This window comes from Palaemon carinicauda, chromosome 22, assembly GCF_036898095.1.
Source record: "Palaemon carinicauda isolate YSFRI2023 chromosome 22, ASM3689809v2, whole genome shotgun sequence".
NCBI lineage: Eukaryota > Metazoa > Arthropoda > Malacostraca > Decapoda > Palaemonidae > Palaemon > Palaemon carinicauda.
Window position 1 is genome coordinate 88,062,619 of NC_090746.1, and position 72,089 is coordinate 88,134,707.

The 72,089-nt window shown below is 42.4% G+C and overlaps 1 protein-coding gene across 1 annotated transcript; it reads right to left on the reverse strand.

Annotated features, from left to right (window-relative positions):
- Nucleotides 1–20,669: 20,669 nt before the first annotated feature.
- On the reverse strand, nucleotides 20,670–56,866 carry LOC137616163 (cysteine-rich hydrophobic domain-containing protein 2). Its single transcript, XM_068345825.1, has 4 exons — nucleotides 56,586–56,866; nucleotides 38,055–38,265; nucleotides 22,755–22,871; nucleotides 20,670–20,938 (listed from the first exon to the last, which is right to left on the reverse strand). The coding sequence occupies exons 1-4, from the start codon at nucleotides 56,708–56,710 to the stop codon at nucleotides 20,888–20,890; spliced, it is 504 nt and encodes a 167-aa protein (XP_068201926.1). The 5' UTR covers nucleotides 56,711–56,866; the 3' UTR covers nucleotides 20,670–20,887.
- Nucleotides 56,867–72,089: the final 15,223 nt, after the last annotated feature.

A 72,089-nucleotide genomic window follows, 5' to 3' on the forward strand; every position in this document is an offset into this window, starting at 1 on the left:
AATTTCACCTAGGATATAAAGCAAAGTGCCATGCATAAATAAAATTTGTGCAAAATCTAACATACTGTACTGGAAATAACAAAAGTTATAACTACAAATACTGGCTTTACGATAAACTTATCTCTTACGACACCTGTAATACATATACAGTATGCAATAGTTGTGTTACTTGCTTTAGGTTACTGTACATTTGTCCTCTTGTTCAATTAGCATCACAGACCAAACATTTTGGAAAATGAATGCTTCCCTAACATATAATTTCTTTATACATTCATCTTTCTGAAACAATGCAGATTTACATTTGTTCGGGCAATTCTACACATACTTTCATGAAAAATTATTGCAATCGTGTAACCATCCACAAGATTTCATGCTAGATTTTACAAGGTTCTTTATGCATCATTAAAGAATGAATTTGATAACCCAGACAAAAATTAAAACTTTAAAACAGCCAGAAGTGCATAGCAAGACTGAACAGGTGTGATGTAAGTTTGTATTATTCAATTTTTTTTTAGATTCAGTTTATGATCTTACCTTAATCCTGAACTTTTTATGGCCTACAATTGACAACTTTCAACAAGTCATGATAATTTTATAAGATAGTTTCAACATGATTCATCTATGCATGTCCTCTGTTATCAACTAATATTCTAATAAGCTGAAAATAGCTCAGCAGAAAAGACAATTTTCTTATTCAGATTTTGAACATCTGTATGAATGCCTTAGTACCGTAAACACGTCTGCTAACCACAGCATTTTTAATCCAGACCCAGGGCTAGACAAAAACCATGACAACTTTCATAAGTAACTTTATAATTTGATAATTAGGAAAACTTACTGGTCATCTAAATACATTGCTTGATTAATATAGTCTTGGAAACTAGCATAGCACCATAAAAATTCATTATAACTAATTCAAATATATATATATATATATATATATATATATATATATATATATATATATATATATATATACTGTACAGTATATATATAGTTGACAAACTAAAATTCTTGTATCTTAAAACCAATTTTTTTCCCCATATGAAATAAAGGAAATTCAATTGAAGTGTTCCATACAACCATAAATACACATAAATTCCTTTTGAAAGGTTTGTAATGTTAATCACTGAACAATATATAACCCATAAAATAAATGGATACAAATTAATAATTCACAGTAAAATATAACAATATTGACAGATTAACTTGCATTTTACCTTTGAAGAGAGTCATGGCAGCCATGAGGGAGACAATGGAGAATGGGGTTTGTGCTTGGAGAGAAAATCTCCCTCCATTAGAACTTCTTGTAAAATTTCAGGATTTCACTCTCTTAAATAATGTCCAATATCTCTATCTGAATCCCTTAATGCTTTCTGAACACTTTGTCATTTTTTCACACTCTTACATTTAATTTTCACAAGGAACTTATCTAGAAATTATTGTTTTTGTCTTTTTTTTTTTAAAATGGCATGAAAAATGTTATTTTTATTAATAAAATAAATTTTTGAATATACTTACCCAATAATCATGTAGCTGTCAACTCCGTTGCCCGACAGAATTCTATGGAGGGATACGCCAGCTATCACAATACTAGAAGGGGGTGTATTTACCAGCGCCACCTGTGGCCAGGTACTCAAGTACTTCTTGTTGACACCTCCTCAATTATTCCTCGGTCCACTGGTTCTCTATGGGGAGGAAGGGAGGGTCGATTAAATCATGATTATCGGGTAAGTATATTCAAAAATTTATTTTATTAATAAAAATAACATTTTTCAATATTAAACTTACCCGATAATCATGTAGCTGATTCACACCCAGGGGGGTGGGTGAAAACCAGTGTACAAGATTAAAGGATAGCTAAGTATCCCATATTTCATATAATCAGTTATCCACAATAACAATGAAATAATAAGTACCTGGTAAGGAAGTCGACTTGAACCGTTACTCTGCCTTTAATAAGATCGTCTTCCTTACTGAGCGCAGCGTTCCTCTTGGGAGGCTGAATCAACTCAAAGGTGCTAAAGTATACAGGGCTGCAACCCATACTAAAGGACCTCATCACAACCTTTAACCTTGGCGCTTCTCAAGAAAGAATTGACCACCCGCCAAATCAACAAGGATGTGGAAGGCTTCTTAGCCGACCGTACAACCCATAAAAAGTATTCAAGAGAAAGGTTAAAAAGTTATGGGATTATGGGAATGTAGTGGCTGAGCCCTCGCCTACTACTGCATTCGTTGCTACGAATAGACCCAGGGTGTAGCAGTACTCGTAAAGAGACTGGACATCTTTGAGATAGAATGATGCGAACACTGACTTGTTTCTCCAATAGGTTGCATCCATAACACTCTGCAGAGAACGGTTCTGTTTGAAGGCCACTGAAGTAGCCACAGCTCTCACTTCATGTGTCCTTACCTTCAGCAAAGCAAGGTCTTCTTCCTTCAGATGAGAATTTGCTTCTCTAATCAGAAGCCTGATGTAGTAAGAAACTGAGTTCTTAGACATTGGTAGAGAAGGCTTCTTGATAGCACACCATAAGGCTTCTGATTGTCCTCGTAATGGTTTTGACCTTTAGATAGTACTTAAGAGCTCTAACTGGGCAAAGTACTCTCTCCAGTTCGTTCCCCACCATGTTGGACAGGCTTGGGATCTCGAACGACTTAGGCCAAGGACGGGAAGGAAGCTCGTTTTTAGCCAAAAAACCGAGCTGCAAGGAACATGTAGCCGTTTCAGATGTGAAACCTATGTTCCTGCTGAAGGCGTGGATCTCACTTACTCTTTTACCTGTTGCTAAGCACACGAGGAAAAGAGTTTTTTAATGTGAGGTCCTTAAAAGAGGCTGATTGGAGCGGTTCAAATCCTGATGACATTAGGAACCTTAGGACCACGTCTAGATTCCAGCCTGGAGTGGACAACCGACGTTCCTTTGAGGTCTCAAAAGACCTAAGGAGGTCCTGTAGATCTTTGTTGGAGGAAAGATCCAAGCCTCTGTGGCGGAAAACCGCTGCCAACAAACTTCTGTAACCCTTGATCGTAGGAGCTGATAGGGAGCTTACGTTCCTTAGATGTAACAGGAAGTCAGCAATCTGGGTTACATTGGTACTGGTTGAGGAAAACTGCATTGGCCTTGCACCAGCTTCGGAAGACCTCCCATAAAGACTGATAGACTCTGAGAGTGGATGTCGTCCTTGCTCTGGCAATCGCTCTGGCTGCCTCCTTCGAAAGGCCTCTAGCTCTTGAGAGTCTTTCGATAGTCTGAAGGCAGTCAGACGAAGAGCGTGGAGGTTGGGTGTACCTTCTTTACGTGAGGTTGACGCAGAAGGTCCACTCTAGGAGGAAGAGTCCTGGGAACGTCGACCAGCCATTGCAGTACCTCAGTGAACCATTCTCTCGCGGGCCAGAGGGGAGCAACCAACGTCAGCCGTGTCCCTTTGTGAGAGGCGAACTTCTGAAGTACCCTGTTGACAATCTTGAACGGCGGGAATGCATACAGGTTGAGATGGGACCAATCCAGCAGAAAGGCATCCACGCGAACTGCTGCTGGGTCTGGAATCGGAGAACAATACAAGAGGAGCCTCTTGGTCATCGAGGTAGCGAATAGATCTATGGTTGGCTGACCCCACAGGGCCCAAAGTCTGCTGCAAACATTCTTGTGAAGGGTCCACTCTGTGGGGAAGACCTGACCCTTCCGGCTGAGGCGATCTGCCATGACATTCATATCGCCCTGAATGAGCCTCGTTACCAGCGTGAGCTTTCGATCTTTTGACCAAATGAGGAGGTCCCTTGCGATCTCGAACAACTTCCTCGAATGAGTCCCTCCCTGCTTGGAGATGTAAGCCAAGGCTGTGGTGTAGTCGGAGTTCACCTCCACCACCTTGTTAAGCTGGAGGGACTTGAAGTTTATCAAGGCCAAATGAACTGCCAACAACTCCTTGCAATAGACGTGAAGTGTCCTTTGCTCCTGATTCCATGTTCCCGAGCATTCCTGTCCGTCCAGTGTCGCACCCCAGCCCGTGTCCGATGCGTCCGAGAAGAGACGGTGGTCGGAGGTCTGAACAGCCAATGGTAGACCTTCCTTGAGAAGAATGCTGTTCTTCCACCACGTTAGAGTAGACCTCATCTCTTCGGAAACAGGAACTGAGCCCGTCTCTAGCGTCATGTCCTTTATCCAGTGAGCAGCTAGATGATACTGAAGGGGGCGGAGGTGGAGTCTCCCTAACTCGATGAACAGGGCCAGCGATGAAAGTGTCCCTGTTAGACTCATCCACTGCCTGACTAAGCATCGGTTCCTTCTCAGCATGCTCTGGATGCATTCTAGGGCTTGGAAGATCCTTGGGGCCGACGGACAAGTCCGAAAAGCTCGACTCTGAAGATCCATACCCAAGGAGACAATGGTCTGGGATGGAACGAGCTGAGACTCCTCAAAATTGACCAGGAGGCCCAGTTCCTTGGTCAGATCCATAGTCCATTTGAAAATCTCCAGACAGCGACGACTTGAGGGAGCTCTTAAAAGCCAGTCGTCTGACGGAGCCGGACACAAGATCATGATACTGCTGCACAGTCTGTAAACTGTCAATCATGGGCAAGCGAGGAAGTACAGTGACAACCCGAATCTGTCTAGACTGTCTGGGTCGTACAGACAACTCCTTAACGGGTTGCTGAGGTTGCCCACTGCGTCACAACAAGTCCCTTCTGTTGGTTGTTGAACGTCTTCCCCGTGACACATTGACTCCGTAAACAAAAAATCCTCTAACAAGGACTAAGCTTGGACTGCATGTCATGCAACACAGCTCAAGGTCTATGGGAGCAGGTGTGGTAACAGACGGGATTAGCGGCTGAAGTGTAACCATTACCTTCCCTGTAAGCATGTTATGCTTAAATAAAAGTCCATAAGAGGTTATGCAGCTAAAGGCTCCCTCCAAATGACAGAGTCCTCAAGGGAATATCAGAAGGAGGGAGAAAAGAACTTTCTCATCTACAGGGACCTTATCCTAGAAAAGCTAAGTTCTCTGAGTGAGGGTTCACTGGTGCAAAGCAGCAGACTAGAAGGCAACGTTATGAAACTGCTTGACAGTCTAGTGAGTTGGCAACAACCCAAGATGTGTTGAGAAGCATGCGGTAAGGTATGAAGAGCATGATGTATGCAGAGTATGCTGTATGCAGAGCATGCTGTATGTAGAGCATGTTGTATGCAGAGCATGCTGAATGCAGAGCATGCTGTATGCAGAGCATGTTGTATGCAGAGCATGCTGAATGCAGAGCATGCTGAATGCTGAGCATGTAGTAAGCAGAGCCTGCTGTAAGCAGAGCCTGCTGAAAGGAAAGCAGAGCGTGTGCATGGCGTTTAACATTTCTCAGAAATTCCATGACCAGTGCTAGAGTGCTTTATGCATGCTTGCATGGGGTTTAAACCATGGTATGCTGAACAGCAGAGTCAGAACGAGCTGGAACAACAACAGAGGTTTCCTCAACTTGAGGGAAAACCTGAGGTTCAGACTGCATAGGCTGAACAACAGACGGAGCAGAAGGCAGGTGCAAGGGTGAAGGAGGTTGACTCCTAGCAAGAGTTGCACCCAAGGATTGCACCAGCTGAGCGGAGGACGGAGGCGGAGTAGTCCGTTCCTGTTCCTGAGAGATGAGTGGAGCATGAGAAGGTTGAGGCTGCGCAGAACAAGGTAAAGTTCTAGCAAGCTGAGGCTCCTGAGGCGCAAGTGCATGGAGGGTTGAACTCGGTGCAGCGCTGGTTGAGCAGACAGACTCACGGAGGGGAGAGGTTGTTGTACCCCAACCGAGAGTTGCACCACTGGTGGAGCAGCAAGGGGAGGAGGAGGAAGAGTGTAACTCTCCTGATCCCAAAGCAAGGGTTGCCTTAAAGAAGGCTGAGGCTGAACAACACTGTGAACAGCAAACTCCGAAAGTGGTTCAACATCGTACGCCTGGCAGATGGTGCTGCGACCAGGCGGAGCAGGTGCAGGCTGGGCGAGCACAGGCGGAGCAGGTGCAGGCTGGGCGAGCACAGGTGCAGCGAGAACAGGTGGAGGGAGTGCAGGAGGTGCAACACTCTCAGCCCGACACTCACGCATCAAGTCCGAAAGCAGTGCTTGCATGGACTGTAGTAGAGTCCACAACATCGTACGCCTGGCAGATGGTACTGTGATCAGGCGGAGCGAGTGTAGGAGGAGGGAGTGTAGGCGGAGGCGGAGGAGCAACACTCTCAGCCCGACACTCACTCATCAAGTCCGAAAGCTGTGCTTGCATGGACTGTAGTAGAGTCCACAACATCGTACGCCTGGCAGATGGTACTGTGATCAGGCGGAGCGAGTGTAGGAGGAGGGAGTGTAGGCGGAGGCGGAGGAGCAACACTCTCAGCCCGACACTCACTCATCAAGTCCGAAAGCTGTGCTTGCATGGACTGTAGTAGTTAACTTGGGGTCGGCAGACACTAAGTTCTGCTGAGGTAAAGCCTTAACAGCAGAGATCTGTTGTGGCAGAACCTTACTCCTCTTAGGCGGAGTGTAATCAACTGATGACTGAGGAGAGTCAGAGCTAACCCAATGACTGCATTCGGGTTGTGAACTTTAACTTCGTACGTCTGGCATAGGTCTGGACTTAACGTTTAAGAAGTCTTGAGACCTGAGACCAGCGTTACTCTGCCTTTATTTTCTCCCCTAATCTCTTCTGCAGACGAGCAAAATAAGGGCTCAATCGTCTGCGGGTGGGAGTGACGGTCTCGGTAAGACACGCCCACAACCACCGAGAATACTTCTGTGCGCCGATCAAGGCCTGCTGAACCCTTATGCCCTTCGACATTGCTTCTCCCCTGGGCTTGGGAGCTTGCAAGAGGTCCCGGACTGGGAGGACAACTGGCGCGCACAAAAGTACCCTCACGCACTAATCACTTATCACTTTGATTTCTGTTTGCACTTATTTCACTGAACTTTAAGTGGTTTGTACCTGAAATACGCAATTCTATCCTTTCTCAAAGTTAGTAATTGCGAAAACAGAATTACAATGTAACAGAAAAATCTAATGAAAGATAATTCAGTGGTTGGAAAGAGACTAAACACTAGATCACTCTAGAAACATTTAGTTTCTTCCCCTAAAGAGACTAGGGAGAAGAGCAAAAAACGATAACGACGTTACTCGTACGCCTGGCAGGCTTGAATGAAACGTTTATCCTCTTTCTCCCTCCGTCTCTATCTCTCTCTCTCTCTCTCTCTCTTGACTTAGAACCTGAGAGAAGAGCCCAATCATATATATCGTTAAAACATATTATTGTTAAAGGAAAAAAACTGAAAAGTTCCTTTATTAGGATCAAAACCATTAAGTTAAGAAAGAATGAACAAAACGCTAGACACGGTTACTCTTACTGCAACGTGAAACCGTGAACATTCTTTCTCTATCGTAACGATAGAGTGCAAGGAGAACGTTCTGAACGTCAACAACTGCAGAGACAAAACAAAACGTTAGTTCAACTTTGAAAACAGTACGAGACTGTCAAAGAAAATCTTTCAAACTCTGTGGCGGAAATAGCATAATATGTTAACAGGTAAAACCGAAATGACGGGCTCAAAGTTTATTAACTTCGGTAAAAGACCGCCTACTATTAGGAAGGTCGAATATAAACAAATATAAAAATTAATTTTAATGAGTTTATAATAAAAGGAAGTTAATCGAAGAGGCCTATAAGAGGCGGAGAGATATAAAATAAATCTATAACTTTTGTTAAGCAAAATTAAGAAAGAGAGTCTATACTCTCTTAGACACCAACACTTCCGTCTAAGGGAAGGGTCGGCCATTGAAAGGTGAACGAGAGTTCATACTCTCTCGTCACCAAAATTAATCAAATTAATTCCAAAAGCTAACTAAGCTAATATAGAAGTTTTCCAGTAAAGCGACAGCCGAAATCAAAGAGAAATACTTCACCAAAGTTGTGAAAATACTCCAAGAACATAAGCGTATCCCAGAACGTCTTGCCGGAAGCACGACAGAGGAATAATTGAGGAGGTGTCAACAAGAAGTACTTGAGTACCTGGCCACAGGTGGCGCTGGTAAATACACCCCCTTCTAGTATTGTGATAGCTGGCGTATCCCTCCATAGAATTCTGTCGGGCAACGGAGTTGACAGCTACATGATTATCGGGTAAGTTTAATATTGAAAATGTGATATTGCATTGTCAGTAGATAGATTCTCTGCTTGCACTGCCAAAGCTTTAGCTAGGACTGCTAGGTGATGTTTCTACAAAATTTTGTAGTGTTTCCTACATTTCTAACATTCCCCTAATTTCACTCTAAGCGAGATCTTTGTCAGTCTGTATGTCCTTCTTCCCTTTGTTGCTTCTCCTTATGCAACTCCATCATCTACTTGGGTGTCCACTGCTTTCTATGTTCGTCATAAATTTTGCTGGCATTCTTGTCATCCTCCAACTGCATTAGTTTCCAATGGACACAATTTCATTGTCAATGGCTTTGAATCGCTCAAAATTATGAGGGTTCTGTTGGTGATCCCTTCCTAGGCTTTGTCAATCATTTTGAGGTAGGTGACAGCAGGGAAATAATCTTTCGAAAACTCTTGGAGGGTGTGGTTGGTCCTTTGGTGCCTTGAAACCTTTACTGGAACATTTCTTGTGTGTAAAGCTTCTTGAAATTTTATATCACCTACCAATTCTTGGGTTGGAGTATTGGATTGGTGTTGAGTGGCAGGAACTTGATTATTAGGTACTCCTCAATTGCTGGAGGATAGGCAGGAACAGTGTTCGTAACTAACAAGGCTCAAAGCGGGAGGTTCTTCTTGAAATGGTTCTTTTTGAAACTCAGGATTGAAAACCTCAGTAACCCATTCCACAAACAAAATGCGAGTCACCCAAGCTTTGCTGTTTGACCTCCATGTGACGATTCAGCTGCTTCTTCACCTTACACTTCTCAAAAGCCTCATGCATCTTAAGAGTAATAATTCACTAGCAGTGGTTTAATTTTGCAATCCCTGCCAGTGATAGCCCTGCACAGCAGAATTAAGAGGGTCTTTCATGGGCTTGTGACTTGGAATTACCATCTCTTCCTTTGTAATGAAGATTTTCCAGGGCATATTCTTCTAAAACAGACCAGTCTCATGGCAATTAAACACTTGCTGCAGTATCTAAGAATCAAAATCCATAAGCCTTTTAAATTTGGTAACAAATACCCCTGCCACAGGATCACAGGCACATAGCTATCTTCCTTTAATGATGAATATTTTGCACCAGCCAAGGATTCGAACCTCAGTGCCGATAGAAATGAAGGTAAATATTCAATATAAGCTTACTTGGGCTTAAAAAGATATAATAATTGATTGTGACTGCTGTATATAATCCTGTTGATAGGATTTGTACTTAGAATCAAATTCAAACCATATCCACCAATGCAGCTGTTTGGTAAGCATAACATTTATCCTTATTTTATCAGCACTAAGGTTTGAACCCTTTACCAAGCAGAAACACTTATCAAATGAAGTTCCCTATGTGCCTGTGATCCTGTGGCAGTCTATATATGTATATATAGAGGAAGGGTCCCCCTTTTTACATTTGTTTGATATTGGCTACCCCTCAAAATTGGGGAAAGTGCCTTGGTATATGTATGCATATATATGTGTATATATCTATTTATATAAGGTAAGTATATAATATACATATATATATATATATATATATATATATATATATATATATATATATATATATATATATATATATATATATACATATATATATATATATATATATATATATATATATATATATATATATATATATATATTATATATATACACACACATATACTTGTATAGTATCCCATTGAGATACTACAGCTAGGGAGTTATTGAGTTCTTTGACTGGCCAGAGTGTACTACATTGGAATTGGATTCCTTTCTCTGGTTACGGCTCATTTCATATTTGCCGACGCATACACAGAATAGTCTGGCCTATTCATTACACATTGTCCTCTTTCCTCATACACTTGACAACACTGAAGATACCAAACAATTCCTCTTCACCCAAGGGGTTGCTGCACAGAAATTGTTCACTGGCTACTTTCCTCTTGGTAAGGGTAGAAGAGACTAGCTATGGTAAGCAGCTCTTCTAGGAGAAGAACACTCCAAAATCAAACGATTATTCTCTAGTCTTTGGTAGTGCCATAGCCTCTGTATCATGGTCTTCCACCGTGTTGGGTTAGAGATCTCTTTCTTGAGGGTATACTCATGCACACTATTCTATCTTGTTTGTCTTCCTCTTGTTATGTTCAATCTTTTATATTTTATATATGAAATTTATTTTAATATTATTGTTACAGTATTAAACTTCTCGTAGTTTTTCCTTTCCTCACTGGGCTATTTTCCCTGTTGGAATCCATGGGCTTATAACAACCTGCTTTTCCAACTAGGGTTGTAGCTTAGCAAGTAATAATACTACTAATAATAATAATGATAATAATAATACAGTGAACCCTCGTTTATCGCGGTAGATAGGTTCCAGTCGCGGCCGCGATAGGTGAAAATCCGCGAAGTAGTGACACCATATTTACCTATTTATTCAACATGTATATTCAGACTTTTAAAACCTTCCCTTGTACGTAGTACTGTTAACAAACTACCCTTTAATGTACAGAACACTTAATGCATGTACTACAGTACCCTAAACTAAAACAGGCACAAATATTAAAGGTGATTTTATATCATGCATTTCCTAAACATGCTAAAAAGCACGATAAAAAATGGCAACCAATGTTTTGTTTACATTTATCTCTGATCATAATGTAGAAACAAACTGGAGGTAGAGCTTTGCTTATTACCCAGACATATTTCCCATACTTTTCCCTTAGAACTACATCACATCTTCCTACTCTAGATATATATATATATATATATATATATATATATATATATATATATATATATATATATATATATATATATACATATATATATATATATGTGTGTGTGTGTATATATATATTTATATGTATACACATATACATACCTACATATATACATAAATACATGCATACATATATATATATATATATATATATATATATATATATATATATATATATATATATATATATATATATATTACTGTATATATATGGGTTATGGAAAAAATCCGCGAAGTGGTGAATCCGCGATGGTCGAACCGCGAAGTAGCGAGGGTTCACTGTAATATATATATATATATATATATATATATATATATATATATATATATATATATATATATATATATATATATATAAAATGGGAGTTTAATAAAAAAAAGTAATTATACTCGCCGAAGTTCATATTACAGCTTCTCCAGAATCTTGGTTTACCAACATTTACCCCTAAAATTAAAAATAATTCCCATTTTCTGTCCTTTCACTAAAGACATGCCTCTCATAAAGTAATTAGAAAAATGGTAAAATATTCAAACTTACATCTCAGAACATAAGGGATAACAGGTTGTTTTAGAGGTACCTACTTTTGTCTACAGCCTAGCAAATTCTAGATGTTGAAAGAGTGAATAGAAATGCAGGTGTAAGGATTTTGCACTGGAATGGTTTAAATTAAATAAAAGGTCAAGGTTCTGCGAAAGAATGTCAAATCAGTGAGGTACTGTGTACCATCAAAATCCTTTATGAATATTGCACTAGAACCACTAGCAGGCCCTGAAGAAGGGGCATCCCTGTTCATTTTTCTTAATCACAAAACATAGGCTGAAACAATTTCAGAAGGCCCTCTAAAACAATACAGTATTATCAAAACACGTCAGATAATCCAAAATGAAATTCAAATCCTGAAAGTCTATAAATTTCTCTTCTATTATAAAGAAATAACCCCTTTTATAAAATTTGTAAAGATAAGTATTTCAAGTACACTTCCTACATTATTACCCACTACAGCATTACCTTAGTAAATACAGTATCCTTGTGAACACTGCACTTAAACATTTTTCTTTATTAGCAATGATGATGTGCTTAAGGCACAAAATTAAATAGAAATCTATAACGAGACTAGGTAATTGTTTAGTTTTAAATGTAAACCAGAATTACCAGCCTTTCTCTGCAATGAGATAACAATGAAACAATTCTAACCACAATGAAATGAGAGAAGTGAGGGGTAAATATAGTATAGGAGGTAGCTGTCCTCAAATATTTTGAAAAGATAGCATCAGAGCTTACCTTAACTTATAACAGTATTTTTTCAGCAATAAGGAAACGTAAGGTTTGAAAGGGAGATATTTCATCAAATTCAGTCTTCCTCTCTTACTTTCTTTCCCGTTTGCTAACAACTGGTACAGGAGCTGCTGCCCTTTTATTAGCGAGATTCGTTTCAGCAGTACTGTATAAAAATTACTTCTCACACTTACTCTGGTAAGATTGATTGATTTGAAGTAAAGTAACCTGTGATGAGCTAGTGGCTGTGCTTGCAAGTGAACAAAGTACACTGCCATCTGAAACATGATACAACCAAACAACTCTAGCTGAAACATCATCAGCAACATGAAAGAATAAAAATCATACATTATGAACTGACATCCATATGGGAAATAAGAGGTTGCTTAAAAGCACTTACTCAACCGAGTGGAGGGATATAAGGTTTCAGGCAACCAATTCAGTTGTCAGTTGTCTACCTCACAATCTAGTTGTCTAAAAGAGTGACTAGTGATAAGGGAATACAAGAGCTTAGCAGCAGAGGGATCTAAAAAGTAATAAGGAATTTGAAACTTTATGAGAGGATCTTGACTCTAGGTGCAGTGAACATTCAGAACCCTTACTGAACTGAACACTATTACCAGAAGACCATACTCGAGTAGTCAGGTTAGGGTTACCACTGGGTAGGTGAGAACAATATTACTGCCACCTGAGATTTAACAAAGGGAGATCATTACTATCAAAAGTTGACTGGTTTAGTGTGTACTGCATAGAAATCAGTGCTGGAGTGTCATAACAGTCATCCTCAGAACCCTTACTGAACTAAGAACTAGCCTCGTCTTCTCTGGTTTTCCCCCTGTATTTGAAACATACTTTCCACGAGAATCACAGTAAGACATTTATACTCATCATAACGGTTATCTATATAACAGTACTTTAAAGGTTTAAAGGTAGCTCAAGAATGGTAGAGGCAAGGGACAATGACACTGCCCTATTAAGCAGGACAATACCCTAGTGACTGACCATATACTGTATATACATATGATCAGCATCCAAGCCCCTTCTCCACACAAGCTAGGACCAAGGAGGGCCAGGCAATGGCTGCTGGTGACTCAGCAGATAGACCTATGGGCTCCTCCAAACCCCATCCTTACCTCAAAAGGAGAGTGAGGTTGTAGTAACCAAAAGAACTAACGAGTTTGAGTGGGACTCGAATCCCAGTCTGGCGATCACCAGTAAGGGATGTTACCACATAGGCCACCATAACCCGTGAAGTAATAGTTGACAAATCCAAAAGAAGAAAACTTGAAATGCAATAAAACTTATCACAATCAAAAGAGGGAGTGTGTCGAACCAATACAACTGAAAAACTGAACTAACAAAGAGCACCTGACAATAAATTTCTTGCCATTCACTGCTAGAATGTCACATTATTTTACTACAGGTACTGTCAATCAAAAGGAAAGCATTTTCAAAGAAAATGTGAAATATTCTACATTTTAAGTACTAAAGCAGTTTCTTCTATAAGAATTAAAGGAAATTCAATAGATGCATTTCATACGTCCCTATATAAATACACATATGCACTTATTTTTAAAGGTTTGTAAAAGAATTTAGTGAATAATTGATAACCCCTAACATCATAAATGAATACAAATTAATATTTCACAATAAAAAATTGAAAAATTGACAAATTAACTTGCACTTCACCTTTGAGGAAAGTCGTGGCTGGTGTGAGAGACACGAGAGAAGAGGAGGAGGAGGAGGGGTTACTGTTTGGAAGGAGAATCTCCCTCCATGAGATATTCTGGGAAGGAGAGGTTGTCACTCTGTCTCACATCCTCCTCAGATGAAATCTCCTCTGAAATCTCTTCCTGATGCTCCTTATACAACTCCACCAGGTCTTCGGTTGTCAGATGCTCGCCATGTTCATCTAGAAGATAGTCAATGTCATCATTGTCCCCCTCCAACTCCATTGTCTTGTCCAAGCAAACAATTCCATCATCAACTGCCTCCTAGGCCAGTACAGATCCCTCAAAATTGGGCTCTGATATGTATCAGGTTCAGTTTCCTCAGCACAGAATTAAGGTTCCTTTTGGTAACCCCTTCCCATGCTTTGTCAATCATTTTGAGGCAGCTAACAACGTAGAAATGTTCTTTCCAAAACTCTCAAAGGAAGAGGTTGATTCTTTCAGTGGCTTTTAAACTTCGCTGGAACACTTCTTTTGTGTATAATTTCTTAAAATTCAAGGTCACCTGCTGATCTATGAGGTGGAACATTGGAGCTGTGTTGGGTAGCAAGAATTTTATCATAATGAATTTGAACTTCTTCATTGTCGTCTTCAATGGCTGGAGGATAGGCAGGAGCATAGTTATTAAAATGCACACAAAATAAGAAACAAACATAATACTGTGATTAATCAAAATTTCTATAACAAAATCAAATTTTTTAGACTGAATTTACTGTATACAGTGTACAATATGTTATCTGCAACAACAAGCAGTTATCTGATGAAAGAGAATGCAATATTTTAAGCATACCCTACTATAAAAAATGAATATACTGTATGCACAGTATAAATTTTATTTCCTATTAATTGCTTTTCTCACTAAAAGGTTGTTTATTATGAAGTTTATTTCATTTACAACCACCAAATTGTTTTTTTTTAAATTTTCATTACCAGATAGTGCTATATGTAGAAGGTTAATGACTATGCTGAATGTTTAGCCATTAAATTTGAGCCAGCATTCAAGTGGGTATCATGAAATTTCTTCTTCAGTACTGTGTTTTCTTTTGTCGTCAGTTTTTGTGAGGACCACACATTTGAATGTTGAATAAGATGGAATTTACTCTTGTAAATTAAGACCAAATTCTTAATAATTAAATTATATAAGACATTCATAAGATGAATTATAAATCAAGGCCTCAACAAACTGCCATAAAAGTATTATTATTTATATGTACAGTATACTTAGTTTACTGGTATTTCTTTTAATACTGAAACCAATAAAAAAATTCTGAGAACCAAAACATCTAAACTGTAAATTTATGACTGTATCTCCTAACATAAATACTGTAGAACCATATCGTGCAGTAAAATAATTTAAATTTCCCTGTAGAATTACTATATTTCTTAAGACGGTAATAACAAATCTGGTAGCATTTATAATAGTTTCAAATGCTATCGAAAAGTGATGAAAAGGGATGAGGAAATGCAAACGATATGAAAGTTGCATATTGTAAACCTACTGGAGGGCCAAGGAAATCATGACAAAAATAAATAAATATCTGTAAAGGCCTAAACCTGATATGAGATCAGGGAAACAAGCATCATGCCAAAGGTGTGTGTTGTGAGAACAAACTCCCTCCCCGGGAGTCTAACTCCATTACGGGAATAGCTGCTGCAAAAAACTTTCTTGCTGATAATGATTTAAACTTCAATTACAGTCTCATTGACAAAAGGCATATTGTTGCTTTGATTTCAATAACCTGCAAATCTGAATTAATCTCTCTGTAGAAGCAGATGCCTTAAAAGGTATCTATAAAGAACATATGGAGTAATCTTGTCACTCTATGGAAATATACTTGCAGATAAAACCTGACTGTCCGGCGGCAGTAGTTTTAAAATCATGCAAATTGAATTAATTTATTCATCAATGAATAATTACTTTCCAGTTTTTATAACCAACCAATGCCTGTAAACAAAATTTCAATAAATACATTCAAGTATATATAACATTTACTAATAAGTCTAATTCTCAATGTGCCAGTAAATTCTGCCTAAGTATGCAGTAAATACAAAAAGGTTCTGCCATGAAGCTGGAATCCAGATGAAATAAGAATTGCAAAAAACATTTATAACCTTTTGTAATTCCAGGAATGCAACAAAGGTATTTAAAAAATGCCATCTAGGAAAATCTCTTGAAGCATTTAACTGAATCAGCAATGGTTGTTGAAACACATTCTTACAATTTCAAACTAATCAAGCAACTTCATTAATTATATGATGGCAGCATAAATAAGAGGGGTATTTTATTTTCCTCATTTAAATGAACACCACAAGAATTACTGATGATGATAGCACAGCTGCATCTACATATTCTGGAGAACATATTCAAAAGGATTTTTCACACTCATCACAGATACAAAAGAATGATGTCTTGATATTAAGTAATTAAAAAGGAAACCTTCATTACAATCATAGTACTGTACTATAATCACCATAACAAAAAAGTGATTCACCTCCAAACTGGATATTCTCCTATACCCAAGATTTTGAGGGATTATTACGTAAAATCAAACCACTGGATAAACATTACCTAACAATATAAAATGCTTCAAGAGACTTTCCCATCTTGACACATTATGAAAAATCCTGAATGAAAGTCCCTCACAAAACATTTACAGACTCATCAGTACTTTTGGATCTTTCAAAAAAGATTTCCATGGGGTTGTTTTTCACTCTCAAATACAAACTTTTCTATCTAACCTCTTATTTCACAGACTCAGTGATCTGTTTAAACTAAAAATGATTCCACCTTTGTGTGGATTAGATACTACTAAAATTCTAAATATTCTATATGATTTGTAAGTTGTTCCCAAGACACGTAGAGCCAATTTACCTCCACAAATTCTAACTATTACACTGGCCTGAAATATTTAACGAAGACGTTATTGTTTTCTTAATACAGTATAGTAGGCTATGTTTCAGTATCACTGGAGTGCACTACAACAGGTAATAATGAAAATAAATGCTATGAAAACAAGTAAAAAGTACAGAAAACCTCCACCATAAGAAACATGTGTTTCAAGAGTACATTTAGAAGCTGGAAAATTTGCAAGTAGAGTTAGACATCTCACAACCCACCTGCCGACTCCTAACACTCCATTGTTTTCCATCAGCTGATCCTGCTATCATTAGCAAACAAGACTATGAATTTAACAAGATATACTGCATTTAGAAATTAATTGAATTAGTATTCTTTATACTATTTATTGACGTTCTTCACATTTTACCAGCCAACAATTTCAAGTTCTTCTTTTAAAGTATTTATTCAGCTGATCAGCATAACTACAGCAAGTGTCTACATATATTAATCAATATAAACAACCATATCAAGAATTACTGCAGCTATTTTGTTCTTAAAGATAAAATGATTAATTTGCACTGCATTTTATTTTAATTTTCCCTCATACTGTTATGCATTAGTGCTGCATCCGTACATGTTTAGTTACGTATTTCTTACGTATGGGGTGTCAAGCTGAACTATAATGTCTATACTAACAAATTAAGATATGCTTTCAATACAAAATAAAGAAAATATTTAGTGTATAATCTTTTTAAAATCTGCTAGTCAGATTAGAGGGAAATTTCAATCCTAATGAATAAATGTTCCGTAACTAATCTTACCTTGTAAGGTAGAACAGATGACATATTGGCCCTGATTCTTCCGATGTTTTATTTTCGATTTCATTTCCTTTGTTATTGCATGTTGCTTCTTAGCAGCACCTAAGGTATCACCATTACTTATGTACTTATGCGCTTACTATCATACATCTTGATTGGCAATATTGTACTGTAGTTGATATTAGGATTTCTACACAAAAGAAATAACCATTTAGCATTGCATGTGTACACTAACTGTTGTTGAGAAACTGGACATGTGACAGCGTCATATATCAACAAACATGGCATAACGTTTAGCGCATTGCAAAGTGCCAAACTAACCTACCCTTAGCTGCATGATTTGAAATTCACCAATTATCTTCTAATTTTTTGTATTCTAATCTTTTAATTACCATTTTTGCACAAGTTCATGTCGGTGGAATCTCTAAGTTTGAAGTTTGTATGTATGCAGCTTACTGTACACTAAATAATAAAGGTTTAAAAAGGAAAAGCACTCTTACTAAATCCTCTGAATTTCATTATACCCCTTCTCTTATCTATAATCTTCAAATAGGTGAAATATGCAACACTAGAGAGTAAAAAGCATCTATTACCTATATGAAAGTTCATCTCAGCATGATTTTGTTTTCACCTCAAGAATTTTTCCATCAACCTATGACTGCAGTTACTCTAGATGTAATTTACTGTACAAGTATTACAAACATATCACATACTGTACAGTATATTGATCATTTCATTTTCCCTTATTCAAGAAGCTGAACAAATACTACACAATTAGTTTTATCCAAGTCACTCGTCAAAGCTAGGACTCTTTGTAAACTACAGTCTGTAAGCACAATAACTAAAAAACCAAGCAAAACATCTATACTAACCAAACACGATACTTCCAATCATTAACATTATCTGCAATAAAATATCAACACTTCCCATCTCTTGAACTTTTCTATCCCAAATTCAACCAGAAACTTTTTATTTTGGAATGATTTAGAATCTATTAGTATTTTGATGTGCAGAATAAATCTAAATTCTAGAATTATTCCACACATTAAAATACTAATAGATGCAGCCCAGCAGTTCTTACTTACTTGAATATTTAATAATATAGCACACAAGACCTAAGACTAAAGGAGTCATTTTAATTCTCATTATTTGGTTCACAATACCTGATGAATTATTTGTTCTTGGGTATGAAGACCATACAGTATATTAATAATAGGCAGAAGTAGATATAAATTCACATTGCCTATTACATCACTTCAATAGCATTCAAAAGGTAAATGTTATTAGCACTTTGGATCTTTATGTATGTGCTTAAAGGACATACTTTACTAAGAAAAGTCCAAACAAAGATGAGACATTCTAGAAAAGAAAACAGGAAATGTACCAACACACTACATAATATCTTGTTAATTTGTAAAAAAACAAAAAGCAACAAATAACAAGTAGAATAGATGTATTCTCATATCGATGACAAATTAAGTGCTAGTGTTTAATTAAAGAGATTTTTATTCTGTTGTCATGAGGAGTCAATAATACATAATACCTTAAAGTATGTGTCAGATGATAGCTCAAAAATTAGCAATTCAAATCTAAGGATGCTTTATCCCAAAATACTTCTAAAATCTTTAATATTGTCTAATATTTTCTTGTTACATATTCGTTGCTGGTAAATAATGCTGCCAATTACAAATCCTGTGTCATACTAATTGCAACCAACATGTTCGTCAATAAACATATTTTCTTTATATTCCTGGCAATGAAATAAAAAAAAAACCTGTATTGCATCAAAAAGATGAGTTCCTGAAGTGGATTTATAGATAGTTTATGTTCTTTGACACTTGAGTAACCTTGTTAATGACATTCAGGAGCGCACATAGTAACATACAAATGCATCAAATGTGAGAAATGTTTAAAATAAAACAATTTCTCACCCAAAAAGGGGCAAGCTGTGCTAAGTGCAACAACATGCATCAGGTTAATGATAGGGTCAATGAAACTGACATAAATATGCAATGCACTTCAAGCCACTTGCTATGTATAAGAATACTCATAGGACCAAGCCAAATAACTTCTTCCACTTTACTTTGCAACAAGAATAGCACTAACTGACAACAGCAACTTAATGACAACCAAACTTTCAACTACTGTACTTGCAATACCAATTAAAGGAAGATAAGCTTACCCGTATCAAGTTAAAAACATCTGAGCTAGAAATTCTCCGAGAAAGCAAAGTTTGAATGAATATCAGAATACAGTATAATTAAAAGAAGATATCAAGGTGCAAATCTTTATAATTCATTACTTCTCAGCAATATTTCATAACCAACAATAAAATTTCTGCCTGCATGAAATTAATTCCACACATGACCACAACGAGTAATCACTGAAACTGTATACCTCAGAAAGAGCATAATGTGTTGTACTTACTAAATGTCATTGTTTTCTTAACTATGCCTAAGTAAGCACATACAGCACAGCATGAAACACAGACCCCTCACAAACATAAATAATGAAACAAACGAAAGGAAAGCCTCTGTTAACAGTTACAGTAAGAGAAAACAAGTACAAAATAGTGCCAAATGATTCACCAACACGAACTAAAAACAGTTACTAATGTGAATTTAAAAACTAACTTGATTACCTCTTACTCTGTAAGTGAAAAGAGTGGACATACACCAAATACCAAATTATACGAGTCTATTTATGCTTGTCTGGAGAAGTGTACAACATATCAAAGTATATGTAACTATCAATGAAACTGTCAGAAAACAAGATAAAGAATGTGCATAAGAATACACACATACCAAAGTCTCATGTGGTTTCACATACACAAATGCATGTGAACACAGATGCATTTATATTTAAATACAGTAGTTCAGATTACAGTCTCTTGTTTCATAAAAACCAAAACATAATGCAAAAGCCTTACTGTACATTCATATAATATGCCATATAAATTATATATATACAGTATATATATAATATATATATATATATACATATATATATATATATATATATATATATATATATATATATATATATATATATATATATATATATATATATATATACATATTATATAATATAGAACATCATAATTACATATTATGAATATCCAAAGAAAAAGAAAATACCAATATAAACACTACAGAAGAAGCGGTGTGTAAAAAGATGTCACTTCAACTTCTATCTTTAAATGAGATTGATACAGCATCAAACTCCACAGAACCAACGCTTCCATCACTTCCACCATCAGCCTTATTCCCGTAACTTCTAGGTAAAGCTCGAGGGATGAGGCACATCGGTTTTGTCAGTCGGGTCTTAAGATGTCCTTCTTGGGAATCACCTCAATCACAAGAACCTGGTTAAAATGTGAAAAGTCAACAAAATAAACATAATACTGTAAATGTAGGATATTTTTAAGCCAATATATTATTTCTTATTTGCACTCTCTATGGTATTTGAACAACAATGTCCCTAGTTGTAAAAGCAAAGAGTCCCACTTAAGACACTACCATGAGGCACATTACAGCCAAGGTTGAGATGTGCAGTATAAAATGCGTCTCTGAGTTTGGAATATTTTTCCACCTATAACATTACTAATAAAATTAGGAAGGTGTTCTCGGAAACTGTGATCCCCTTTTGTTCAAAACTTCTATGTAAAGTAAATGATTCTACAAGTGTGGATCGTTTTGTCTGCGAGCCAAATGTGCTACAAGTGTGGATCGTTTTGTCTGCGAGCCAAATGTGAAGTTGATAAAATGTTACTATGATGTAAACACCAATTCCACCTATAATTCACCATTTTTAAATATATATCAAACATAACTGGGTAGTCAAATTGGTCTGTAATTGCTCGAATTACTAGGATCCTTTCCTTGTTTAGCTATTGGTATTACTACTGTATGTTTTCATGCATTTGGAAATAGGTAGATGTTTGGTCCAAATATTTAGGGCTTAGCCAAAGGGACTAGATTTCGTAACATATCAAAATTTATATTATCCTTACTGTTAAATTACAAATTGATCATGCAAATTCCAACTCCTCTTCAGTAAATCTTTAATTGTAGTAGATATCTCTCACAGCATCAAAATTCAATGGAATTACCACTTCACTTCTTTTGATTGATTAAAAGTGGGTATATAAATCAATACTCCTTATACTTGCAATATTGCACCCAATAATATCTGAGATTTTTTGTGTATCATGAACTAGTGAACTATCATACCATAAATGCATGTCTGCTATTGGAACCATTAATTTTTTTTTATATTTCTGTAACGGCTTCTTCATTGAAGTATTTTCTGATGTACTTGACATATTTCTGGCACAAAATTATCCAGCCTTTTATTGCTTTGTTTCTAAATTTAGCAGAAATCTTATTAATGATAATATAGACCAAGATCTAGGAAATATGTGTGAAATGGGGTAATAAGCAAGATTTTGAAGAAAAATATCAATAAAATAAGGCTGTAGCCAACTAAGTGATTGAGATACTATTGATGAAGTAATGCAATGGCTAATTTTTGACACATTCTTAAATGTAGGCGGAAATCAATCTCTCCAGACCAGATTTTAGTGATACTCAGTCAATGGCAGAAAAGAAGCAGAAACAAAGAACTCACTTTCCAAACAAAAATACCTACTTCTACTCACCAACTTTCATCCCAGTCATCAACTCTACAATACATTCTGAACAAAATGAAGTGCAACTTTCTTTGTCTTTCATGCACTGTATTTATTTATCTTTTTAGCATGACTTCATGCACGTAAATACAATAAACTTCAAGTAGATATGCTTTAAAATGTATATTTGGGGTTTGGAAGGGATTAATTCTATTTAGAATATAATTATTTTTGTAAAAATTTATTCAAGTAGCGTTTAAATAAATCAGTGTTTACACGGTCCTCTGGAACTATTAAGTTCAATCTATGGGGTACCACTTCACTGTAAAATATAAACTTTATATACAAAAGATGTACAAATGTTTCACCAAAATTCATCAAAATCCACAAATGTCTAAATCATTTTCTTAACAATCTAGAAGAAGAAATTTCAACATACAATTATAACACGAATCATTTTAATAAACATACAAGCGTACGTTCATTTTTTTCTGAAACTTGTGTGTACTTACCTTGAGGAATTCTAAAAAGTTTGGCTTAGTATACTTACATATTCCATAAATGAAGAATTATCACATCTTTGTCTTGAGAGTCTCCAGTGTAAACCAAGCTTGTGATAAAGATTTGTGTTTTCAGCCTCTAGCGTCTTGTCAATTGCATTTCGTGTCTGAAGAGATAAAAAAACACGATTTTAGTAACATTGCTCAGCTACTGTAAATAAGTGTGGGTACTCTCACATTTATTTTGATCATGATACAAATGGAAGCTTAGCAAAGACATATTCAAGATGAAAAAAAATATTGCACCATAGTGTTTTGAAATGAATGCAAGAAATAAAAAATGAAACCTTAATACTGTCTAACATACAATCGTTTTTTCCATGTGCAGCTGTAGCTGTAAAATGAACAAAATATAATCACCTAAAATTGTTCAGTCCTCTAAACTTTAGCTTATTTTTTGGTATCACATAAATCCAAACTGAGAGATGGAAGCCTGTCCTAATACAACATCCAAGATGTTATGACAGAAATTCTCAAATATTGAATTCATTAAGATGTATAAATGTATAAAACTAGGGCAAGGCATAGATTTTTCAAGCTTAGTCTGTGAGAGGATTATGGTTCAATGAACGTACAAACTATTAAAAAAAAAAAAAAAAAAAAAAAAAAAAAATCCCTTATAAAAAGTAATAATTAGGAATGGATAAGCCAAAGTTGTGTATTGAAAAAAGATACAGTAATACCTCTCTTACAAGCATTTATCTTCTTTCAACATTATTAAGCGAGTCCGGGCTAAAACCAATTATAATACACTAAAGTATATGAAGTTTAATGTTCTAAGCTAGGCTATCCCAGCCATGCAAAACAGATTCAGTTAGAAAATTATTGTTTGTGAATATATTAACATAAATATGTTATTTTCATTAGTAAAATAAATTTTTGAATATACTTACCCGATAATCATGTAGCTGTCAACTCTGTTGCCGACAGAAATCTACGGTCGGGATACGCCAGCGATCGCTATACAGGTGGGGGTGAACACCACAGCGCCATCTGTGGTCAGGTACTCCAGTACTTCTTGTCAACACCACCTCAATTTTTTCCTCGGTCCACTGGTTCTCTATGGGGAGGAAGGGTGGGTCAATTAAATCATGATTATCGGGTAAGTATATTCAAAAATTTATTTTACTAATGAAAATAACATTTTTCAATATTAATCTTACCCGATAATCATGTAGCTGATTCACACCCAGGGTGGTGGGTGGAGACCAGCATACATGTTAACAAAGAAGTTAAGTATCCCGTATTTTATTTTATTAGTTATTCAAAAATAACATAAAATAAATAAGTACCTGGTAAGGAAGACGACTTGAACCATTACTCTGCCTTTATTAAGTACGTCTTCCTTACTGAGCGTAGCGGTCCTCTTAGGATGCTGAACGACTCTTAGGTGCTGAAGTATAAAGGGCTGCAACCCATACTAAAGGACCTCATCACAACCTTTAACCTCGGCGCTTCTCAAGAAAGAATTGACCACCCGCCAAATCAACAAGAATGTGGAAGGCTTCTTAGCCGACCGTACAACCCATAAAAAGTATTCAAGAGAAAGGTTAAAAAGGTTATGGGATTATGGGAATGTAGTGGCTGAGCCCCCGCCTACTACTGCATTCGTTGCTACGAATGGTCCCAGGGTGTAGCAGTTCTCGTAAAGAGACTGGACATCTTTGAGATAGAATGATGCGAACACTGACTTGCTTCTCCAATAGGTTGCATCCATAACACTCTGCAGAGAACGGTTCTGTTTGAGGGCCACTGAAGTAGCCACAGCTCTCACTTCATGTGTCCTTACCTTCAGCAAAGCCAGGTCTTCTTCCTTCAGATGAGAATGTGCTTCCCTAATCAGGAGCCTGAATAGGTAAGAAACTGAGTTCTTAGACCTTGGAAGAGAAGGCTTCCTGATAGCACACCATAAGGCTTCTGATTGTCCTCGTAAAGGTTATGACCTTTTTAGATAGTACCTAAGAGCTCTAACTGGGCAAAGTACTCTCTCCAGTTCGTCCCCCACCAAGTTGGACAGGCTTGGGATCTCGAACGACTTAGGCCAAGGACGTGAAGGAAGCTCGTTTTAGCAAAAAACCGAGCTGCAAGGAACATGTAGCCGTTTCAGATGTGAAAACTATGTTCCTGCTGAAGGCGTGGATCTCACTTACTCTTTTAGCTGTTGTCAAGCACACGAGGAAAAGAGTTTTTAATGTGAGGTCCTTAAAAGAGGCTGATTGGAGAGGTTCAAATCTTGATGACATAAGGAACCTTAGGACCACGTCTAGATTCCAGCCTGGAGTGGACAACCGACGTTCCTTTGAGGTCTCAAAAGACCTAAGGAGGTCCTGTAGATCTTTGTTGGTGGAAAGATCCAAGCCTCTGTGGCGGAAAACCGCTGCCAACATACTTCTGTAACCCTTAATCGTAGGAGCTGAAAGGGATCTTACGTTCCTTAGATGTAGCAGGAAGTCAGCAATCTGGGTTACAGTGGTACTGGATGAGGAAACTGCATTGGCCTTGTACCAGCTTCGGAAGACTTCCCCTTTAGACTGATAGACTCTGAGAGTGGATGTCCTCCTTGCTCTGGCAATCGCTCTGGCTGCCTCCTTCGAAAAGCCCCTAGCTCTTGAGAGTCTTTCGAAAGTCTGAAGGCAGTCAGACGAAGAGCGTGGAGGTTTGGATGTACCTTCTTTACGTGAGGTAGACGTAGAAGGTCCACTCCTAGAGGAAGAGTCCTGGGAATGTCGACCAGCCATTGCAGTACCTCTATGAACCATTCTCTCGCGGGCCAGAGCGGAGCCAATCAACGTCAGCCGTGTCCCTTTGCGAGAGGCGAACTTCTGAAGTACCCTGTTGACAATCTTGAACGGCGGGAATGCATACAGGTCGAGATGGGACCAATCCAGCAGAAAAGCATCCACGTGAACTGCTGCTGGGTCTGGAATCGGAGAACAATACAACGGGAGCCTCTAGGTTATCGAGGTAGCGAACAGATCTATGGTTGGCTGACCCCACAGGGCCCAAAGTCTGCTGCAAACATTCTTGTGAAGGGTCCACTCTGTGGGGATGACCTGACCCTTCCGGCTAAGGCGATCTACCATGACATTCATATCGCCCTGAATGAACCTCGTTACCAGCGTGAGCTTTCGATCTTTTAACCAGATGAGGAGGTCCCTTGCGATCTAGAACAACTTCCACGAATGAGTCCCTCCCTGCTTGGAGATGTAAGCCAAGGCTGTGGTGTTGTCAGAGTCCACCTCCACCACCTTGTTAAGCTGGAGGGACTTGAAGTTTATCAAGGCCAGATGAACCGCCAACAGCTCCTTGCAATAGATGTGAAGTGTCCTTAGCTCCTGATTCCATGTTCCCGAGCATTCCTGTCCGTCCAAAGTCGCACCCCAGCCCGTGTCTGATGCGTCAGAGAAGAGACGGCGGTCGGGTTTCTGAACAGCCAAAGGTAGACTTCCTTGAGAAGAAAGCTGTTCTTTCACCACGTGAGAGTAGACCTCCTCTCTTCGGAAACAGGAACTGAGATCGTCTCTAGCGTCATGTCCTTTATCCAGTGAGCCGCTAGATGATACTGAAGGGGGGGGAGGTGGCGTCTCCCTAACTCGATGAACAGGGCCAGCGATGAAAGTGTCCCTGTTAGACTCATCCACTACCTGACTGAGCATCGGTTCCTTCTCAGCATGCTCTGGATGCAATCTAGGGCTTAGTAGATCCTTGGGGCCGACGGAAAAGCCCGAAAAGCTCGACTCTGAAGATCCATACCCAGGTAGACAATGGTCTGGGATGGGACGAGCTGGGACTCCTCAAAATTGACCAGGAGGCCCAGTTCCTTGGTCAGATCCATAGTCCATCTGAGAATCTCCAGACAGCGACGACTTGTGGGAGCTCTTAAAAGCTAGTCGTCTGACGGAGCCGGACACAAGATCATGGTACTGCTGCACAGTCTGTGAACTGTCAACCATGGGGAAGCGAGGAAGTACCGCGACAACCCGAAGCTGTCTAGACTGTCTGGGTCGTACAGACAACTCCTTATCGGGTTGCTGAGGTTGCCGCACTGCGTCACAACAAGTCACTTCTGCTGGTTGTTGAACGTCTTCCCAGTGACACACTGACTCCGTAAACAAAAAATCCTCTAACAAGGACTAAGCTTGGACTGCATGTCTTGCAACAAAGCTCAAGGTCTATGGGAGCAGGTGTGGTAACAGACGGGGTTAGCGACTGAAGTGGAACCATTACCCTCCCTGGAAGCATGTTATGCTTAAATAAAAGTCCATAGGAGGCTAAGCAGCTAAAGGCTCCTCTCCAAATGACAGAGTCCTCAAGGGAATATCAGAAGGAGGGAGAATAGCACTTTCTCATCTACAGGAACCATATCCGAGAAAAGCTAAGTTCTCTCAGTGAGGGTTTCACTGGTGCAAAAGCAGCAGACTAGAAGGCAACGTTATGAAACTGCTTGACAGTCTAGTGAGTTGGCAACAACCAAAGATGTGTGACTGAGGAGCATGCGGTAAGGTATGCAGAGCATGCTGTATGTAGAGCATGCTGTAAGGTAAGCAGAGCATGTTGCATGGCGTGCGGCTCATGCTGCATGGGATGAGGCTCATGCTGCATGGGATGAGGCTCATGCTGCATGGTATGAGGCTCATGCTGCATGGGATGAGGCTCATGCTGCAAGGGATGAGGCTCATGCCGCATGCGTTGAGGAGGATGCCGCATAGTATGAGGCTCCTGCCTCATGGGTTGAGGCGGTTGCCGCATAGCATGAGGCTCCTGCCTCATGGTTTGAGGAGGATGCCGCATAGCATGAGGCTCCTCATAGCATGAGACTCCTGCCTCATGGGTTGAGGAGGATGCCGCATAGCAAGAGGCTCCTGCCTCATGGGTTGAGGAGGATGCCGCATAGCATGAGGCTGCCTCATGGGTAGAGGAGGTTGCCGCATAGCATGAGGCTCCTGCCTCATGGGTTGAGGAGGATGCCGCATAGCATGAGGCTCCTGCCTCATGGGTTGAGGAGGATGCCGCATAGCATGAGGCTCCTGCCTCATGGTTTGAGGAGGTAGCTGCGCAGAGAGAGGCTCATGCTGTGAAGAATGCGGTTGCTGCATGCGTTGAGGCGGCTGCCTCATAGCATGAGGTTCCTGCCTCAAGAGTTGCGTCTGCCTCAAGGGTTGAGGAGGTGGCTGCGCAGAGAGAGGCTCTTGCCTCAAGAGTTGAGGCTCTTGCCTCAAGAGTTGAGGTTCTTGCCTCAAGAGTTGAGGCTCTTGCCTCAAGAGTTGAGGCTCTTGCCTCAAGAGTTGAGGCTCTTGCCTCAAGAGTTGAGGTTCTTGCCTCAAGAGTTGAGGTTCTTGCCTCAAGAGTTGAGGTTCTTGCCTCAAGAGTTGAGGCTCTTGCCTCAAGAGTTGAGGTTCTTGCCTCAAGAGTTGAGGCTCTTGCCTCAAGAGTTGAGGTTCTTACCTCAAGAGTTGAGGTTCGTGCCTCAAGAGTTGAGGTTCTTGCCTCAAGAGTTGAGGCTCTTGCCTCAAGAGTTGAGGTTCTTGCCTCAAGAGTTGAGGCTCTTGCCTCAAGAGTTGAGGTTCTTGCCTCAAGAGTTGAGGCTCTTGCCTCAAGAGTTGAGGTTCTTGCCTCAAGAGTTGAGGCTCTTGCCTCAAGAATTGAGGCGGTTGCCGCATAGCATGAGGCTCCTGCCTCAAGGAAAGTGGAGGTTGCTGCATAGCGCTGGTACCTGGCAACTCCCAATGCGGCAGCTCACGCATGGAGGCAGGAGGAGCCTCAACATCATACGTCTGGCAGGGTGGACTGCGCAGAGGTGGAGGAGCGCTCGCAGGAGGAGGTGTGCTAACCTTCTCTGCCTAAAACTCCTGCATCAACACCGCAAGCTGAGACTGCATTGTCTGCAGCATAGACCACTAGAGTTTAAGAAAGACAACAACAAACGGAGCTACTGTCCGTTGAGACTGAGGGTCTAAAACAGCTGGTGCGGCAACAGACGGAGTTACTGCCTGTTGCGATACCACCTTGCCTCTCTGGGAGGTGTGCAGTTGTCGTACTGCAGCAAGTCCGAACTGACCCAGTGCTAATGGCACCACCTAGGAGTTGGACTTGCGCGGAAGGGACCGACTTGCACTTAAAAGCTGCAAGATTTGGTCCATGGTTTCTGCGAGAAACCTCTTCCGCAGACGAGGAATAAAAGGGCTCTCTCGTCTTTGTGTGGGTGGGGTGATCACGTCGGCAACGTGTGTAGATACACCCGAAACCACGGAGGGAAACGTCTGTTCGTCGATCAAGGCCTGATGAACCCATAAGTCCTTCGACATTACTTCTCCCCTGGGCTTGGGAGCTTGTAAGAGGTCCCAGACTAGGCGAACAACTGGCACGAACAGACGAACCCTCGAACGCAACACTGAAACACTTTGCGCTTATCACTTTATCACTTTTGATTTTCTGTTTGCACTTATTTCACTGAACTCGAAACTTTAAGTGGTTTGTACCTGAAACACGCAATTCTATCCTTCATTAAAAGTTAGTAATTGCGAAAACAGTATTACAATGTAACAGAAAAACATAATGAAAGATAAATAATTCAGTGGCTGGAAAAGAGACTAAACACTAGATCAAATAAACTACGTTTAAAATCTCTCACCGCATAAAGCCTGAGAACAAGAATAAAACTCTAGAAACGTTTACCTTCTTCCCCTAAAGAGACTAGGGAGAAGAGCAAAAACGATAACAACGTTACCCGCTTGAACGAAACGTTTATCCTCCTCTCTCTCCCTCCGTCTCTATCTCTCTCTCTCTCTCTCTTGACTTAGGACCTGAGAGATGAGCCCAATTATATATATCGTTAAAACATATTATTGTTAAAGGAAAAAAAACTGAAAGATTTCCCAAATAAAAAGTTCCTTTATTAGAGTTAAAACCATTTAAGCTAAGAAAGAATGAACAAAACGCTAGAATCGGTTTACTCTTACTGCAACGTGACACCGTGAATACTCTCTCTCTATCGTAACGATAGAGCGCAAGTTGAACGTTCTGAACGTCAACAACTGCAGAGACAAAACAAAACGTTAGTTCAACTTTGAAAACAGTACGAGACTATCAAAGAAATTCTTTCAAAAACATTAAAATAGCATAATATGTTAACAGGTAAAAACGAAATGACGGGCTCAATGTTAATTAACTTCGGTTCCAAGAAAAGACCGCCTACTATTAGGAAAGGTCGAATATAAACAAATATAAAAATTAATTTTAATAAGTTTATAATAAAAGGAAGTTAATCGAAGAGGCCTATAAAAGGCGGAGAGATATAAAATAAATCTATAACTTTTGTTAAGCAAAATTAAGAAAGAGAGTCTATACTCTCTTCGACACCAACACTTCCGTCTAAGGGAAGGGTCGGCCATTTAAAAGTGAAAGAGAGTTCATACTCTCTTCGTCACCATAATTAAATCAAATTAATTCCAAAAGCTAGCTAAGCTAATGATAAAACTTCCTGAATAGCGAAAGCTAAACTCTAGAGCAAATACATCACCCAATCGTGAGCAATAACTCCAGAATCAACAGCGTATCCATGTAGGTCTAGCCGGAGGCACGACAGAGGAAAAATTGAGGTGGTGTTGACAAGAAGTACTGGAGTACCTGACCACAGATGGCGCTGTGGTGTTCACCCCCACCTGTATAGCGATCGCTGGCGTATCCCGACCGTAGATTTCTGTCGGCAACAGAGTTGACAGCTACATGATTATCGGGTAAGATTAATATTGAAAAATACAGCATTAAGCTATAAATATATATCACAAAAATATAATAGAACATTTGGGTCGAAGAGACTCTTTAGCTATGGTAAGCAGCTCTTCTAGGAGAAGGACACTCCAAAATCAAACCATTGTCTCTAGTCTTGGGTAGTACCATAGCCTCTGTACCATGGTCTACCACTGTCTTAGGTTAGAGTTCTCTTGCTTAAGGGTACACTCGGCCACACTATTCTATCTTATATCTCTTCTTCTTGTTTTATTAAAGTTTTTATAGTCTATATAGGAGATACTTATTCTACTGTTACTCTTCTTAAAATATTTAATTTTTCCTTGTTTCCTTTCCTCACTAGGCTATTTTCCCTGTAGGAGCCCTAGGCTTATAGCATCCTGCTTTTCCAACTAGGGTTGTAGCTTAGCAAATAATGATGATGATAAAGTTAATGAACTGGTGTATTTTAGTAACTCAATTTGGTTTTAAATCAGTCCATAACTTGTGACAAATCTTATATGAACCAGAGTAAAGTAGCACTAAAATTATATTCAAGAATTCTATAACTTGAAATCAGTAAACTTACACAACCACCACACATGTTCAGTTTAATACTGGCTAGACTGATAGATTAATTATAAATTATGCAGCATTATAACTGCAGTGGTTATACTATTCCATTAAAAATGTATTTCCATCAAAATCATAAAAAGGCCAATGAACCTACAGGTATGCCGTAATATATAAAAATGACCAATTCAAAGATAATTTGTATTTTCCCTAACTAATACAAACCTGCAATTATTTATGTGGATATACTTTCGGTGGAGCTGAAAGGCAGCCATTAGATTTAAATTGCGAGGTAGCAACCCTCCCTAACCCCTTGAGTGGGTAGGTAGGGGGTGGCTGGGGGGTACCCAGTCGCCTATATATACTCTCATAGCTGTGAGCTACGTCACTTTTGATTGCAGGCAAGACTTACTTGGGGATAAGTGATGGCGGGCCAATCTATATCAATAACTACAGGTTTGTATTATTTAGGGGAAAAATACAAATTATCTCCAAATCTGTCATTTGTTCCCATACTAACTAAACTTTCGTAATTTATGTGGATGACCCACTCTTAGGAGGATGGAAGTCCTAATTCTGGCATGGACAATGACCCAGGCTTACCTTGTACAGTATATGACTGTGGTCTAGGGAAAACCTTGACACCTCACTAAAAATACAGTGAGTATGATAGCAGCCTGAGCAATCCAGTTATCATGAGAGATATCATATTAACGTCTTATGGAAGTATATTCCGAGTTTATAAATAGGAAATAAACAAAGAGTTTCCCATTGCCTACTTCACGGGAAGCAACTGGGACATGGACAGTATATCAAATTTATGACTATACTGTACTAGTTTACACTAGGGAAGTGATAATTACCAACAGAGGTTGAGGCCAGCTTGTAGAGGGACCCATGGCACAGTACCCCAAGGGAGGGGAAGAGGAAGAAAGGAAAATTGCCAGACAATCCCTCACTCATCCGAGTCTTAACCAGGGTAACCAATGCCCTCAACCATCTGTTACTTATCCAAAAAGGAACCCGAGGTATTCTTAAGCCTCATGTTGAGCATCCACCACAGGACCGATATTTAACGAATCACACGTCCTGTGGATCATGTCTTTTAAATAGTGGGCTGTGAATGTATTCTGACGTTTCCACCCGCCTGCTCGTAATACCTGCAACACGGAAAAGTTATGTTTGAATGCCAGGGATGTACTGATGCCCCTGACATCATAGGCTCTAGGTCTTCGAGCTGGGGGAAGATAGGGATTTAGAGCTTTCAATCACTTGGTGTAACCAAGATGAAATGATATTCTTTGTGATCCTCCTCTTAACTCTTCCAGAGCTAGCAAAAAGCGTGTTATTCGGGGCCGTGTTGTTGCAGCGTGTTCAAGATATCTCAAACGCCTCACAGGGCACAGTAACAATTGATCTATGTCATTTGTTACAGGACGGAGACTCATAATCTGAAAGAGCCCAAATCTATGGTCTAGTACCCCCATATTTTGAGTCTTTGCAATAAACTCAGGGACTAAGTTGAGTGTCACTTCCCCCCATCCCCTTGAATGGGCGACGTCATACAAGAGGCCATGTAGTTCACTGACTCTCTTTGCTAAGGCTAAAGCAAGCAGGAACGCCATTTTCAAAGTGAGATTTCAGTCAGTTGCATGGCATAATGGTTCGTAAGAAGGTCCTCTTAGTGATCTCAAAACGAGAACCACATTTAAGGGAGGAGGCCTGATCTCTGACTGAAGGCAAGTGATCTTATAACTCCGTAAGAGTAAAGAAAGCTCCAACGAAGAGGAAATATCCACTCCTTTAAGCTTAAAGGCGAGGCTCAAGGCTGAGTGATATCCTTTCAACGGCGAGACTGAAAGGAGCTTTTCCTCACATTATACAAGCAACTCCGCTATTACGGGGATAGTGGCATCAAGAGGAGAGATATTCCTTCCACAACACCAACCACTAAAGATCGTCCATTTCAACTGGTACACTGAGGCTGAGGACTTACGCAAGTATCTGGGCATTCTCTTAGCAACTTGTTGTGAAAAGCCTCTCTGAGAGAGGAGATGCCAGATAGTCTCCAGGCATGAAGTCGAAGCGACTGCATAGTTTTATGAAAGATGTTTGCGTGTGGTTGTTTGAGTAAATCTGGCCATGAAGGGAGTTCTCTCGGTAGATTTTCTAGTAATTGCAGGAAGTCCGGGAACCGCTCTGCAATCTTCTCATCAGACAGAATGGGGGAAAGGCGTATACGTTGATGTTGTCCCACCATTGTTAAAAGGCATCATGCCATAGAGCTTGACGGGCCGGGACTGGAGAACAGTACAGTGGAAGCTTGCTGTTCAGAGATGATGCGAAGAGGTCTACTGTCGGGGAACCCCACGAAGTCGGGATTTTATTGGCTATCAGAGGATTCAAAGAATATTCAGAGCCTACTATCTGACTCGGTCTGCTCAAATTGTCCACAAGCACATTCCTCTTGCCTGGAATGAAGTGAGCCGATAGGGACACCGAATGTTCTTCTGATCATCTGAGAATTTCTACTACAAGATGGCTTAGGGGTTGTGAAATGGTACCACCTTATTTCTTCATGTAAGCCACTACTGTGGACCCCAAGCCACGAAGCAGCCTGCATGGCGTACTTCACGTCTCTCTATGTTTAGGAGCTTAACTGCCTAGAGGGAGGCTCTCAAAGCGGAGAGAGTTTGAGTCAGAGACTCCAACAAATGGTCGAGGGACATGGTGGAATGTAGTTTTCCCTCGACCTCATGGTACTTCCTTTGTAGCACATCAGGAAGTGGCAAAGATTGCAAGGAGGAACCTGTCCTCAAGGAACTAGAAGTTCCGGCTATCTGAGCGATAACTTTTCTTTAGACCAGAACCGGACAGCACTGCTCTTAGGGGGCTTTTGGGTTTCAAAGATCTCATTGAGAACCAACTCCTTCCCTTCCTGGGTGATGGTAGACAGCCTACTGATGGCCCTCATGCAAAAGAGGACCTGCCAAAAGGTGTGCTCCAACTCTCTCCTCTCTTGTTCTGAGTGAAAGTTTGGACTAGCTGCCCTCGGAAGATTTTTGTCATCCGTATCCAACGGATCGTCTACCTCCAGGCTCACATCCAGAACTTGGGGTAGATTAGGGTCGTCAACTGGGTTGCTTGAGGGATCTACCACAGGAAACATCCTGTCCGCCTCTGCCAAACGGGCTTCCCTTGCCTTGGTGTTCTTAGTTTTGGACTTGGTGTCCTTAGATTCCCTTCGTGCAGGGAAGTGTTCTTCCAAGATGTTGGAAGGAGGCCCTTGTAAGGGTTTGGGGACACCAGCTGCCAAAGCCTTGGAAGGAGGCCCTTGCAAGGGTTTGGGGACATCAGATGCCAAAGCTTTAGCTACAGGAGCCGAAGGCTCTTCCTCTGCTGAAGGTATGCAAATCGGACATTGGTCCGGAGGCATGACCTCAATTCTTTGAGGGTCGAAGGGGTGCACAGAAATCTCCCTGGGTGAGCCAATGTCCCTACTCGTCCTAGGATGGATGAGATCAGTGTGCGGTGGAGTTACTCCTCTCATCCTCCTTTTCTGCCGCTTTGTCAAAGTCTCCCTCATCTTCTCTGGAGTAAAGAAAGGTTTTTAAGAGAAGGATCAGTGGCTGGAGGCACCTTGGCACTAGATCGAGATGGGGAGAATTGTCATGCCTTGACTGACAAAGATCTCCTTCTAGTGTCAGAACTCTTATGGGACGAACTTGAATCGGACTTTAAGGTAATCCGAGGAGTAGCCCTGATTGGAGCAGTCGGGAGCTGTGGCGGTGGAGGAGCCACACCCAAGGACTTCTGCAAGGTAATTAGGAAATGACTGACACATAAAGGGAGCTCAACACCCTTTGAGAGGTCCTGGGTTTCCCTAGAGAATCCAGGAGGAGGAGAGCGTCGTCTATGAGGAAACCTAAAAGGAGCCCGAGTCGACGTAGGAGAGAGCCTCTGTGCTCCTTCATCAAGCAAAGAGGATGGTCCGGGCTAATAGGCACATTGGCATACCTATTAGGAGGCTCCCTAAACCCTTCTGGGAACGGTATAGGCCTGCCACTAGAGGTGGTAGAAGTCGGAGGCAGAGGTGTTAGGACCACACTTACTAGTGGTTCTGATATCCCTACTCGTGAATCACTCAGGGAAATTGCCGATTTGCGCTTGAAATCACGGGATTCACGCGCGAAATCGCAGGTTTTTGAGACAATGGGCGCGATTCACGAGTAGAAGTGCTCTTCACACGAGCACTAGGAGGAGTATTGAACAATATAAGCCTTGAGCATTCCTGTTGTTTCAGAAGGCCGCCTACACTAGACGTAGTCGGCATTGAGGGCCTCTGAGTAAGGGCAACCTTAAGCGTTAGTGAGTGCGTCACGGAGGAACATGCTGGTGAGCGTTGCGTAAGTGAACGCTTCGCTAAAGCACCCCATGCAGCAAGGGGCACTGGGGGTAGTTTAGCTGGACGCCTGTCTGTAGGATGTTCCATCTCAAGAACAGGTTCGGTCGGAGTTCGTTTGGGAGAAGGACGAGTTGAGGAGTGATGTGCGGATGGACTGCGCGTGCGCTTACCTCTTCCTCTTGACTAGGAACGTCTAGATTGAGATCGTGAATGCTAGGTTCGCGATCGAGAGCGTTTAGCCCATGATCATGAATGGCGTGAACGTCTCGCGTACCTAGCTTGCAAACATGAGGGTTGGCCTCGTAATCGTGAACGTCGTCCTCGTAAACGGGAACTTCACCCTCGCGAGCGTGAGCGTCGTCCTCGTGATCTAGATCGACGCAATCTAGAACGCGAGCGTCCAGACCTGGATTTAAACTGGGTTTCTCGTGATTGTGATGACTGCAATCGCGAGACTTTCCTCATATAGAGAAATGCCTCCTAGGAGCAAGTACACCTTCTGGATGAAGAGTGTTGAGATCGCAATGATCTACAATCGCTGTGATGATCTTCGGATTGTCACGAACGACGATCAGAAGACGAGTCTCCTGAAGGACGAGGATATAGAGGGTCTCGTTCTCGTGCGGCGCTGGTAGAAGGAGCGCTGGTCTCATAAAGATCATCTCTTCCAGCTGACATATTCCTATGGGGAGAAACATAAGGCTGAGGGTCAAGAGAAGACGATGTCCCAGGATGGCGATTAGGACCGTCGTCAGCAGGAGGCTGTTGGAGGGATGAACGCGAGCGATCGCTTCGTCCACACGTGAAACGTCCAGGAGAGGGCGACAGGTGGACTTCGCAGACCTCCAAAGCACAGGATGTTGAGGAGGGCTCTGGAGTGGGATCCTTCCTGGCACTACGCTGGAGTCGAAGTAGCTCTTCCTTCGTAGAGGGTGCAGAAACCCCTCGAGACGGCCATGACTGCAACACTTCTGCAAGAGAGAAAGGCTCCCCGGGCAGCTGGAGGTAATGTTACTCCTCTAGGGGAAGCAACTACCCGCCCCCCCCCAAGCACCCCGAGGTTGCCAAAGAGTTATCCGGTCTGCAATCCTGCTCATCACCCCCATGAGGAAAGAGAGAGAGAAGGAGCTTTAGAAAGAGGTTTGGGGGTGCGAGATGAAGAACGCGCTTTCCCCGCCCCTAAGGGAGAAAGATCGCTCTTCGCCATTTTCTTCCTGCCCCGTTCAAACTTCTCCCATTGGGAGGCGGGCCACTCCCAACACTCTTCACAGGACCAGCCTTGCTCGCAGCGATGCCCTCTACAAGAGGGACACAAAGAATGCGGGTCGGTATCCATCGATGACATAGGAGTACCGCACGCTCCCAGGAAATGTCCACATGAGGGTGATCTGAAGAAGCACAAGCACACCTGTAAAGAGAAAGCAAAAAATTAAAAAAGTCCAATGACAGCCTTTGGAGGAGAGAGAGGAGGCATTCGCTCTCTACAAGCCAAAAGAAAAAAAGTGACGTAGCTCACAGCTGCGAGAGTATATACAGGCAGCTGGGTATCCTCCAGCCACCTCCTGCTTACTCACTCAAGTGTTGCCACCTCGCACTTTTAGTCTAATGGCTACCTTCCAGCTTCGCCAAAAGATAATCCACATAAATAACAAAAGGTTTGTTAGTATGGGAACAACTGACCATATATGAACTTGTACACTGTTCTCTACCTTATTAAGGTGCTGGACTCCCCACATAATCTTTCACATTACAACAAGCATGATTATACTCCCAATTATATATCTACTGTATATGGAAAATCATTATTTGCATGTCACATATTCACAATATTCTTTGTTGTAATACTAGGAAGTCGAGGATTATGGATCCTGCATGCTTCTGGGATTCTTGTGCACCTCAATTTCAAAATAGTTGGAAAATAACTTCCCAATCCCTCAAATACAACCTTCAAACAAGGTAACCATTGTGTAACTTATGAGAACTAAAGAGAATGTAAAAAAAGAAAAAAAAATGCTTAAGTATGAAAACATCTAGGTACAAAAGCTTAAAAATTTATAAAATTTTAATTGGTTCTAAAGGAGAGGTAATGATTACATCATAGAAAACCCACAGAAGTCACAGGATAATTCACATGCCTGTGATTTTACTTCCTTTAGAATTATCTTTGGCCTGATTCCTGGTGATATGATTACCTAAGCCATTTAATAACACCCCTCTAAATTTTGGCACTACAATACTTTTATTCGTTATGTATTAAAGGTGTATTACACGGCACAACAGGTGATTAAAGAAATAAGAGAAAATTGTATTTATGCACATACACTTACCACAAATGATGACTGATAGAGTGCTGTCAAGATGAAAAACAAGTATACGGTATGATCAAACCGAGTCCCATCAATGCATAAACCCACACAAACTGAATTCATACAAATTGCTGAGACATGATCCAATATATTCACCAGCAACACCTTACACCCTCAATGGCTATTTCAAATGGCCTAGACACTTTCACAACTAAGCATTGAAACTTTATGCTAGACACACTGTGTGAAGACATAATTGCTACGGATACAGTACTCACTCTTTTACTGAGACATATAACTGGCCATAAAGAGCAACCACATGTACACAGGCAAAAACAGCATCCACAGAGTAACCACTGGGCTGACACTGGCAGAGTTTTCCTTAAGACTGTGTTTACACGGCCTACAGACCCTATGAATTCCTCGGGTGCTAATCTTCCAGTTAGTGCACCAGGGAAGTCCCTTGAGAATCTGTTGCTGAGGCCAAACCTGAAGAAAAAAAAAAATCAGAATAATGAATATAAAACTACTTCATAACAATCAACATCATGTTCCTTTCAAAAAGACCCTTGCTTTTGATTAAAATAAATTGAATGATAAAAATTAGATTTGCTTGTATTAGCAATTTATGCTACTTACCTCTATTTAACAAAAAATTTAATTAATATCTTTCTAATGATGTCAACATTTATCATTCCAAATTCCACTAAAATATTTCACTTAAAATACACTACAGTTCTACAAAAGTAATTTACATGCAAATATGACACTGGTGGTTTTATTTTTGCCTTCTAACACAGCCTCACGGCTACAGCCTCTTGACCAGGGACAGGCAGTAATTGGCACAGCAAAGTTGTTCCGTAACCGAAATACAAACCACGCTATTTACATAGGATATTACTTTCGGCGTAGCTGAAATGACGAGCCATTAGATTTTAACGAGGGTTAAACTACCCCCGCGCTAGTTAGCACGGGGGTAGGGGAGGGGTAGCTAGCTACCCCTCCCCCCCAACACACTGGTGAGCTGCTTCACTTCACTTTTGGCTCGGACGATGAGCAGACGTGTCTGTCTCGTCCTCGCATTGTTGACAGCCTTAATCTGTTTTTTCTTTTTCTTACAGTTTTGTGTGTTTGAAGTTGGCCTTTTCTTCCTATTATGCGGAAGTGCCCTGGACCGCCCCTGTGGAACATTCATGTCGGCGGTGGATACAGACCCTCACACCCTTTGCCCGCAGTGTCGAGGTCAACGGTGTGAAAGAGATAATAATTGTGCGCACTTCTAAAGTACATGCGCGCCCGCGAGTCGACTCCTGAGCCCGCCCACGAGCGTTCGCCCTCGAGCACATCAGCGCCCCCTGGCCCTGCACCCCAGTTGGCAACTTCTCTCCGCGCTACTGCGCGCCATCCTACACGTCAGCGATCTCCTACGCGCCCGCGCGATTCTTCGCCTGTGCGCAAACGCTCGCCAACGCGCCCACGCGTCTGATCGCCACAGGTCACCGACTCGCCCACGCGCTAACTCGCCTGTGCGCAGTCGGTCGCCTACTCGCCCCACGCGTCATCGTTCACCAACGCGCCATTGCTCGCCAGCGCTCGCCAGCACGCCATCGCTCGCCTACTCGCCCCACGCGTCATCGTTCACCAACGCGCCATTGCTCGCCAACGCGCCATTGCTCGCTAACGCGCCATTGCTCGCCAGCGCGCCATCGCTCGCCAACGCGCCATCGCTCGCCAACGCGCTTACACTCGCCTATGCACTACCGATCGCCTACGCGCCATCGCTCTCCTGATCGCCCCCGGGCACTCGCGCGCAACCTCACCTGTGTATCCACACACACCTTCGCCTGCGCGCCCTCTCACCCACGCCCTCATCTCCGCGTGCCAGCGCACCTGCGCGACCCAGCGGTTTTGCCATCGCGCCAGCGCCAGCGCGACCCCCAACGCGATTCCCGCCGGGTTTCGCAGCGCGCCCAACCTTGCGAGTTGCAGGGGACGCGTGGTTCCAGATCATCCTCGCGATCGCCATCTTGTAAGCACCGAGCACACGTCCAGGAGCAGGAAGATTCATCGGAGAGGTCCAGGCAACATTCTTCTTCCCTTTCTTCATTTCAGGCAGGCCCAGTAGTATCCACTCCTAAGGATCAGCCGATTCCCTTCCTTCCAGCACGAATCGCTGACACTGCGTCAGTCAGCCACCAGCCTTGGTTTAATTTCCTGATGAAAGCGGTCGTGCAGGCTATGAAGCCAGCCCTCGCGGATCTGGGACTAAAACCAACGGCTCCCTCGCCCCCGCTGAAGAGAAGGAGAGGAGTGGATTTCGCAGTAACTTCTCCCAGGGTTAAGCTGGCTCCCAAGAGGTCCATCGGGAAAGCCCCTTCCCCTTTGCAGGCGCTTTCTCCTTCTCCTGCGGACGAAGCTTTCCCGTCCTCAGGAGAATCCAGCGAGGTAAGGCACTCTCCCACGGCACCAATGGGAGGAACCACACCTCAAGGGAGAGAAACGTCTCGCGTAGGAGGGACCTTCCAGACCTCTTTGCTAGAGTCCTGTATCCCTCCCAGGAGGGAGCCCAAGGACTCAAAGACGATGCCCAAGTCATCTTCGAGGATTCGTCCAGAGCCAACCATTCCCCGGGAGGATGTCCGCGTGTCCCCCCAAGAAGAGCCAATGGGGACAGGAGACTTAGCTGCCAGTCCACAAGGAGGAGAGCAGCGCAAGTCAGAGCATGCCTTCTGGCAGGTCCTTAATCTAATGAAGCAACTCAATAGTTTTAAGGACCCCAAGACCAGCCCTCGCGAAGGCAAGGATAAGGTCTTGGACCAAGTTTATGGTATTCAGAAGCCCCCAAAGGCCAGTGCAGCCCTGCCATGGTCCCAGGGGGTGAAAAGTGCCAGGGACAAGGTCGAGGGCCAGCTTTCCGAGCTCACCTCCTCCAGCCGTTCTTCTGCCGGGAACAAGCTCCTCCCACCTCTTCGCGTTCAGCAGAGGAGGTACTTCGAGATCATGGAGGAGTCTTGTTTAGCTCTTCCCCTCCACCACTCTGTGGAAGAGCTCACCAAGGGTCTCTCTCTAGAGAAACTCAATGCCCGGCAGGTGACATTCTCAGCGTTGGATATCCTAAGCCAAGAGAAAGTCGCTAAGTGTGCCATGCAGGCCACTTCGTGGCTGGATGTCTGGCTGGGGTCTCTGGGCATCCTATTGTACTCTGAGGACTTGTCCAAGGAGAGCAATAGGAAGGCCCTGGAGACCTTCCTCCTCTCAGGCACGCGCACCATCGAGTTCTTGGCTCACCAGGTCACTAACCTGTGGGCTAACTCGATTCTAAAGCGATGTGATGTGGTGACTGAGAGGTTCCACCCGAAGGTCCCCGCTGTGGATGTCAGCAAGCTCAGACATTCCTCCATCCTTGGAGGAAACCTGTTTGAGCCCAAGGATATAGAACGGACAGCTGAGAGGTAGAGGAAGACGAGTCACGATTCGCTCCTCCAGAAGGCCCTTACATCTCGGCCCTACAAACCTCCAGCTCCTCAACAGCAACAGCAGCCTAGCAAGACACCGAAGCAGGCTCCGGCAGCTAAGACCAAGGTGTCTAAACAGCAGCCCTTTCCTGTCAAAGACAAGAAGGGCGGAAAGTCCTCCAGGGGAGGCAGAAATCCTAGAAGGAGCGGCCGAGGCCGCAAACGCTAGGATTGGCAATCCCCCTGCGTGTCCACTTGTAGGGGGATGCCTGCAAAGTTGCATGCACAGGTGGCAGCAACACGGGGCCGATTCCTGGACGGTCTCTGTGATCGGACAAGGATATCGCGTCCCGTTCATAACATCTCAACCTCTCCTGACAGCAAATCCAGTGTCGTTGAGCTCCTATGCCATGGGATCGGCAAAGGGGCTAGCCCTTCGGGCAGAAGTCGAGACCATGCTCAAGAAGGATGCTCTCCAAGAGGTCGTAGACGGCTCCCCAGGCTTCTTCAGTCGACTCTTTCTTGTAAAGAAGGCGTCTGGAGGCTGGAGACCCGTCATCGACCTCTCAGCCCTGAACAAGTTTGTCCAACAAACTTCGTTCAGCATGGAGACAGCAGACACGGTCAGACTTGCAGTGAGACCGCAAGACTTCTTGTGCACACTGGATCTGAAGGACGCGTACTTCCAGATCCCAATCCATCCGTCTTCCAGGAAGTACCTAAGATTCAGCCTAGACAACAAGATCTACCAGTTCAAGGTGCTGTGTTTCAGGGGCGCACAGGAACGGCATCCATCTCCTCCGTTATCTGGACGACTGGCTGATCCTGGCAGACTCGGAGTCGACCCTTCTTCGACACCGAGACAGGCTTCTGGAAATTTGCCAAGATCTAGGGATCATGGTAAATCTCGAGAAGTCCTCTCTGCTTCCAACACAACGACTGGTATATCTAGGCATGATATTAGACACCAATCTCCACAAAGCCTTTCCATCAGACGACAGGATAGCAAGGCTGAGGAGGGTTGCAGAGCCTTTCCTCAGTCGAGAAGACCTTCCAGCCCAATCTTGGTTACGTCTCTTAGGTCACCTAGCCTCCTTGGCCCGTCTAGTTCCCAACGGCCGCCTCAGGATGAGATCTCTGCAGTGGCGACTCAAGTCCCGGTGGAATCAAGGCATCGATTCCCCGGACTCTCTGGTCTCGATAGGACCTGCGGAACGGAGGGACCTGCGGTGGTGGCTGACCGACGACAACCTTCGAAAGGGAGCGGATCTTCTCGTCCTTTCCCCAGATTTGATGCTGTTTTCGGACGCATCAAAAGAAGGGTGGGGGGCCCACGTTCTGAACCAGAGGGCCTCAGGCCTATGGTCAGAATCAGAAAAGTACCTCCACATCAACCTGCTAGAGATGAAGGCCGTATATCTGGCTCTTCAACAGTTCCAACAGACCCTGGCGGGCCACGCCGTGGTGGTGATGAGCGACAACACTACAGTAGTGGCTTATATCAACAAGCAGGGAGGTACCTTTTCACGACAGCTATCCCATCTTGCACTAGAGATACTGAGATGGACCGAAGTCCACTTGATACGTCTATCAGCTCGCTTCATTCCTGGCAAAAGGAATGTGCTCGCCGACAGTCTGAGGAGAGCTTCACAGATAGTGAGTACCGAGTGGTCTTTGGATCCTCAAGTAGCCAACAAAGTCCTGACTTTGTGGGGTTCCCCGACGGTGGACCTGTTCACGACAGCCTTGAATTTCAAGCTGCAGCTGTACTGCTCCCCAGTCCCGGACCCCAAGGCACTCTGGCAAGATGCCTTCCAACAACGGTGGGACAATATCGACGTCTACGCCTTCCCACCGTTCTGTCTGATGAGAAGGGTGCTCAACAAGACCAGACTATCGGTCAACCTGTCAATGACCTTAATAGCTCCGCTATGGCATCATGCAGAGTGGTTCCCGGACCTTCTGCAGCTCCTGACGGAACTCCCGAGGGAGCTTTCCCCACGACACGAGCTACTCAGACAACCACATTGCAACATCTTCCACAAAGCCGTAGCATCGCTTCGGCTTCACGCCTGGAGACTATCCAGCGTCTCCTCACTGAGAGAGGCTTTTTGCAACAAGTTGCGGAAAGGATGTCTCGACAACTGCGAAAGTCATCTGCAGGGGTCTACCAGGTGAAGTGGAGAGTCTTCTGTGGTTGGTGTCGTGGGAGGGGTATCTCTCCCCTCGATGCCACTATTCCAGCAATAGCGGAGTTTCTCGTGTATTTGCGGGAGGAAATGCGCCTTTCGGTCTCGGCGGTGAAAGGCTATCGCTCAGCCTTAAGCCTAGGCTTTAGGCTGAAAGGAATAGACATTTCTTCCTCGCTGGAACTTTCCTTACTCATACGAAGCTACGAGCTTACCTGCCCTCAGTCAGAAGTGAGACCTCCTCCATGGAACGTGGTTCGGGTCCTCAGGGCTTTGAAGAGACCCCCGTTCGAACCATTACGCCAGGCCTCTGACCAACACCTGACTTGGAAGACGGTATTCCTGCTCGCTCTGGCTTCGGCCAAGCGGGTCAGTGAACTTCATGGTCTCTCATACGACATCGCCCATTCAAGGGGATGTGGGGAGGTAACGTTCAGGTTCGTCCCTGAGTTTGTTGCCAAGACTCAGAACCCTGAAGTGCCGGACCCACGGTTCGACTCCTTCAGGGTGACGAATCTCCGTTCCGTAACAGATGACCCAGACCATCTGCTACTTTGCCCAGTAAGAAGTCTGAGGCGTTATCTGAAGAGAACAGCTGCAGTCCGTCCCCGCGTGCAAGCTCTGTTTGTGAGCACGGGAAGGACGAAGAGGAGGGTCACCAAGAATACCATCTCAGCCTGGATTCAAAGGACCATTCATCATGCCTTGAATCCAGACCCTCCTCCGTCACGTCGCCCTAGGGCACATGATGTCAGGGGCATCGCTATGTCCCTGGCCTTCAAGAAAAACTTCTCTGTGACGCAGGTGTTACAAGCTGGGGTCTGGAAGCGTCAAACGACCTTCACAGCCCACTACCTGCAGGACGTGACCCACAGGAGCCTCGATACTTTTTCTATCGGCCCTGTGGTGGCTGCACAACAGCTGGTCTAACCTCAGGCTCCTTAATGGACAAGTAGCGGAAGGTTGAGGGCACTGTTACCCGGTTTTAGTCTGCGTGAATGAAAGAGTATGTCTGGCCCTTACTTCTTTCTTCATCCTCCCCTCTCTTGGGGAATGCAGCATCCTGGGTTCTCTGCATAGCTGACCTCAAACCTCTGCAGGTAAACCATGCTTCCTTGTGTTCCTAGTATTAAGATTAATACTGTCGCATCCCCCATACCCTGACGAGGTGGTATTGGGACGTCCTAGCCTAGAATTACATCTAAAGGACTTCAGGTCAACTTCCTAGGATGAGTCACACTTCATTTCTCCACACACAACTTATGTAGGCCGCACGTCTTGCGAGGTGCAGGGACTCTTTTTCTCGAGTGCTGCTCACTCGGATTCTGAGTCCCTGGGTAAGCCAAAGCCAGTGAGGCTGGGGACTTTCCACCCTACCTAAGGGTAAGTCACCCTATGTAAATAGCGTGGTTTGTATTTCGGTTACGGAACAAATGACAAATTCAGAGAAAATTTGTATTTTTCCTAACCATACAAACCTTAGCTATTTACACATATTTGCCCGCCAGCCCTGTCCCCCAAGACAAGTCCTACCTCTAAGTGAAGTGAGGCAGCTCACCAGTGTGTGGGGGAGGAGGGGTAGCTAGCTACCCCTCCCCTACCCCCGTGCTAACTAGTGCGGGGGTAGTTTAACCCTCGTTAAAATCTAATGGCTCGTCATTTCAGCTACGCCGAAAGTAATACCCTATGTAAATAGCTAAGGTTTGTATGGTTAGGAAAAATGTTATTTTCATTAGTAAAATAAATTTTTGAATATACTTACCCGATAATCATGTAGCTGTCAACTCTGTTGCCGACAGAAATCTACGGTCGGGATACGCCAGCGATCGCTATACAGGTGGGGGTGAACACCACAGCGCCATCTGTGGTCAGGTACTCCAGTACTTCTTGTCAACACCACCTCAATTTTTTCCTCGGTCCACTGGTTCTCTATGGGGAGGAAGGGTGGGTCAATTAAATCATGATTATCGGGTAAGTATATTCAAAAATTTATTTTACTAATGAAAATAACATTTTTCAATATTAATCTTACCCGATAATCATGTAGCTGATTCACACCCAGGGTGGTGGGTGGAGACCAGCATACATGTTAACAAAGAAGCTAAGTATCCCGTATTTTATTTTATTAGTTATTCAAAAATAACATAAAATAAATAAGTACCTGGTAAGGAAGACGACTTGAACCATTACTCTGCCTTTATTAAGTACGTCTTTCTTACTGAGCGTAGCGGTCCTCTTAGGATGCTGAACGACTCTTAGGTGCTGAAGTATAAAGGGCTGCAACCCATACTAAAGGACCTCATCACAACCTTTAACCTCGGCGCTTCTCAAGAAAGAATTGACCACCCGCCAAATCAACAAGGATGTGGAAGGCTTCTTAGCCGACCGTACAACCCATAAAAAGTATTCAAGAGAAAGGTTAAAAAGGTTATGGGATTATGGGAATGTAGTGGCTGAGCCCCCGCCTACTACTGCATTCGTTGCTACGAATGGTCCCAGGGTGTAGCAGTTCTCGTAAAGAGACTGGACATCTTTGAGATAGAATGATGCGAACACTGACTTGCTTCTCCAATAGGTTGCATCCATAACACTCTGCAGAGAACGGTTCTGTTTGAGGGCCACTGAAGTAGCCACAGCTCTCACTTCATGTGTCCTTACCTTCAGCAAAGCAAGGTCTTCTTCCTTCAGATGAGAATGTGCTTCCCTAATCAGGAGCCTGAATAGGTAAGAAACTGAGTTCTTAGACCTTGGAAGAGAAGGCTTCTTGATAGCACACCATAAGGCTTCTGATTGTCCTCGTAAAGGTTATGACCTTTTTAGATAGTACCTAAGAGCTCTAACTGGGCAAAGTACTCTCTCCAGTTCGTCCCCCACCAAGTTGGACAGGCTTGGGATCTCGAACGACTTAGGCCAAGGACGTGAAGGAAGCTCGTTTTAGCAAAAAACCGAGCTGCAAGGAACATGTAGCCGTTTCAGATGTGAAAACTATGTTCCTGCTGAAGGCGTGGATCTCACTTACTCTTTTAGCTGTTGTCAAGCACACGAGGAAAAGAGTTTTTAATGTGAGGTCCTTAAAAGAGGCTGATTGGAGAGGTTCAAATCTTGATGACATAAGGAACCTTAGGACCACGTCTAGATTCCAGCCTGAAGTGGACAACCGACGTTCCTTTGAGGTCTTAAAAGACCTAAGGAGGTCCTGTAGATCTTTGTTGGTGGAAAGATCCAAGCCTCTGTGGCGGAAAACCGCTGCCAACATACTTCTGTAACCCTTAATCGTAGGAGCTGAAAGGGATCTTACGTTCCTTAGATGTAACAGGAAGTCAGCAATCTGGGTTACAGTGGTACTGGATGAGGAAACTGCATTGGCCTTGTACCAGCTTCGGAAGACTTCCCCTTTAGACTGATAGACTCTGAGAGTGGATGTCCTCCTTGCTCTGGCAATCGCTCTGGCTGCCTCCTTCGAAAAGCCCCTAGCTCTTGAGAGTCTTTCGAAAGTCTGAAGGCAGTCAGACGAAGAGCGTGGAGGTTTGGATGTACCTTCTTTACGTGAGGTAGACGTAGAAGGTCCACTCCTAGAGGAAGAGTCCTGGGAATGTCGACCAGCCATTGCAGTACCTCTATGAACCATTCTCTCGCGGGCCAGAGCGGAGCCAACCAACGTCAGCCGTGTCCCTTTGCGAGAGGCGAACTTCTGAAGTACCCTGTTGACAATCTTGAACGGCGGGAATGCATACAGGTCGAGATAGGACCAATCCAGCAGAAAAGCATCCACGTGAACTGCTGCTGGGTCTGGAATCGGAGAACAATACAACGGGAGCCTCTAGGTTATCGAGGTAGCGAACAGATCTATGGTTGGCTGACCCCACAGGGCCCAAAGTCTGCTGCAAACATTCTTGTGAAGGGTCCACTCTCTGGGGATGACCTGACCCTTCCGGCTAAGGCGATCTGCCATGACATTCATATCGCCCTGAATGAACCTCGTTACCAGCGTGAGCTTTCGATCTTTTAACCAGATGAGGAGGTCCCTTGCGATCTAGAACAACTTCCACGAATGAGTCCCTCCCTGCTTGGAGATGTAAGCCAAGGCTGTGGTGTTGTCAGAGTCCACCTCCACCACCTTGTTAAGCTGGAGGGACTTGAAGTTTATCAAGGCCAGATGAACCGCCAACAGCTCCTTGCAATAGATGTGAAGTGTCCTTAGCTCCTGATTCCATGTTCCCGAGCATTCCTGTCCGTCCAAAGTCGCACCCCAGCCCGTGTCTGATGCGTCAGAGAAGAGACGGCGGTCGGGTTTCTGAACAGCCAAAGGTAGACTTCCTTGAGAAGAAAGCTGTTCTTTCACCACGTGAGAGTAGACCTCCTCTCTTCGGAAACAGGAACTGAGATCGTCTCTAGCGTCATGTCCTTTATCCAGTGAGCCGCTAGATGATACTGAAGGGGGGGAGGTGGGGTCTCCCTAACTCGATGAACAGGGCCAGCGATGAAAGTGTCCCTGTTAGACTCATCCACTACCTGACTGAGCATCGGTTCCTTCTCAGCATGCTCTGGATGCAATCTAGGGCTTAGTATATCTTTGGGGCCGACGGAAAAGCCCGAAAAGCTCGACTCTGAAGATCCATACCCAGGTAGACAATGGTCTGGGATGGGACGAGCTGGGACTCCTCAAAATTGACCAGGAGGCCCAGTTCCTTGGTCAGATCCATAGTCCATCTGAGAATCTCCAGACAGCGACGACTTGTGGGAGCTCTTAAAAGCTAGTCGTCTGATGGAGCCGGACACAAGATCATGGTACTGCTGCACAGTCTGTGAACTGTCAACCATGGGGAAGCGAGGAAGTACAGTGACAACCCGAAGCTGTCTAGACTGTCTGGGTCGTACAGACAACTCCTTATCGGGTTGCTGAGGTTGCCGCACTGCGTCACAACAAGTCACTTCTGCTGGTTGTTGAACGTCTTCCCAGTGACACACTGACTCCGTAAACAAAAAATCCTCTAACAAGGACTAAGCTTGGACTGCATGTCTTGCAACACAGCTCAAGGTCTATGGGAGCAGGTGTGGTAACAGACGGGGTTAGCGACTGAAGTGGAACCATTACCCTCCCTGGAAGCATGCTATGCTTAAATAAAAGTCCATAGGAGGCTAAGCAGCTAAAGGCTCCTCTCCAAATGACAGAGTCCTCAAGGGAAAATCAGAAGGAGGGAGAATAGCACTTTCTCATCTACAGGAACCATATCCGAGAAAAGCTAAGTTCTCTCAGTGAGGGTTTCACTGGTGCAAAAGCAGCAGACTAGAAGGCAACGTTATGAAACTGCTTGACAGTCTAGTGAGTTGGCAACAACCAAAGATGTGTGACTGAGAAGCATGCGGTAAGGTATGCAGAGCATGCTGTATGCAGAGCATGCTGTATGTAGAGCATGCTGTAAGGTAAGCAGAGCATGTTGCATGGCATGCGGCTTATGCTGCATGGGATGAGGCTCATGCTGCATGGGATGAGGCTCATGCTGCATGGTATGAGACTCATGCTGCATGGGATGAGGCTCAAGCTGCAAGGGATGAGGCTTATGCCGCATGCGTTGAGGAGGATGCCGCATAGTATGAGGCTCCTGCCTCATGGGTTGAGGCGGTTGCCGCATAGTATGAGGCTCCTGCCTCATGGTTTGAGGAGGATGCCGCATAGCATGAGGCTCCTCATAGCATGAGACTCCTGCCTCATGGGTTGAGGAGGATGCCGCATAGCATGAGGCTCCTGCCTCATGGGTTGAGGAGGATGCCGCATAGCATGAGGCTGCCTCATGGGTAGAGGAGGATGTCGCATAGCATGAGGCTCCTGCCTCATGGGTTGAGGAGGATGCCGCACAGCATGAGGCTCCTGCCTCATGGTTTGAGGAGGATGCCGCATAGCATGAGGCTCCTGTGAGGTTCCTGCCTCAAGAGTTGCGTCTGCCTCAAGGGTTGAGGAGGTAGCTGCGCAGAGAGAGGCTCATGCTGTGAAGAATGCGGTTGCTGCATGCGTTGAGGCGGCTGCCTCATAGCATGAGGTTCCTCAAGAGTTGAGGCTCTTGCCTCAAGAGTTGAGGTTCTTGCCTCAAGAGTGGAGGTGGCTGCCGCAAGAGTTGAGGTTGCTGCCTCAAGGATGGTGGAGGTTGCCGCAACGCAAGAGGTTGCTGCCTCGAGGATGGAGGAGGTTGTCGCAACACATGAAGCTCCTGCCTCAAGGGTAGAGGAGGTTGCTGCAAAGCATAAGGCTCCTGCCTCAAGTGTTGAGGAGGTTGCCGCATAGCAAGAGGCTCCTGCCTCAAGGAAAGTGGAGGTTGCTGCACAGCGCTGGTATCTGGCAACTCTCAATGCGGCAGCTCACGCGTGGAGGTAGGTTGAGGAACCTCAACATCATACGTCTGGCAGGGTGGACTGCGCAGAGGTGGAGTTGAGGCGGCTGCCTCATGAGCGCTCGCAGGAGGAGGTGTGCTAACCTTCTCTGCCTGAAACTCCTGCATCAACACCGCAAGCTGAGACTGCATTGTCAGCAGCATAGACCACTAGAGTTTAAGAAAGACAACAACAAACGGAGCTACTGTCCGTTGAAACTGAGGGTCTAAAACAGCTGGTGCGGCAACAGACGGAGTTACTGTCTGTTGCGATACCACCTTGCCTCTCTGGGAGGTGTGCAGTTGTCGTAGTGCAGCAAGTCCGAACTGACCCAGTGCTAATGGCACCACCTAGGAGTTGGACTTGCGCGGAAGGGACCGACTTGCACTTAAAAGCTGCAAGATTTGGTCCATGGTTTCTGCGAGAAACCTCTTCCGCAGACGAGGAATAAAAGGGCTCTCTCGTCTTTGTGTGGGTGGGGTGATCACGTCGGCTACGTGAGTTGGTAACACCCGAAACCACGGAGGGAAACGTCTGTTCGTCGATCAAGGCCTGCTGAACCCATAAGTCCTTCGACATTACTTCTCCCCTGGGCTTGGGAGCTTGTAAGAGGTCCCAGACTAGGCGAACAACTGGCACGAACAGACGAACCCTCGAACGCAACACTGAAACACTTTGCGCTTATCACTTTATCACTTTTGATTTTCTGTTTGCACTTATTTCACTGAACTCAAAACTTTAAGTGGTTTGTACCTGAAACACGCAATTCTATCCTTCATTAAAAGTTAGTAATTGCGAAAACAGTATTACAATGTAACAGAAAAACATAATGAAAGATAAATAATTCAGTGGCTGGAAAAGAGACTAAACACTAGATCAAATAAACTACGTTTAAAATCTCTCACCGCATAAAGCCTGAGAACAAGAATAAAACTCTAGAAACGTTTACCTTCTTTCCCTAAAGAGACTAGGGAGAAGAGCAAAAACGATAACAACGTTACCCGCTTGAACGAAACGTTTATCCTCCTCTCTCTCCCTCCGTCTCTATCTCTCTCTCTCTCTCTCTCTTGACTTAGCACCTGAGAGAAGAGCCCAATTATATATATCGTTAAAACATATTATTGTTAAAGGAAAAAAACTGAAAGATTTCCCAAATAAAAAGTTCCTTTATTAGAATTAAAACCATTTAAGCTAAGAAAGAATGAACAAAACGCTAGAATCGGTTTACTCTTACTGCAACGTGACACCGTGATAGACTCTCTCTCTATCGTAACGATAGAGCGCAAGTTGAACGTTCTGAACGTCAACAACTGCAGAGACAAAACAAAACGTTAGTTCAACTTTGAAAACAGTACAAGACTATCAAAGAAATTCTTTCAAAAACATTAAAATAGCATAATATGTTAACAGGTAAAAACGAAATGACGGGCTCAATGTTAATTAACTTCGGTTCCAAGAAAAGACCGCCTACTATTAGGAAAGGTCGAATATAAACAAATATAAAAATTAATTTTAATAAGTTTATAATAAAAGGAAGTTAATCAAAGAGGCCTATAAAAGGCGGAGAGATATAAAATAAATCTATAACTTTGTTAAGCAAAATTAAGAGAGTCTAAACTCTCTTCGACACCAACACTTCCGTCTAAGGGAAGGGTCGGCCATTTAAAAGTGAAAGAGAGTTCATACTCTCTTCGTACCAAAATTAAATCAAAAATTAAATCAAATTAATTCCAAAAACTTGCTAAGCTAATGATATAGCTTCCTGAATAGCGAAGGCTAAACTCTAGAGCAAATACATCACCAAATCGTGAGCAATAACTCCAGAATCAACAGCGTATCCATGTAGGTCTAGCCGGAGGCACGACAGAGGAAAAATTGAGGTGGTGTTGACAAGAAGTACTGGAGTACCTGACCACAGATGGCGCTGTGGTGTTCACCCCCACCTGTATAGCGATCGCTGGCGTATCCCGACCGTAGATTTCTGTCGGCAACAGAGTTGACAGCTACATGATTATCGGGTAAGATTAATATTGAAAAATCCAAATTATCTCCGAATTTGTCATGTTACATATGTAATATACAGTCTTACCCCACTGGAATAGCTATTAATGGTGATATCTAATCTGGATGTTGCCTAGAGCTGGAAGTTATCCCCTAATACCTTTGCAACAACTATCTATTAACTAAATATGCAATAGATGCTTTAATGAAGTAGAGCTATAATAGAGCCAAGTCAAAATTGAATTCAAGGGATATGGGATTGATGAAAAAGCAAAACAAAATTTGTTCAAGTACAGTAGTTAGATAGTTAGAGACCTTCAAATAAAATATTTGGATTTGAATGATGTTTCAAGAAAAGAACATATTGAGTCCTTAAGACATTTTGACAAAGGATGAGGAACTGAAACAATTTATCAAATCCAGGATAATGAAGAAAAGAAAAAAAAAAAAAACTTGATTTTAATTGTTGGAAAGAGCAAAACAGACAAATCCACCCTGGTAATGAGAAAGAACCAACACCCTAGCAACATCTTCATGGCTAAAACATTTACCGGTAATTCAAGATTGTCAATCATCTGGCATCATAACTTAATGGTCATTGATGCCGACTAAAGTAAGATTAACTAAGAGTTAGCAATATAGGAAAAATAATAATTGATAAATACTGGTAACTTAATTGTAAAATATTACTGGATTTCACAAGTTTTCCCAAATAAGTTAAAAGGATAGCTTTCAACCTAAACTTAAAAATGTCTCTCACATCATACAAAGTAGCTCCTAGCATGCGCACCTACATCAGCAAGTACAGGTAAGCTAGTACAGTATCTACCTGTACTTACCTTGCCACCTGCACATAGCGAGCTGGGCCCCCTAGCGAGGTAGTGCTCACCTGTACACATGTAGTCAAAACTTCTTACGCTTGTGAGTAAGGTAAGACAAACTTGCCATGGTGAGCAGAGCACGTAGTTGAGGTAGCGCGCATACCTCTATTAGGCAGAGGCACTCGCCTGGCCCCTTGCTAGGTGGTTGGGTGCACAACAGTGCGCAAGACTCGTCCACGAGATTAAGGTTTGCACGTCCCCCACCTAGCATGTCATGGAGAGAGAGACTCCTGCTCATTCTTCCCCCCCCCCCCCCCCCCGAAGGTAAAAGCCAAGCAGCCTTCCTTTCCTCTAAGGGCGATGAAGGCCGGCCTACTTCAGTGCACTTGCACGCAGGCAGAGAAGCAGGTTCTCCCTCACGAAAAGTTGTAACCTTGGGTGCAAGGTCCTGGGAACTTGGCCTTGCAAAGCAATGAGCGCTTTGCTGTGTCTTACGAACACAACTGTGAGGAGCAAGAACTCCAAACAGTTCCTAACTTCGTTGTCATGAAGTTCCGAAAAGCTTTGCTCTGAAGAACTAGAGCGAGGCATGGACAAATCCCATACCAGCTGGGGGAAACCTCGAGAGGAGATCACATAAGCAAAGGCTGTCTCTCCCATGGAGGGAAGGGCGACCAATACACGTGACCACAGCAGGGAACTCTCATCCTGCAAGCGGGAAGGCTGATGAACAGCAGTCGGCGAAGGGTAACACCCCCCGGCGGACAGGTGAGTTGCCCAACACCTGGAGGCGGACCTCTGCGCAATACACTCTACTTCATCCCCGGCTGAGGAAACCCAAACAGAAGATCGGCATTGTGAAGTGCCTTTGGAACGTAGCTGAAGCTAGTTCCCAGGTTCATCCCCTGACAAGTAAAGTAACCCCGGGGGGTACTTGTTAGCAACTGCTCACGTCCGTCCGCTGAAGCAGAACGAACGTGTGGACGAGCATATGCTCAGGTAGGGACAGTTGGATACACAGAGTCTTGAGGGGGAGGATCGAAATCAACCCCTAGGGAGGCTATACACTCCTGCTCTATACCTAACCACAAAACCTCAAGTAACCGTTCCTTGCACAGGGAACCTGTGAGCTACAAAGATGGCCACAGCTGACACAAACTAACCTACGATGGCGGCCGGTGTTCCTTTGCTAGGGGAAGCAGCGGCTGTCGAGGAAGCCCAGGAGTCAGAGTCAAAGGGGTGCCACTTGTACTCAATCCACTCCCAAGGGAAGCCGACTGAGCAGTGTCGGTGAGGAGAGATCGAGGCAATGGAGTCCGATGACGAGGTTTCTTCCACTTCTAGAATGAACCTGAAGGAGAAGAATCCCTCTTTGCCTACTTCCGTTGCTTTCCAAACCTTAGCAACTAGGAGGGCGACCACTTCCTACACTCGCTACAAGGAGACACCAGCGTGCAAGAGGGACCTCTGCAGGCAGGACAGAGACCAAGAGGAGCAGTGTCCAAGGCCGACATGAAGATACCGCATGTGCCCCCTTCAATGCCAGAACAAACCTGCATGGTTTAGATCCAGATCCCCATGGGCAGAAAGAAAATGTTGAAAGTTTTTCAGTTTTTAGGTTAGTTGCTTCTAAATGTTAGCTAACTAAAAGGTTTTGACGAGTGAGCAAGAATACATCTTTACTCAACCAAGCTGTTGTGAGCGCGGTGGTTGGTATAACACCGCTTCCCCTCTGCTAACTAGCGGAGGATGGTTATAGAGTACCTCGCGTAAAAGCTTTACCGCTAGTTTCAGCTACGGTATTGCCAAAATATATCTCCATTGTAAAGAGCGTAAGAGATTGTATATAGTACCGGAATAACCTATTTTTACCAAAATAATTCAATATAACCCTACTAAAATTCTAGTTTGAAACCCATTACCTACTTTGGTAATTAATAATTTAGATAGGTACTTTCATAAAAATACCTTTTTTGTGCCTTTGGTTTTGTCACTATGATAGAAGACCCTGAGAACAGTTCCTAAAATTCCTGACAGGTGGTTCTCTTGTCTAAACTTTGATTTCCCATTTTCTGTATTATTGGTTCTGGTACCCCCTTGTAATTTCCAATCATAAATGGTTTTTCCCTCACGTGACTTTCTCTTGGTCAGTCTCCTACCTCCACCATTCTTATACAAACGCCATCCCTTTTAATAAAAGTTCCTCTCTCAAACTACGTCACACATTTAAAACAGTTCTTGGATTCATATTTAAGAAAGTTGTCCGTATGAACAGCATCCAAACAAATGGCCATTTCCCTTTTGAAGTAGATAAGTGTTAATGGTGTTACAGGTATTTTGAATGGTTTTGATGTCATTGATCACCAAAAATATGTGTTTTTCAAGTTATATGAATGGGTTAAACTAGGAGATTTGTTGTAAAAAAAACAAAAAAGATTCATGGTTGAAACCAATTTGAAAACAAACAGTGTTAAGACTTAATCTCAGGGTTAGATAAGGATATGATGGTCTAAGGGAGGGTTGCAGGCAGGACAAAGCCTAGCTAAGTAGGGAAGGGTCCTAGGTTAGGTTAGGTAATGCTCTAGCATTCTTTTCCCCTATAAAATGTGTTTTTTCAGTCATACCGTATCTTCTAGAATTTTAAAAAGTCTATAATTTGAAAAATATGGATTTTCCCCACTTATAACATATATATTTATTGAAACTTTTTCTTGCTCTTTAGCCAGTGACCTTACATCGTTAAGTGACTCCCAAAATGCTTATAAATACAACAGGAATTCCTCTTACTTTCTTCATTAGGGATACTGTATCAATGTAAAATTGGAAGCAGCACCGTTAGGAAGATAAAGGGAAGGAAGGTGGACGTAACTGAGAAGGAGATGCTTAGGCGGATGAGTGGAATAACCAGAATGGACACTATTATTGTTGTATACACTAGGGGTACAGTAAAACCCACTGAAGCATCAAATAAAGTTTAAGAAGTAAGGGGGTGTATGTATGAAAGCAGCCACCTGTATGTATCATTAGGTCTAACTTAGAATACGGCAGTGTAAGGTCGTTAGGTAAGTAGGTAAGGACACAGCTTGTAGGTTAGGTTAGGGGAGAAAGTTTAGGTTAGTTGATGTCCATTTTTAATCAACGCGTGAGGAACTGGCCGCTGATATACAAAGGCTCTGAAGCAAGGTTAACATGGTATGATCAGTTGATGAAAAGAGCAGCCGCGGTAGATAGAACACGAAAGGCGAGGATGACCTAAGACCAAGTGGCAAGATTGCGTTGGTGTTGATATGTGGAAGAACGGAATATGGGAGGAAATGATACAGGATAGAGGTTGATGGAAAATACTAATTAAAAACGGCGAACCTGTTTAGCGATAAAGCTGGGAAGTGGTAAAATTTACTGGTGTTTGTACCAGCTATTATAGCACAAGCAAATACACTTTAATTTTGTTTCACCAACAAAAATAGCTTGGAATTACATAGGGATTTCTCATAAATGTGGTGGCCTTTGTATATCAGTGGCCAGTTCCTACCGCGTGGATTAAAAATGGACATCAACTACCATAAACTTTCCCCTCTAATCTAACCTACAAGCCGTGTCCTTACCTACTTACCTAACGAATCTTGCGACCCACCCTTACACTGTCGTATTCTAACTTAACCGTAATAATACATACAGGTGGCCGCTATCATACATACACCCCTCAATGTGTTGTATGGAATGACACCTTAAATACTGGTTTCAACCAACAAAGGTAGAAATGCATAAACCACAAGAAAACCAACTGGAAACATATATGATTGATGTATTTGATGTGGAATTCACGCATCATATGACTACCACTCAAAGAAACTAAACTTTAATTGGAAACTACAGATAAACCCACTGTATACAATGGTAAACAAATACGAAGACTAGTCCTTAGGGGTCCTTCCTTCGTCTTAAGGGAGAAAATCAAGGAAAGGGTTTTAACTTACACTGTAATATTTCCAGCCCCTCTAACAATCACTGGCTCTGGAGTCTGTGTATATGATTCTATCGAGGATGAGGAGTTATCTTCCTCATTTCTTTCCATAGAGTTAATAGCATCAAATTCTGCCATCTTCTGTTTACACCCTGAGGATTACACCTGAGATTCTAGTAAGGGGAGCTATTCGTTAAAAATAGCAACTGTAACGCTGTTGAAAGTCAAAAAGACCTTTTATTTGCTCAAAAATTCAAATTTTTAACTTATTCGAAAGTATAAATACGTAATAAGTATCCCCTTACAATTTATATGGTTATTCTAATTCATGCCTTTGTTTCTTATAAATCAAAACATTATTGTTTTCGTTCTACAAACGGGAGCCTTCGGTTCAGATATTTCCTTTCCCTTTCATTTTTTGCGTATGGCTGAATAAATAAAGATATAACCCAGATCGTTTTAAACTTTATTTTTATTACGTAAAAATACAGTACAATTCTCTTTGAGAATCTGGCAGTATATAAATTAATTTTCGGAAAATTAACATCTAAATTTCCGCATTTAAACCATATACTTACAAGGCAAAATGAATGAGTGTTTATAAAGCAAGGAATTTTTGAATTTATTAGAACAGAAAAAATACATATATTTCGAGGTTATGCTACCACAAAAATAAAAAAAGAATAAACTAGGAAGATAAACTAAAAGGACCACGTATCCAAAGAGAAAAGTAGGTTACATTTGTCGTGTCATTCGGTCGCCACTTGCCGCATAAACTTTACTATACGGGAATTCCAATAAATTCCCCCGATGACTCAAATCAAATGTAGCATTAAGTTTCACAATAAAATCACTCATCGTTGTACAACTTATGCATAATCCCCACATATTTCACACACCCAATTTTCCTCATGCTACATATAAGCAAACGATTACGCTCCTATCGTTTTTCTTGGAATTACATCCAACTTCTATATCTGTACTTAACTTTCTTAAGGACAAGTGGCTCTGTCGGGAATTTCGACCCGATCAATCGAAATTCCCGCCATTTGACTCCGCCTACGACTACGTCAAATTGGAGGGAGAGGAGAAACTCGCGGGCGAATGAATGTAGTTCCAGACGTGAACGTTTAGAGCCAAAAAAGGAAACCACCTGGTAGGAAGGCGCTGAGACTAATAAAATCAATTGCTGGTAATTTAAGATTAGGAAAAATAAAGTCATTCTGTTGTAACATGTTAAAAAAAATCCAATGTAGAAATTTAGGTTCAGGGCAAATTGCGCCAGAAAGGTGACGTCGGGGGTTGCAAGGATAGCTCGTACTCTTTGATCCAACGTCCCCAACCGAAGTAAGTCCCCTCTAATTGTTATCTCTCCTCTCTACCTTGTCTACCAGGTTGGTTGTAGTAGAAGTTTGAGTGCAAGACGTTTAGTTTTTATATCGCAGTTTAGTGTAGTGATCCTTGTGATTGGGGATCTGAATCCTGAGTTAAATAAGAATAGGGATATTTGGTGTGTGATTCGTTGTGCATTGAATTCGAATTGGCACTATTTTCAGTTTGTTAATGAGTCCGGTGTGGACTTTGTGCTTGAAGAGCACATGCTATATTACCTAGGGTCAGTCTTGTTTTTTTCAGTAAGTCTTGCGAATGCTTAAGAATGTTGTTTGTCTTTATCAGAGTTTATTTTTGTAATAAAATTGTAAATTTAATCGCCGTATTTTAGTTAAATCCTGGAAAGTTTAGGGAAACTTTGCCTCTTCAAGGCCTTGCGATCCGCCCAGTACATCGGGCAGATTTAATTAACTGGTGAAAATCACAACATTTGGTCCTTCGAACCGGATCGCAAGCGCTTCCCAGAGCCGGACAGGACTAATTTAAAATATGAGCTTTTGAGAGAGAGAGAGAGACGAACAATTAAGGTCCTCTACGTCCCGATGTGCGATCGCTCACGTGGGTCAGTTCTTTGAGTCCCTTAACGTTAAATTATCCTTTTTTCCTTGCCTTGTCCAACCCCCCCAAACGTAAAGTAAAGTAATTAAGATGGCTGTATCCACGATCGTGCATATCGAGGCGTCGATGGGCCTACTGGAGGATTTGCTAAGCGAAACGCAAAGGGCACTGATTGAGACCTACTCCGAGTCCGTTTACCAGAATTTGGTAACGGAGTTGCAGGCAGAGGTCCGACAGCTTAAAGAGCTGTACAAAAACCAGAGAGTTAAATTAGAGTCTAGTATCGAAGCCCGAATTAGGCATATGTTAGGTGAAGCGACACGCGCTTCCACACTATTGTACAATAGAATAGATAAAGTGAAAGGCCCTTCAACGGGGAATGTTGCCCTCCCCAGGTTGAAGCCGCTGCCTCTCCCCACGTTTGAAGGGGAAGTGCAAGAGTACGCATCGTACCGTGAATTATTCACGATCCACGTGGATCGAAGAGCGGATTTAGACGAAGTGTCTAAATTCACGTATTTATTGGGGACGTTGGGCAAGGAGCCGCTCAGGATTATCAAATCCCTGAGTGTAACCGCCGCGAACTATAGAGTAGCATTAGATTTATTAGATAAGCAGTATGGCAACGTGCACCAAACGCTCGTGATTCTGCACCGCAAGTTAGCAAACATCTTTGTGCCGTCACTAAACCCAGTAGAATTAAAAAGGTTCCGTTTTGAGTTAACTATCATTATTGAGCAAATCAAAAGACTTAGTACCACTGACTTAGGCCAGGGCATGGTCATGAGCCTCATTAATCAAAAATTGTCAGAGGGAAAACTATACCGCAAGGTGGTAGAGCATTTGAGGAAATGCGACTATACGTTGGACGAGTTTTTTGAGGCAATAGATTTCATAGTAAGAATGTTAGAAGACGATGCATTGCAGAGAGGCGACAGTCTTGAGAGTGACAAAAGACCAGACAGTAGTGTAAGACCGAAAACCCATCCCGTCCAACATAATTCCTGCCCATTTTGTAGCGAACGGCACCCGCCTCACGGATGTCGCCAAGTGACAGACGTAGCTGCTAGACGTCGCATTTTACTAAAAAGGGGTCTTTGTTTCAATTGCACGAAATCAGGCCATCGTAGCGATAAATGTCCCGTATCAAATTCCTGTAGAAACTGTAATGCTAAGCACCACACTGCGATTTGCGACGCGGGTAGACCGCAATCAATCCCTAGTCATAGTAATAGTCAATCAACAACGTCCCGCCCCGTAGTAAATGCGACGCCTGCACAGAACCAAAATGCCCCCCGTCCGTCTAAGGTTAAAGTAGAATCTAAGCCGTGCACGAGCGCAAAGATCGCGCAGAGGTCTGATGTGGACCTCCCATGCACTATCTTGCCAACAGCCATGGCAGGTATTCAACAAAGGCAAGGTAGTAAGCGAGTCCGCCTATTTCTCGACTCAGGAAGCCAGAGGAGCTTCATCTCTGCAAAAATTGCCCGTCAATTAGGCCTACCGGTGGTAGGAAGAGTATCCTTGAATATAGCTCCATTTGGTTCCGAGGAAATAAGCGGCCAATACGATGTAGTAAGTTGCAGGGTTGAAATGGGGAAAAGAATCGTGCGTATGAAATTGGTGGCACACGAACACGTGGACGTCCCGATACATAACGTGGGTTATGTTAAAGTCAGACAGCATCTGTTGACCAAGGGAGTCACGTTAGCCGATCCAGCAAACCAATCAGATACCATGAAGAACGTTCACATATTAGTTGGGGCTGATTATTTTAGCTATTTTGTCATAGGTGTAGAAAAAGTAGATGGGATAAATCTTTTCTTAACGCATAATGGTATGTCCCCGTACGGGAAGGTGCCACAGTGGCTGTTCCAAGGGGAAAGGGTCGAACAAGTAAGAACGTTGAGAGTGTGCAGAATCACGGACGAGCCATATCTGTATGATGTAGATGAGTGGTGGCGATTAGACCGTGTTGGTATCGCCCCATCTGAGCAATACACTGTTCGCGAGGCCGAGGCCGTGCGAAAGGTATCGCAAAGCGTTGTACGAAAATCTGAGGGATATCAGGTTAGCCTACCATTCGCATCGGATGCTAGGCCAGAAACAAATTATCGTAACGCTATGGCGCAGTTGGAGTCGTTGCAGACAAAATTCAGAAAGGATAGGGAATATCTTGAACAATATCAGGGAGTGATAGATAAGTATCTCGAAGCAGGTTTTATATCGGAAGTGAAAAATCCCGTAGTGGAAGGTTATTACATGCCACACTTCGGTGTTAAGAAAGACAGCCGTACCACCCCCCTTAGAATCGTGTTCAATGCCTCTGCCAAGTCACAAGGTTGCAAGTCCTTGAATGAATGTCTTTTGCCTGGGCCCAATTTGGTAGAAGTAGCATATAGTTTAATTATAAGGTTTAGGTTGAATCGATATGCCATGTTAGCCGACATAAGTAAAGCATTCCATCGTGTTTTGTTAGATCCTCGTGATGCCAAATACACACGATTTCTGTGGCGCAAGGCAGCTGGTCGAGCGCTTACCTTCGCCTTTAGAGTCGTGGTGTTCGGCATCACAGCTAGTCCATTTTTGCTACAGCAAATATTAAACTCTCATTTTAAAGAGGAAGGGCGCCCAGATTTAGTAAAATCTTTTTATGTTGATAATTATCTGGCCACGTTTGAAGATATAGAACATATGAGGCAAGAGCATGAGTCTGTTCATAACATCTTAAAAAGGGCGGGTATGCCCTTAGAAGGGTGGGCCAGCAATCACTTGGCCTTCGATAGCGAGAGACAGTGGAATGAGCCTGTGAGTGTGAACGTGCTCGGGCTGCGATGGGCCCGGGACGTGGACAGATTGTGTGTGAAAGAAAGCAAAAGGATCTGTGAGTTGGGGGAGGGATGGGTGCCCACGAAGCGTAGGGTACTTTCCCTATTAGTCTCCATATATGATCCGATAGGTTTGATAAGCCCATTATTTGTAAGGGGAAAGCTTTTCCTTCAACAACTATGGGAGGATAATGTAGGTTGGGATGATGTTTTAGCAAAAGAGAGGGCTAAAGAGGCAAGTGAATTGTTGAATGATTTGAAAGCGGTGAGCGACATCACCTTTCAAAGATCAATAGGAAAAAAAGGCTTACAACTTCATGTGTTCACCGATGCCAGCAGTAAGGCATATGGAGCAGTAGCATATACTAGGGACGAATGCAATCGGGTAAGTCTGGTAACAAGTAAAACCCGGATCACTCCGAAAGGGATGAGCAAGCTGACGATCCCTAAGCTAGAGTTGCTGGCCTTGTTGTTAGGCAGCAGACTAGCAAGAACGCTCAAGGATCTGATCGAGCCACGGGAAATAGTAATGTGGACCGACAGTAAGGTAACGTTGGCATGGGTAGCATCGCCCGATGCCAGGTCTAATAAAAATGTGTTTGTTTCTAACAGAGTGGCGGAAATTAATTTTATTCAGCAGGTTTGTAGTTTCAGTCTGAACCATGTCCCTAGTCAGCAGAACCCTGCCGATATCCTATCCCGAGGCGCAACGGCTCAACAATTGCAAGCTAACCCCCTGTGGAGGAACGGTCCAGAATTTCTCAGGACCACGGGAAGGCCTGTTCCTTGCGAGGAGGAAGATTTACTACATCAAACTCACGTAGTAGCGGCGGTGCAGGAGTTAAGGGAGGAGATGTGTCCTACCCCCCCAGGCGAGATTTGGGACGTCCTGAAGAGGGAAGTAGGGTTCCAATTCTTGTTACAAGTAGCCAGACTAGTTTTAAAGTTTGCTAAGATAGAACGGCATCCGTTCAGTATTGTTGTAAAATTAGAGCAAAAACATTATTTGCCTACTGTTTATGCCTACTTAGAGGGCGGAGTCAGACCCCCTCGTGAAGTTGCTAATTTTGCTAGACAATTGAATTTAGTTTTGGTAGATAATCTCATCTGCACCAGGGGACGAGTGTCCCATGTAGGAGAAACTGATCATTTAATTCTCTTGCCAGCCAAAGGGCATTTGGTTAGGATGTATCTAAACTATTTACATCAGTTACATTTGCATTGTGGGGTGAATACTCTAATAGGTATCTTTCGACAGAAATGTTGGGTGGCGGGTCTACGTTCCATTGCGAAGCGAACCGTGCGGCAATGCCCTGAATGCAAGCTGGCCTTCCAGCCTCTAACGAAACAGCCACCACCACCCCCCCTGCCAAAGGAAAGGATCACCCTCACGAAACCGTTCACGGCGGTCGGAGTGGACCACACAGCAGCTATACACACGGAAACACAGCCAGGGTATATACTTATCGTAACTTGCATGGCCAGCAGAGCCGTGTACCTTGACTTCTGTCCCTCTTTGGAAGCAGAAGAATTCGTGTTGGCACTTAGACGGTTTAGCGCCACCCACGGTGCCCCACAGCTCATCATGTCCGACAACCATCAAACCTTCAAGGCTGCCAGCCACCTCCTGCAGGGACTTTATGAAGAGGATGAAGTCCAGCAGTTCCTGAGGAAAACTGGCATAAAGTGGCGGTTTCAGACGCCCCGTGCACCTTGGAAGGGTGGGTTCTTCGAGCGTTTGATAGGAGTAACGAAACGGACCCTCCAGATAGCCCTCGGAAAGAAGTACCTGCCGGACGCCCACGTGCTAACCCTCGTGAAAGAAGCAGAAGCAGTGGTGAATAATCGACCGCTCATGTACAGCGGTGACGAGCGCGAGGATGAAGTCCTCACCCCCTCCCATTTGATAAGAGGACACCAAGTCCACCTCATGGCCCCCATCTTACCGGACGACCATCTGAACGCAACCTTCACCTCTCGGAAGCTACGTGATCGTTACGTAAGATTGACAGATTCGCTCAAAGCCTTTAGGGAACGCTGGAGAAAGGAATACTTGAGTGCCTTGAGAGCCCGGCACGACAGTCTGCCCGGGGAACCCTCCAAGCTGCACCCCGGAGACATCGTGCTAGTGAAGCAGGACAATAAGAAGAGAGCGACTTGGCCACTGGGACGTGTCGTAGAGACGTATCCTGACGACAACGGAGTCGTACGCTCGGCGAAAGTGTTGTTTGAGGGTGTCGAATCGCTGCGAGCTGTCAGCCACCTGGTTCCCCTAGAAATAGCCCCCTCTGAGGATGACCATGAAGGAGACGACGGCGATGACGGAGAAGAGGGTGCGAACAGTTCGACAGCCGGAGTGCCAGGGATAGCGGAGACGTCTGGGAACGACCAGGATATGGCAACAGCTACGGCAACTCAACAACCAGCCACAGGAACGGACGACAACGACGAGGAAGGTGAGAACTATGCAGTTAGTGAAAGAAGTGAAAATGAAACAGAGCAGACGAACGCACAAAGACGTTCTGCACGCCCATTGAGAAGGGCTGCCGTGAAACAGCGAGAACTAATGGACTGTCTACTGAAAGGTGACGATATATAAAAAGTAGCTGCAAACTGTAAGTGAAAAGGGGGCGTGTTCTATCTGGAAGGTAGGGAGGGTGGAGTTTGTGAGGTGTGCGTGAATCTGCGGAGGTTGGAAGTGCTTAGGGGTGGAGTACGGGGACGGGATGGTCTCTCGTGCGTACAGACCGAGCGTTGCACAGAACCTGCCCCTCCCTCTTGTACTCCATTAAGTGACGGCCTGCATGTAGCAGCGCTATAGAAGTCTCGATTATTGTGAGTTGAGACAGACTGAAGTTGAATTGTCATATGTATTTCTGCCATTTCTTGAATTGTCTTACTTGTACTCCATTAAGTGACGGCCTGCATGTAGCAGCGCTATAGAAGTCTCGATTATTGTGAGTTGAGACAGACTGAAGTTGAATTGTCATATGTATTTCTGCCATTTCTTGAATTGTCTTAGGCCCATTGCCTAATTGTCTTTGCACTTGAATTATTATGATTGTATTTCTGCCATTTTTTGAATTGTCTTAGGCCCATTGCCTAATTGTCGTTGCACTTGAATTATTATGATTGTATTTCTGCCATTTTTTGAATTGTCTTAGGCCCATTGCCTAATTGTCGTTGCACTTGAATTATTATGATTGCATTTCTACCATTTTTTGAATTGTCTTAGGCCCATTGCCTAATTGTCGTTGCACTTGAATTATTATGATTGCATTTCTACCATTTCTTGAATTGTCTTAGGCCCATTGCCTAATTGTCGTTGCACTTGAATTATTATGATTGCATTTCTACCATTTTTTGAATTGTCTTAGGCCCATTGCCTATTTTGATCTGTTATATGACTATATTATTGATTGTGTTTATTACCCCGGGGTAACATTGCTGTAGTATATTGTGCGTACTCTGTTCGAGTCGTTGCGGAGCGCTACGCAGCGAGCCTAACAGAGTCTCGGAGTAAGCCACTCCCCTCACCCCGAGTCTAGCTCCATCCAGTTGACCGACGTTTCATCGCTCCTTATTTTGGGGCGTGGAGGATGTCGGGAATTTCGACCCGATCAATCGAAATTCCCGCCATTTGACTCCGCCTACGACTACGTCAAATTGGAGGGAGAGGAGAAACTCGCGGGCGAATGAATGTAGTTCCAGACGTGAACGTTTAGAGCCAAAAAAGGAAACCACCTGGTAGGAAGGCGCTGAGACTAATAAAATCAATTGCTGGTAATTTAAGATTAGGAAAAATAAAGTCATTCTGTTGTAACATGTTAAAAAAAATCCAATGTAGAAATTTAGGTTCAGGGCAAATTGCGCCAGAAAGGTGACGTCGGGGGTTGCAAGGATAGCTCGTACTCTTTGATCCAACGTCCCCAACCGAAGTAAGTCCCCTCTAATTGTTATCTCTCCTCTCTACCTTGTCTACCAGGTTGGTTGTAGTAGAAGTTTGAGTGCAAGACGTTTAGTTTTTATATCGCAGTTTAGTGTAGTGATCCTTGTGATTGGGGATCTGAATCCTGAGTTAAATAAGAATAGGGATATTTGGTGTGTGATTCGTTGTGCATTGAATTCGAATTGGCACTATTTTCAGTTTGTTAATGAGTCCGGTGTGGACTTTGTGCTTGAAGAGCACATGCTATATTACCTAGGGTCAGTCTTGTTTTTTTCAGTAAGTCTTGCGAATGCTTAAGAATGTTGTTTGTCTTTATCAGAGTTTATTTTTGTAATAAAATTGTAAATTTAATCGCCGTATTTTAGTTAAATCCTGGAAAGTTTAGGGAAACTTTGCCTCTTCAAGGCCTTGCGATCCGCCCAGTACATCGGGCAGATTTAATTAACTGGTGAAAATCACAACAGGCTCAGTAGTCCTTTCGAACATCTTTGGTAATGAAGGGGCTCGTGGGCCTCAGTGCCGCGCTATATGGCCAAAATCCATAAATCAATCAAGTGCAACTCATTCAATACAAGTCTCGGTGCAATATTTTTGTAGGAAAGACTCTTTTGCTATGGTAAGCAGCTCTTCTAGGAGAAGGACACTCCATAATTAAACCATTGTTCTCTATAGTCTTGGGTAGTGCCATAGCCTCTGTACCATGGTCTTCCACTGTCTTGGGTTAAAGTTCTCTTGCTTGAGGGTACACCCAGCCACACCATTCTATCTGAATTCTCTTCCTATTGTCATGCTAAAGTTTTTTTTATAGTTTATATATGAAATATATAATTTACTGTTGTTACTATTCCAAAAATATCTTATTTTAGTCTTGTTTCCTTTCCTCACTGGGCTATTTTCCCTGTTGGGGCCCCTGGTCTTATAGCATTCTGCTTTTCCAACTAGGGTTGTAGCTTAGCCCGTGATAGTATTACAGTAGTAATAGTAGTACGCACCCAGCTACATTTCTTGCTAGCCCACGAATTCTGTTCTCTCACCTTACCACACACTGTAGGTCATGTCATGCCAAAAATGGTTTTGGAATCAGGGCTGAAAGAAGCAAAAAATTATATGGGATATGTTCTCGTCAGTTACTATGCCTCTGTTGATCAGAACAGTGAATTATATACCCAGTAGTTGGCGGAATTTGGTGATTTGCAAGAGAATTTTAAACTATTTGTAGATGATACACAATTTTACTTCTCCATAAATGACATTGATGATACCGCTGACAATCTAAACTCCGTTTATACCATGTTAAGGAATGGATGGCAGTTAAACAACTGAAAATGAAATAGAATAAAACTGAGTTTGTGGTGGTAGGAAAGAAAATCAACTTAAGATATTTGAGTGACATCTAAATAAATATTGATAACAAGCTAGCTCGATATCTACTGTAGTAGAGTTCATGACTTGGGTGTATTTCTTGACTGTAATTTGCCTTTCAGTGCCCAAATAAATAATGTAGTAAGAATCGTTGGATATCACCTAGTAAACATTGATCTTGTAAAAAAAAGCATCTGGATGAATATTCTGTAAAGAAACTTGTGATTAACTCTGCTTTTACCAGGACTGGCTACTGTAACTCCATCTATTACAGTCTACACAAAGAGCAACTTTACAAATTGTAAAACATAATAAACGCGCAAGATTGATAGAAATGTGTCCCACCCCGAGAAAGGATTACTCCTATACTATCTGAATTATACTAGGTTAGATTTATTATCGCTAAATTTCTTTGATGAAATCTTTGAAAATAGTAATTAATCTCATGGAAGAACTAAAGTGAGAAATAAAGATTACAACATGGAAGATAGTTCTCATTTATGTGGATCTTTGAGGGAAAAATTGAATAGGATGTGAATTCTATGAAGGTACTACCACAAAAAATGTGTCTATATAGACGCTAACTTCAGTGATGAAGATGTAGCAAATTTTAAATGGTTATGCAGTGTGATACGCATAATACCTAAGAATATATACATAACCTGAACGTGTAGGTCCCGTAGTGAGTACAGTTCCCTGTATGATAAAACAAGGAAAACAGCCCTTAAACTAAGTAATTCATCATGCCAACATGAGAATAATTACAGATGGTCTCAAATTATTGGAGCAAAGACGTGCCTCTATTGTGAGGTCTAGAGTTCTCAAATAAGCGACCCCAAGATTATACTGTATAACAAGCTCCCACTAGATATTTGAAAAACTGAAGATATTAAGGCTTTCAAGAATAAGCTGAATACTTTCTTGTTTCTTAGTGCTTCGATAATGTGGATTTGACAATTAACGTGTAATACGCTATGTGCTACTATAAATACCTAAGGATGTATGTGACAAATAGATCTTCTAGGTCCCAAAGTGCATAGGGTTTCTTTGTGTGATAGGACCAGGAAAACTTTCCTCAATGTTAGTAAAGTAGAAAGCAGAAAAAACCACAGAATACAAGCAGGATGGAAGAATTGGAAAAAAATGCGTGGAGTATTATGTGACAGGAAAATAAGGGTTAAGTTGAAAGGTAAAATACACAGGACAGTTGTGAGACCGGCAATGATGTATGGAGCGGAGACGTGGGCAATAAAGAAAACAGAAGAGAAGAAACTTGATGTGGCAGAGATGAGAATGTTGAGATGGATGTGTGGGGTGACAAGAAGAGATAAGATACGGAATGAGGTAATTAGGGGTACCACAGGAGTTGGAAAACTATCAGATAAGATCCAAGAAAGTAGCCTGAGGTGGTATGGTCATGTCATGAGAAGAGATGAACAGTATATTTGGAGGAAGGTGATGGAAATGGAGGTACAAGGGACGAGAAGGAGAGGGAGACCCAAGCGAAGGTGGATGGACTGTATCAAGGATGACCTTCGATCAAAGGGATTAACCGGTGATGAAGTGTGGGACAGAGGAAAATGGAGAAAGCTGGTCAGCAACATCGACCCCACATAAAGGTGGGAAAAGATGCAGACAAAGAAGAAGAAGAAGAAGAATGTCAGTAAAGTAAGATAGAGAAAAACATAGGGATAGTAATCTCATGCCAAGCACTTTCTCTCTAGAACCTACAGCAAAGTTACACCTTGGCTCCAATATCTTGAAACCATCTGTAACTATTCTCGTGTCGACACGATTTGTTGGCTGAATGATCAGTAGAAATTCTCTCAAATAATTTGGACGTCAGGTTTTGATATCTTGAGTTATTGTACACAGTTTCTTAAAACTATATTCTAGCTTTAATAGGCAGCCAGAGTAATTCAATTATAGTATAGGAGTACTCCTTTCTCGAGATGGGACACCTCTTATCACATTTTGCTCCTCTGTTTATTATGCTTTGTAATGTCTTAAGTTGCTCTTTGGGTAGATAGTCATTGATGGAGTTACAGTAGTCAATCCTTGTAATAACACAGTTAATCATACGTTTCTTTACAGACTATTCATCTAGATACTTCCTTACAATAGTAGTGATAATAATATGTTATCTAACAATTCTTACTACATTATCTATTTGAGCACTGAAACAAATTACAGTCAAGTGATGCACATAGGTCACGAACTCTACTAGATATCGAGACCAGGTTGTTATTAGCCTAATATCTATTTGGATATCTCACAAGTTTCTTAAATTGTTTTTCGTTGCTACCACCATGAAATTAGTTTTATTTTTATTTAGTTCTAGTTGTTTAACTGGCCTCCATCCTTAACACCAACAGGAACGTGGTTTAAATTCTCAGCGGTATCATCGTCATTTATGGAGAAGTGAAATTGTTTATCATGTGTAAATAACTTTACTTCGTAACTCTGTAGCACTTTTGATACCCCCAAGGCCAATATAATTCTATTGGCCTTGGATAGACCTATAGCACAGATAAAAAAATGAGATTTGGCCTAGTGCATTTCCCAAGGGCACTCCTCTGTTTAATGATTTCAATAATGAAAAGGTTCCCAATTCACACACAGTAGTTCCTGTCAACTAAGTAATTTCTTTGATGCTCAAAAGCTTCATCTTCAATACCAGTGGATTGTAAATCATTAAGTCGCAGTTTATGCACAAGTGTTAAAAACAGCACTAAGATCAAGTAAAATCAAGAAGTCATATTTGTCTTCTTCCATCAATTTTAGCAGATTATTTACAACAGCGTATATTACTCCGTCTTTTCCTCCTCTGACCCATATATCTTGCAGATTAAATAAACTTTCTTTGATCTTTTACAATTGCATTTCAGTTTTGGCATTTTAAGTTTAGTGTTCACTTAGTTTAATAGCTTACATTCCACTAAATTCATATATATATATATATATATATATATATATATATATATATATATATATATATATATATATGTATATATATATATATATATATGTATATATATATATATATATATATATATATATATATATATATATATATATATATATATATTCCATTCTGTCCTTCATCATCTCCTTCGCCTATTGACGCAAGGGGCCTCGGTTAGATTTCGCCGGTCGTCTCTTGAAGGAAACAAGAATTCTGTCCTTGCCTTCCGTGAATCTAACCTTTGTCATTTATCATTCTATAGCCACCTTCTTCTCTATATCCTTTACTATTCTATCCTTTATTTCCTTTATAAGTCTTCCCTTTGTATACTTTTTTATCTCTTCCACCTTTATTTCATACTTTTTACAATTTGCTATCACATATCACACAAGTATCCTGAATAACGTTTTCTTATTCAATCTCTTACAACGTTTTTCGCTAATTTCTTTCCTCCTGTAGTTATTATGTTGTGGAACAGCATACCCTTTACATATTCAATCCTGTTTTCTAGCGGTAGATACCCGTTTCAGCTATCAGTTCCCAGTATGGTGTTGTTTGTGGTTATTCCACTATTCTTTATCTTAACCAGCCTTCCAGCTGCTTCATTTCTCTCTCTTTTATTCACCCCCGTTTATACACTCACCAAGATGGTTGGGATCACAACAGTTTCATTTATTTTCGTACACATTTCCAGGGCTGTTATTGAATAGTAAAACTTAGTCTGTGAAAAAAGGTAAATAAATTTTCATTATGATACTCGAGCCATAAGAGCCACTTGTTTGTTTAAAGACTTTGCAATTCTTGTTTTCTAATATTCATTGATTTTGGTATTCATGATTTTTGTTTAATGTTTAAATTTAAGCAGATTTGTCGTTATGTTAATTTTACATTTACATCTATTCAAAGAACTACTTGTTACGACCATATCCAGTTTTTGATATTGTGATAAACTGACTGTTGATTTTCTTTTATACCCACATTTGTTACATTTCCATACTTTATTATTTCATGCTTCATATATTATAATTTTTCTTTATGGTCTCTCATTTCATTGTAGCCTACTATTCCCGCAAATATTTATTCTCTTACTTTCTCCTATTACTTCATCGTTCATATTCCTATTTAGATGTTTATCCTTTTCTTTCCTTCCAATTTTTTGATACTTCTAATTCTGGTTTGGTGCCAAATGTCAACTTCTTCAACATTTTCAGGCAGTGACAATTATCTATTCCTGTTCTCGCTCACATTCTGCTACTGGGAACATTACAATGAGTGTATAGATTAATGAATCTATTTCCACAATCATTTTCAGTGTTATGTTTTCTTGGCTTATGGTATTCGTCTTATCTGCTGGGTATTGAACATAACTTGTTGCCAAATATTATGCTTCGTTTTACCCTTCCCTTCATCTTTATTTCTTCTGTTTTTCCCACTGGAGTATCAACCCCTGCTCTTCCTATCTCATTCATTTTGTATATTAATGAGGCTTCCTTCCACCCTGTCATTTCCCTTTGATAAAGTCAGCCAGGTAAAGTTTCTCAAAGCACTTGGTCGCATCACCAAACCTTTCATATGTTGCTGCCCCATCGAGAGTAGTCAGATTGTCTGTTGGCGATTTACCTTCCATTCCTCAGCACTGATATTTACTTATCTTTTCTTTTATTACGCCTTTGGATTTACCCAATCCTCTTGTTATCCAAACTTAGTCTGATCGTTTCCCCTGTATTTGCCGATATTGCCATTCTAACGTTATTTAACACTGAAAGTGAAAACGTCTTCATTTATTCATAACTCCGATTCTAAGGCTACAGTGAGAAGAACAGCGTTAAAACATGAAAATTTTGAGTATTATGCACACACATACAGTATATATATATATATATATATATATATATATATATATATATATATATATATATATATGTGTGTGTGTGTGTGTGTGTGTGTGTGTGTGTGTGTATGTGTGGGTGTGCACGCATGTTCTGTATATACATAAATATAGTAAAAGTAGCATGCAGTGTCTTTATAACTATCAATATATATATATATATATATATATATATATATACAGTACATATATATATACATGTATATATATATATATATATATATATATATATATATATATATATATATACTAATTTCTCTGATGAAATTTTTGGACGATATTCCTTTACAAAAAACTCCTTTGGGTAGGTTACTCCTTACAAGAGGTCCCTAGCATTCTACATGGTTTTCTGTCAAAATATTCAAAGTAGATAATTGTGTTGGGATTAATTACTCCTTATTACTGCACTGTAATTGTTCAGTGGCTACTTTCCTCTTGATAAGGGTAGAAGAGATTCTTCTAGGAGCAGGTCACCCAAAATCAAACCATTGTTCTCTAGTCTTGGGTAGTGCCATAGCCTCTGTGCCGTGGTTTTCCACTGTCTTGGGTTAGAGTTTTCTTGTTGGAGGATACAC

Coding starts and splice junctions, on each gene's coding strand:
- LOC137616163 (XM_068345825.1), bottom strand. CDS start 56,710: ATGGCAGAATTTGATGCTATTAACTCTATGGAAAGAAATGAGGAAGAT. Junction 38,266..56,585: donor GGGGCTGGAAATATTACAGT/GTAAGTTAAAAC, acceptor TTTTTTCTTCAG/GTTTGGCCTCAGCAACAGAT. Junction 20,939..22,754: donor ATTCTTCATTTATGGAATAT/GTAAGTATACTA, acceptor CATTTTAACCAG/GTTCTTGTGATTGAGGTGAT.